This window comes from Triticum urartu, chromosome 2 (genome assembly GCF_003073215.2).
Source record: "Triticum urartu cultivar G1812 chromosome 2, Tu2.1, whole genome shotgun sequence".
Lineage (NCBI taxonomy): Eukaryota > Viridiplantae > Streptophyta > Magnoliopsida > Poales > Poaceae > Triticum > Triticum urartu.
Window position 1 is genome coordinate 741,545,517 of NC_053023.1, and position 72,089 is coordinate 741,617,605.

The following is a 72,089-nucleotide window of genomic DNA, read 5'->3' on the forward strand; positions in this document are numbered from 1 at the left end:
AGTTTTAGAAAAATTATAAACTTTCTGTTAGTGCCATTAGTTTTCAAATTTGAATAGTTAAAATTTGAATTCTTTGAAAATTGTTTGAATCACAAGTTTGTGATTAACTTACTAGAAAAATGAGAATAGATGCGCTTATAGAGAAAATTCAACCTAAATTCCTAGTAAATTTCTATGAATTTCAGAGAAATTCACTATGAATTTAGGTTAAACTTTTCTCTATTAGGGCATCTATTTTCACTTTGAGAGGAGCTCAACAAGGCAGAGAGGGAAGGGCTTATAAACCGGTGTGAGCCCCCTTCGGTTGGCGAGGTGGGACTAAACTCTGCCCGCAACGAGGATCAACCCTTTAGTCCCGGTTTGTGGCACAAACCGGGACTAATTGTCATGGGCCAGGGGCGAGGAGCAAAATTATAAACTTTCTGTTAGTGCCATTAGTTTTAGAAAGTTGAAAGTTGAAAGTTGGCATGGGCCAGGGACTAATGGTCATGGTATTACAAGGGTCGAACCATAAGACATGAAAGCATTTCAAATGAACTCTGAAAAAGTTGAAAGTTGGCATGGTATCATAATTTCACCCACATAGCATGTGCATGTACAAAACGGACAATGGTAGCATGTTCGTGTGTTACAAAGTTGGCATGGTATCATCATAATAGTTGGGGGAGAAATTCTTCACTTTTTCTTCGCTTGTGTCATTTGCTTATTGCGCCGTAACCATGGATAATCTTCATTGTTTATCAGGATGCTTGGGTCAACCTTGACATTGAAGGGAGGAATTTCATGAAACTTTTCATAATCTTCAGACATGTCTGTCTTGCCGTCCACTCACAGGATGTCCCTTTTTCCTGAAAGAACTATGTGGGGCTTTGGCTCATCGTATGATGTATTCGCTTCCTTATCTTTTCTTTTTCTCGGTTTGGTAGACATGTCCTTCACATAGATAACATGTGCCACATCATTGGTTAGGACGAACGGTTTGTCAGTATACCCAAGATTTTTCAGATCCACTATTGTCATTCCGTACTGTGGGTCTACCTGTACCCCGCCGCCTGACAGATTGACCCATTTGCACTTAAACAAAGGGACCTTAAAATCAGGTCCGTAGTCAAGTTCCCATATGTCCACTATGTAACCATAATATGTGTCCTTTTCTCTCTCGGTTGCTGCATCAAAGCGGACACCGCTGTTTTGGTTGGTGGTCTTTTGATCTTGGGCGATCATGTAAAATGTATTCCCATTTATCTCGTATCCTTTGTAAGTCAATACAGTCAAAGATGGTCCCCTGGACAACAAGTACAACTCATCACAAACAGTGTTGTCACCTCTGAGACGTGTTTCCAACCAACTGCTGAAAGTCCTGATGTGTTCACATGTAATCCAGTCGTCGCACTGCTCCGGGTGTTTGGAGCGCAGACTGTTCTTGTGTTCATCGACATACGGGGTCACCAAGGTAGAGTTCTGTAGAACTGTGTAGTGTGCTTGAGACCAAGAATATATGTCCCTGCATATTATTGAGTCTCTTCCAAGAGTGCCTTTTCCAGTCAGTCTCCCCTCATACCGCGATTTAGGGAGACCTATCTTTTTAAGGCCAGGAATGAAGTCAACACAAAACCCGATAACATCCTCTGTTTGATGGCCCATGGAGATGCTTCCTTCTGGCCTAGCGCGGTTACGGACATATTTCTTTAGGACTCCCATGAACCTCTCAAAGGGGAACATATTGTGTAGAAATACGGGCCCCAGGATGACAATCTCGTTGACTAGATGAACTAGGACGTGCGTCATGATATTGAAGAAGGATGGTGGGAACACCAGCTCGAAACTGACAAGACATTGCGCCACATCACTCCTTAGCCTTGGTACGATTTCTGGATCGATCACCTTCTGAGAGATTGCATTGAGGAATGCACATAGCTTCACAATGGCTAATCGGACATTTTCCGGTAGAAGCCCCCTCAATGCAACCGGAAGCAGTTGCGTCATAATCACGTGGCAGTCATGAGACTTTAGGTTCTGAGACTTTTTCTCTGGCATATTTATTATTTCCTTTATATTTGACGAGAAGCCAGTCGTGACCTTCATACTGAGCAGGCATTCAAAGAAGATTTCTTTCTCTTCTTTCGTAAGAGCGTAGCTGGCAGGACCTTTATACTGCTTCGGAGGCATGCCGTCTTTTTCGTGCAAATGTTGCAGGTCCTCCCATGCCTCAGGTGTATCTTTTGTCTTCCCATACACGCCCAAGAAGCCTAGCAGGTTCACGCAAAGGTTCTTCATCACGTGCATCACGTCGATTGAAGAGCGGACCTCTAGGTCTTTCCAGTAGGGTAGGTCCTAAAATATAGATTTCTTCTTCCACATGGGTGCGTGTCCCTCAGCGTCATTCGGAACAGCTAGTCCACCGGGACCCTTTCCAAAGATTACGTAGTGTAAATCATTGACCATAGCAAGTACGTGATCACCGGTACGCATGGCGGGCTTCTTCCGGTGATCTGCCTCACCTTTGAAATGCTTGCCTTTCTTTCGACATTGATGGTTGGTCGGAAGAAATCGATGATGGCCCAGGTACACATTCTTCCTATATTTGTCCAGGTATATACTTTTAGTGTCATCTAAACAGTGCGTGCATGCGTGGTATCCTTTGTTTGTCTGTCCTGAAAGGTTACTGAGAGTGGGCCAATCATTAATGGTCACGAACAGCAACGCCTTAAGGTTAAATTCCTCCCGTCTGTGCTCATCCCACATACGTACACCGTTTCCATTCCACAGCTGTAAAAGTTCTTCAACTAATGACCTTAGGTACACATCAATTTCGTCGCCGGGTTGCTTAGGGCCTTGGATGAGAACTGGCATCATAATGAACTTCCGCTTCATGCACATCCAAGGAGGAAGGTTATACATACATAGAGTCACGGGCCAGGTGCTGTGATTGCTGCTCTGCTCCCCGAAAGGATTAATGCCATCCGCGCTTAAAGCAAACCATACATTCCTTGGGTCCTTTGCAAACTCATCCCAGTACTTTCTCTCGATTTTTCTCCACTGCGACCCGTCAGCGGGTGCTCTTAACTTCCCATATTTCTTTCGGTTCTCACTGTGCCATCGCATCAACTTGGCATGCTCTTTGTTTCTGAACAGACGTTTCAACCGTGGTATTATAGGAGCATACCATATCACCTTCGCAGGAACCCTCTTCCTGGGGGGCTCGCCGTCAACATCACCAGGGTCATCTCATCTGATCTTATACCGCAATGCACCGCATACCGGGCATGCGTTCAGATCCTTGTATGCACTGCGGTAGAGGATGCAGTCATTAGGGCATGCATGTATCTTCTCCACCTCCAATCCTAGAGGGCATACGACCTTCTTTGTTGCGTATGTACTGTCGGGCAATTCGTTATCCTTTGGAAGCTTCTTCTTTAATATTTTCAGTAGCTTCTCAAATCCTTTGTCAGCCACAGCATTCTTTGCCTTCCACTGCAGCAATTCTAGTACGGTACCGAGCTTTGTGTTGCCATCTTCGCAATTGGGGTATAACCCTTTTTTGTGATCCTCTAACATGCGATCGAACTTCAGCTTCTCCTTTTGACTTTCGCATTGCGTCCTTGCATCGACAATGACCCGGCGGAGATCATCATCATCGGGCACATCGTCTGGTTCCTCTTGATCTTCAGCAGCTTCACCCGTTGCAGCATCATTGGGCACATCGTCTGGTTCCTCTTGATCTTCACCAGCTCCCCCATTGCAGCATCACCGTATTCAGGGGGCACATAGTTGTCATCGTACTCTTCTTCTTCGCCGTCTTCCATCATAACCCCTATTTCTCCGTGCCTCGTCCAAACATTATAGTGTGGCATGAAACCCTTGTAAAGCAGGTGGGAGTGAAGGATTTTCCGGTTAGAGTAATACCTCGTATTCCCACATTCAGTGCATGGACAACGCATAAAACCATTCTGCTTGTTTGCTTCAGCCGCATCGAGAAACTCATGCACGCCCTTAATGTACTCGCAGGTGTGTCTGTCACCGTACATCCATTGCCGGTTCATCTGCGTGCATTATATATACTTAAGTGTCCAAATTAATAGAAGTTCATCATCACATTAAAACCAAAGTGCATACATAGTTCTCATCTAACAACATATAGCTCTCCAGAGCATCTAATTAATTAAACCATACATTGAAACTATGTAGAACATTTTAGTGCGAAAACAAATGCGATCATAATTGCAACCAAGGTAACAATTGATCCAACGGCATAATGATACCAAGCCTCGGTATGAATGGCATATTTTCTAATCTTTCTAATCTTCAAGCGCATTGCATCCATCTTGATCTTGTGATCATCGACGACATCCGCAACATGCAACTCCAATATCATCTTCTCCTCCTCAATTTTTTTTATTTTTTCCTTCAACAAATTGTTTTCTTCTTCAACTAAATTTAACCTCTCGATAATAGGATCGGTTGGCATTTCTGAATCACATACATCCTACATAAATAAAATCTATGTCACGTTGGTCGGCATAATTTTCATAAACAATAAATGAACCAATAGTTATAAAGATAATATATATACCACATCCGAATCATAGACAGGACGAGGGCCGACGGGGGCGGATACCGAAACCATCGCACTATATAAGATGCAATAATAAAAGTAAGAAAATAATACAAGTATCTATGTAAACATACAAGTAAGAATATTTTTCCTTTTCAGAAAGAAGATAAGAACAAGAGGCTCACCACGGTGGTGCCGGCGATGAGCTCGGCGCGGGTGATCGACGGCGGTGAAGACGGGGACGGGGCGTGACGGACCGCTAAACCTAGACAAATATTATGGAAAATGGAGCTTGGAGGTCGAGCTTGGAGAGGAGAAAGCTTAAGTAATGTGGCTCGGGCATTCCATCGAACACCTTGTGTGCATAGGAGGTGAGCTAGAGCACCACCAAGCCCTCTCCCCCTTGGCCAGAGAAAAACAGAGCACTGGGGTGCTCTGCTCGCGAGCGAGGGGTATATATAGGCACCTCATTGGTCCCGGTTGGTGACATGAGCCGGGACTAAAGGGGAGCCTTTGGTCCCGGTTCAAGCCACCAACCGGGACCAATGGTGGTGGGCCAGGAGCGAGGCCCATTGGTCCCGGTTCATCCCACCAACCGGGACCAAAAGGTCCAGATGAACCGGGACCAATGGCCCACGTGGCCCGGCTGCCCCCCCGGGCTCACGAACCGGGACCAATGCCCATATTGGTCCCGGTTCTGGACTGAACCGGGACTAATGGGCTGACCCGGCCTGGACCAATGCCCTGTTTTCTACTAGTGACTAGAAGATCTAGTGCTAAAGAATTTTTTGCCATACCATTCACACTTCATTTGCTTTATGGTAGCAATGCACAAAAGGGACTTTTGCAAAGTTCATAACAAAGTGCTTAATCTTCATGATGGTCGCCACATCCAGGCCAACATCTGCATCATGTCGTTGCACAAAATCCATGGCAAAGGTAGGTGCCCCTCCACAACGGATGCAAAATAGATGTTTGTTTGGAGTTAGCTATTTTCTTTTATTTGAAAACCCCATCATATATTAATTAACTTAAAACATTCATGCAATCACTCATTACGAAATTTGCCACGCAGTGTGTAACAGTATAAAAAAGTATACCATCAGACCTATTATCAAAACTGAACGTTGCAATCTCGTGAGCCACCATATTAGCCCTCCTGCTAATCTTGAAGATCTTTATACCCGCCAACAGCTTAGAGGCATTCAACGCCTCCTCCTTTAGGTCCATCAGAGTTGACCTGTCAACACCCTCTCTTTCAAACACAGAAGCCACAAAAGAACAACCAGTTTCCAAAATGATGGGCTTGTCAAGAGTGATACCAATATACAGACCGGAGTTAGCTTTTTTTCATCAAAGCTGCTCCAAAAAGCTTAAACAAACGGAGCCTAACACACCTGGTGGACAATCACAGTCAAGCCATGTTATGTGGACTTTATTAATTCAAAGTCGGATGATGCTTGCATCTACGTTCTAAAAGAAAATCACACTCCGGTCATTGGGAAATTTTTTCATAAGGCCAAAATCTATGATGTTATGTGGGCTTTATTAATTTGAAGACATACACTCATATGGCCACTATGGCAACCGCCATCCGAACACAATTGCTTTTTCCTGATGGATGTGGAGAAATGTTCCAACAACCACCAAGAAGATGTGGCATGTTTGAGGGAATACGGGGAAAAACAGAAAGCACATGGTACCAATCCCCAAATGTATCTAATAGCAATGCTCCAACCAAAAAGATGGTCAAGAGACTCATTATGTATACAAAGTAGGCACTTTTTCTCCCCCACACATCCCCTTTGAAGGAGCACATCTCAGGTCAAAATATTCCCAATGAGTGCTAGCTAGCAGAAGGTTTTAATAAAGGGTAAATTGAGCTTCCATAGGTGCCTTTTTGGAGACACGGGATGTACACCACACAATTGCAAGTAAAATATTTCACAGAAAAAAGTCCTTTTCCTCCGTGGAATCCACACACACACCACCAATTCTAGGAAAAACAACAAGAATATGATTCTCAAGGAGGAGCAAATTATTCAACCTTCGATATATAGCTAGCACACTAGTGATCGACATGGCTCGATCGGATGGTCACGCGCGCCAGCATAGATTGTTCCTTCCTTCCTGTTCAAAAAAAGTGTTTCGCCGCTTTATCTATTTTAGTATCCAGGTTCCCCTCCTCCACCTCCACCACTGCAACCACGACGCGTTTCTTTCTCCTCCGGCCTTCGACTGTCGCCGGCGCCGGCAGATTCGGGCTGCAGACCGACTGACTCCTCGTGGGTGAGCGGCCACGCCCACTCTGGATCGACTAACCGATTCAGAGCGTTGTTTGCTTATGAATCGACTGACTCATCCACAGCGTTGTTTGCTTGTGAATCGACCCAGGAATTAGGAGGTCCAAGATCGCGGGTGAATCCGGAGTGATCGATGAACAGGACGCCGGCTATGCGGATCCAGCGCCGTGGGATGTTCTAGTGGCGCCACCGATCGATTGCAATCCGGAGGAGATGGATAGGGTGACCAATTTCTTCGGGGCGCGGCGGGACACGACGACGACAACGACGACGACGAGCCTCTCTGAGTCCTGCGGCAACCTATACAAGTTCCTTTTGCCCAGGTTCTGGCGTCCTGTGAGTCAACCGGATGATTGTGATGGTGCCTTCACTAACGCAACCTCAGAGCGACGTCTTCATGATCCTGAGAGGGCACTGGTCGTGATGTATGGCGATCGACATCTATACTACCTAATGCTGTTCCATTTTCGATTTCGGATGATGGTCCTTCTCCCCCCGCCAACACAGCCTCGACGCCGATCGATGGTGGTGCAGCACCGGCAGCAGCACTAGCACGCTCTCCGGATCCTCTTGCTCCCAGTACCCTGGAGACCATACAGGGACCTCCACGCCACCTGGATGGTGATACATATTCGATTTCGGATGATGGTTCTTCTCCCTCCGCAAACACAACCTCGACGCCGATCGATGGTGGTGCAGCACCGGCCCCAACACGAGCACGCTCTCCGGATCCTCATGCTCCCAGTACCCTGGAGACCATGCTACAGGATGAGAGCTCAAGGCCGCACCACATACCGCTGCAAGAGTTAAAGGAGATCACGGATAACTTCTCCATCGAGCGGGAACTTGGCCAAGGTGGTTTCAGCGTCGTATATAAGGTAAATCATTTAAGATTATCTGACTGTACTTCTCTTGTCTCAAACCCATCTTTGTCTGTCTATCTGTAACTACACTCGATCCGAAAACTTGAACAGGGAATGCTGTGGAATGGGGAAACTATCGCCGTGAAGAGGATCGCATCGTCACTAATTCCAGGCCTGCAGAAGCAGTTCGAGCGTGAGGTGTACCATCTTATGGTGCTGAAGCACCCAAATATAGTGCGGTGCGTAGGCTACTGCTACGAAACACATAATGCATGTTTGGAGTACAACGGGAAATATGTTTTCGCAGAGACAGCAGAGAGGTTACTTTGCTTGGAGTATATGCCCAAGGGAAGTCTCAACAAGTATCTGTCAGGTTGGTTCCAGATTTCATTTTCATTTTAGATTCTAGTTTCCCCAATTTTCTAGAAACCTTAACTGTTAAAAAACTGTATTTTATACACATACTATCATATAGAGAAAAAGAATCATAGATTTTGTCTGTCTTAGAATGATCCTCTTATGTCTGCAAATGCAGATGAATCTTCTGGACTTGATTGGAGCACACGCTACAATATAATCGAGGGAGTTTGCTATGGCTTATGTCATCTTCACGAGCAAATGGATTTGCCTATTCTTCACCTTGATCTAAAACCTTCCAACATATTGCTCGATGATGGTATGCTCCCAAAAATTTCAGACTTTGGTCTGTCAAGGCTACTTGATCAAAAAAGAACTATCTGCACTTCATCTCGCGACGGAACATTGTAAGTTAATTCCACTTTTAATACCATACATTCTAGTATGCATAAGAACTATCTGTTTTCAGTATGGTCACTTCCAACACTTCGAAATTGTATTCATGCTATGATTCAGTGGTTACATGGCGCCAGAATTTTTGAATGGAGGTACAATTACACCAAAATCAGATATATTCAGTTTGGGTGTAATAATCTTGGAGGTAGTAACTGGACACAGGGACTACCCGGACGTTACTAGAACTACTTCAGATGAATTTATCGAGCTTGTAAGGAAATTCTTTCTCAAGTTTCCAAATGGACCTCTTTGCATTTTACCAAGAGGCCTCCGGTAGTGAAGGTTATCAGTATGCTTCAAGGATTGGAAAGTATTGACTATAGCATTTTGGAATGAAGCGACGTCAAGTATGATCAGTTGCTAGCGCTTTTATTCTCTTGTTAGCATTGTACTCCAGCATCTTTCTGGGTATCTAGTACGTATCTGACAACCTTGCATTGATATGTGCCACAGTGAGCCGCTGCATCGACACTTGTAAGAGTGGGTGGACCGATGCTGTTGATGACCTGACGCTGATTTGCAGCACGGTGAGCCGGTGCGTCAACTCCTAGCCATCCACAGATCATGGCTGGGGGCATTGGAGACCGGCATCGACCTGTCTGCGGCTGGCAGCCTCAAGGAGCCTTCCCCGGCCCTGTCGTTTTAGCACACGCTACTCGCCTTCCTCAATGCATGTGAACAGGAGTGTCGACTAGCTCAACTTTCTGCTGCATGCTAGTGTTGGTCCGGATGTGTTTCCATTTCCTAGATGGTCTGAACAATTGCCAAGAAGGAAGCTACTTGCAGCAGTCCAACATGATCTGGCATACAGTTTTTCCATTATAAGGAGGCTTAGATGGAGTAAGCAAGGAGCGAAATAGACGGAAACTTTTCCAAAGTAGACAGATAATCAGAGATTGCATGGTCGCAAGACAATTTCATCACAAATCATATAGAGATACGATTCTCAGCACCCGGGTGCCCCTACACCCTCTACGAACAATAAATTCAAAACAAATTCAAAGAAAATCACAGCTGACAAGAACACTCAAACACACAAGTTTTCGTGATACTTGGTCTGAAACTAGCATGGCTCGAGAGAAAAGCTGATAAGCGCAACAAGAGATGATGACATCCAACTTGTAATAACACAAAAATTGTCTGGATTAGGTATTAAAAAGCATCTTGCAACATTAGAGACTTGTTTAGACTAAGATGTTTTTGCCAACATATAGACACTGCCGACAACATTGATGTAGTGCGACAAACTCAGTGACAACTGACAACTGCAGCAGCCCTTCTTCACCTGCGGAAAACAAATGCGCTAATCTGTTACTAACATGATACAAATATAGATAAAACCTAATAGTAGCACCTAGTGGTATGTAACAGTGTATGAACAAGACATGTTTATAAACTCATGATCAGCCGAGCAACATAAAGAGCTACATAACACCCCCTAAAAAAGAGCTATATCATATTACTGGCTATATCTCCTCGGAAAGTCAGAATAACAATGACAATCAGCCTTTTCACACAAATTGTTCGTTGGTGGACTAGCATGATGGGACAGCTGTTTGCAATAACAAGATGGGCTACTAAAACAAAGGAAAATCCGGGCACAACATTTGGATCATTTGCATTCCATTTATGATCCGAAAGAGGGTTCATTTTTTTACTTAGCATTACCACCATTTTTAATTGTTTGTCTGTGTTATTATTAGCATTGTACGAATCCTATAGACGAATGGATGGTAGTTTGAGGGTGCATGTTACCCATCACTGGCTGCCATTTATTTTCCAAAGAGAAGAAAACATATCCAGAAGATTTTCTTACCCGTCGAACTATTTCAGCACATTAGCATATCAAATCAGACCGCCATCCTATACATTATGCAAAATTTCAGCTCCATCACATGCACCATCAATGGATGTGCCTAAAAGCATAAGACAGACATTTAATAAAACTCCAAGAAAATGACAAATGGATGTGCGAAGGCAACAGTGAGTTTGTTACAAAGATGAATTGACAAATATAAGTAAAACATAGCACTACTGTATTCATGAAACAGATAAAACCACATATGTTGCTTTTTGCAAGAAATATATTCTTTATAACAGTATATATAGCTAGCTCATACCTAAGAATTTAGCATGTAAGAAAGAAAGATATGGCATATAATTTATCTCATGTACATCAATCCCTCCTCAACTAGTGAAAAACAAAACATGCTAAAACTCATAAACACTAGAAACAAATGTGATCTTAGGTATTCATATTAAATAAATGGAGCCTGATTAGAGAAAACAAATGCAAAAAAAGGTGTATTACTGTCTTACGTATGTGCTAGTAACATGTTGAATGAGTTAACAATCTGACATTTGACTTCAGAATATTACTCTTCTAATATTTGTTTTTTTACCTCCCATGGATGAAGACAACTACATTGAATGATAACACAAAGGGATGTAAGCTTGTGTATCTAGCCAACGAATAGTGAAGAGTGAAGACGACTATATTCAATGATAACATATACTAAACAATACGGCTATAAGTTCGTCTATCTAGCAAAGGACAATTGTAACCAAGTTTAAGTTGTTAGTGCACACTTAAGAATCGCAACGAAGGTATTCGATCAACCATGTACATAACACAAGAATATTATTAGGTTACTCTTACAATATGAGGATTAAGAATGAAGAATCACCTGGTAGATAGAAACTCTTTAAAGAATGATAGTAACTATACCTACAGTCTTGACAAAGTTTCATAGACTGCATTGAATTTAGTTGAACCATATAGATAATGTCGTCTACAGATAAAAGTATTCCATCAGTATCCTCAATGCATCCCACTATATGTCCCTCATATGCCCTCTTTCCTTCAATCTGAGGAGGGAGCCCAAGAATGTTATGCATATCCATGATCTTCAACATCTCCCATGTGGCAACACCATGGCAATTGACATTCATCTGCCACATTTGCAAGCGAGGATAAGACAATATGGCCATGCCAACAACACCATCCTCGGCCTCGATGATCCAATGGCTGCCATGGCGGAAAACATTTGTAACGGGAGGCCCATTGATCACAGTTAGGCTATGCTCATCCAAATCATACTCAAGTATGTGATCGCTTATATAATTCTCTAACCAGTAAAGTGCATTACCAACAAGCGACCCAAAAACACGAAAACCCTCGTGATCGCATGAAACGATTATTGAGATGTTATTGCTCCATTTAGCAGTCTCGGAGGAGTAAACACATGCCATTATGCGATAAGGCTCTACGTGTTCGGAGATCAACACCACCTTGAAGGGGTTCGAGTGACATCTTCCGTGCACGTGGTTACGGTCGCTGGCAGTGCAGAGCACAGCGGCGTTGACGCAGTAATTTCTGTTTTTGATGTCTGGCGGAAAGGGAAGGTGGCGAGCAGCTCTGGTGATGAGGTTTGTCACTATAACCTCATCCCCCAGCTGGTCCGTGTGAAGGAGGCGACCGTGGCGGCAATCGAGCAACTCATGGGTTCGGACGTTGCCGAGGTGAGTAGCGATACGGTCGGGACGGTCCAGGGCGGGTGTGAACTCGATAGAATCGGAGATGATCGTGAAGAAACCGAGAAGGGGGCGGCTTCCTGTGGTGTGCACAGAACCAGCGGTGGAACTTGGGGTCCGTGGCGGCGCATCGCCACTGCTTGCAGACGGCGGAGGCCCGGAAGAGCGAGGAGGGCTCCTGAGGCAGACGGAGGAGGATCTCTCTCAGGAGATCGTCGTCTTCAAGCGGCGTGGCCCGGAAGCTGCCGCGACGAGAGAGGACCGCTCCGGATCTCTCCTCACTCGCCTGGACATGGGGACGGAGGCGCGCGCTGCAGCTGCGGGCCATTCCGGCGACACCCTTCATCGCCGCTGCCGCCGGCAAGACCTAGCTTGCGGTGACACGGGAGGCAATAGCGAGAAGGAGCAGCGGCCTGGGTTTTGTTCGCTCCCATTGTTGTTGGGCCCTGACTGACAAAGTACTCCCTCCGTTCCTAAATATTTGTCTTTTTAGACATTTCAAATGACTACTATATACGGATGTATGTAGACATATTTTAGAGTGTAGATTCACTCATTTTGCTCCGTATGTAGTCACTTGTTGAAATGCCTAGAAAGACAAGTATTTAGGAACGGAGGGAGTAGTACGTATTGGCTATTGGGCCGCCGTTCACTCGTTTTGCTCGGGTCGACTGCTGCTGCATCCGCGCATACGATTGGGTTTCACCAGTTTCGTTAGAGCTACTTTTTCCCCTCCTGTTAGGGTTTTTGGTCCTCTCGTCGCCGGCGGCGACTAGAGAAACATCCATCCTGGTTTTTCTCCAGCTACCTTCGGGATCTCTTCTCTGGCAGAACGAAGGGCGGCGGGGTGCTGCTACCCGGTCTTGACAGCCGTGAAGGATCTAGGGCTTTGGCAGATTGGTTTTCTCCCTGTCTAGGGCAGGGGCCGTTTTCGTCCTGTTCATAGCCATGGCGAATAGCAGTAACTAGAGAATGCCCCGCGCGTTGCTGCGGGAATCTCTGGCTATATATTTCAGTGATTTGATTGCATGATGCTTCCATCATTGAATTAATAATATATGAACTAAAGCTAAAAATAAATATTATATATTTTATTTGATTATTGTGTAGTTAAAAAATATTTGAATATAAGTGGCATAACGTAATGGAAGTTTTTTCATGCATGTTGAGTGGACTTTGTATGAGGTGACATGTGTGGTGTGGTGAAAGGTGTGCATGAGCTCAACTAATAATGGAAAACTGAGAACTGAGCGTGGCAAGGCGCGGGAGTTCGCAGCCAGCCCACCAGTGTTCAAGTCTCGGCTTGAACATTTGGTGCTCACATATTTTTCTTCTATAAAAAAATGCCAACAGGCTAGTCTAGCCCGGGTTGGTCTTGTTTTATTAATAAGGCATTTCACAACCTTTAGGAAGTAAATAAATTAAATAATTATCTAATCTACTACCTCCGTTTCAGTTTACAAGTCTTGCACGTATACATAGGTTGCCAATTTTATTACCCTAATATAACCTATATAACACAAAAATTATACCTTTTAAAAGTAGAAACTCCGAAGTTTATGTTGGTATATTTTTTGTAATATATGACTTGTGTTAGGTTGGTCAAATTGACGACTAGGGGTACACGCACGCCCTGTAAACAGAGAGAGAGAGGTAGTACTACATATGTCTAGTGACAAAATAAAACATGTTGGTATGGTTTGCGTGGGCTGAAAAAAATGTTAGTGTATGGTGAAGTGGTATGCTTGCATGTTGAGAGAATTAGTGATAATGGAATAAGGTTGGCATGGGCTGAAAAATATTATTAGTGGATGCTGATGTGGCACACTTGGTGAGGTGGATGACTTGCATGTCCAGAGAATTAGAAGTAGTGGGGATCAACTATTTAGGTATTATAGATACCTCTGCATCAGGCAAGGGGAAAGAAAAGATTGAGAATATGATGAAGGAGTTGGCTCTAGAAGAGGGCGATCTGGATGATGTGATCTTTGATGAAGAAGACGAGCCTGCGGAGGAGGACCTCCATTGGATGATCCTGGCCCGCGTTCATATGGACAAAGATTTCAATAACTATTGGTTCTTCCGCACCATGCGTGCAGCGTGGGATTTAGCCAGAGAGGTTAAAATTAAAACCCTGGAGGATAACTTGTTCATCATGAAGTTTGATTGCCTTGGCGACTGGGAGACAGTGACGCAGGGCGGTCCGTGGCACTACAGGGGTAACCCCGTGATCATAGCTCCGTATGATGGATTCACCAAACCATCGACTGTTGAGCTGTTCATGTTTGATGTTTGGGCTCGGATCATTGATCTCCCACCAGCTTATCATGGCAAGGTCAAAGCCTTGGCCTCAAAGCTCGGAGAATTTGTTCATTCAGAACCCCCTTCATTAGATTTTGGGGGGAATTTCTTCAGGGTCAGAGTTAAGCTTGATGTTCGTAACCCTCTGAAGAAGGCAACCTCCATCATTCGTGCAGGGGAATGCGAGATCTTTGCTGTAAGGTATGAAAGGCTCCCGGATTGGTGTCAAGTATGTGGCATGATGGGTCATCAGCTCAAGGAACACGACAACGGATTCCACCCTCCATCGGCCCTAGTTTACAGGAACATGTGTGCACCGGAGATGACCAGCTGGGCGACCAAGAGGCGAAACAACTGGAAGCAACAGCCAAAGAGTTCAGCGACAACAACATCAGGGGGCGATCTTGCTACAGAGGATGATAAGCAGGAGGAGATAGAAGCTGATATGGAAGACACGGATGCAAACCGCAAGCGCTCATCTGATGAGGTTTTGGGACATTCCAACTCAAAAGCAGTACCGGGTCTTGAGTTGGCCCTGGTTGAAAAGAACAAAGGTGGAGCGGTGGTGGTGCCACTCAGCCCTCCACAACCAAAACAGGACCCGAAGAGGTCCAAGCTGACGCAGGGTGACTGAGGAGAATGTCAGTGCTGGAGGGAAGAAGGCCCATGCTGGCCTGAAGATTAATGATGCAAGATCGGCGGCCTCCTCGGTGGAGGACCATCGGGCACAATGAATCTCCTATGTTGGAACTGTCGTGGGATTGGCAACACCCCGATAGTTCAAGAGCTGCGGGAACTCACAATAAAGTATGCCCCTAGAGTACGTTGCATTGTCGAAACTCAGATTAGTGGAGTTAGGGCAGAAAGTCTAGCAAGTACGATAGGATATGATAATTCTTTTGCTGTTGATTCCTCCAGTATGAGTGGAGGTTTGGCCATCTTTTGGAACAATGAAATAAAGATTGAGATTTTTGGTTACTCGCGTTACCATATTGATGTAAAAGTGAGTGATCTTGGGGGTGATGCATGGAGATTATCTTGCTTCTATGGAGAGGCCTAGACTCACTTGCGCTAGCTATCACACATGGGACACAATGAAGAATTTATCAACTCTCCGTAACATTCCATGGGTCTGTATTGGAGACTTCAATGAAGTTTTGAGGCATGATGAACACGATGGAATTGGTACTAGGAGCCAACCACAAATACAAGGGTTCAGAGATGCAGTTGACATTTGTGGGCTTGTAGACCTTGGGTACAAGGGAACAAGATGGACGTACGAGAAAAAAGTTACTGGTGGAACATATACTTGAGTACGTTTGGACAGGCTCTTGGCTTGGTAGGATGGTGTGAACCGTGAACAATTCCCCGATGCAGTGGTCCAACACCTCACGGTAGCCACATCATACCATACCCCACTACTGCTGCAGCTATCAGGTGTACCAAGTAGGAGGGGGGAGAAATTTTTTCGTTAAGAGGTAATGTGGGACATACATGTAGAATTAAAACCTACTGTCCGATCTTCCTGGGAGCTGAATGGCCCGAGTCTGACGGCAAGTGGGGTTCGTGCGAAGCTTGCAGCTCTTGCAAATAATTTGGGTGATTGGTCGAAGGCAACGTTTGGCAGTGTTCGGGGTGAAATCAAGAGCTTAAAGAAGGAATTGGAGAGGTTGCGCAGTGGCGTCCAGCGAACAGCCCCTTCTAGTGCAGAAATAAAAATCAATGGTCGTCTGATTGAGTTATACATGCGCGAGGAGATAATGTGGCGCCAACGTTCTCGATTGCAATGGTTATCAGAAGGTGACCAGAACACGCATTTCTTCCATCTTCGAGCATCCATGAGAAGGAGGAAAAATCTAATCAAGGAATTACAGTGGGCAGATGGCCAACTTACGGACGATGAATGATGGGTGCTGGGGTTACAAGAGGTGCTCCAACATGTACCGACCAAGGTCGCGCCAGAGATGAATGATGTTTTAATGGCTCCCTATGATGACAAGGAGGTGAAAAAGGCACTTCTTCAGATGTTTCACACTAAGGCACCAGTCCCCGATGGTTTCCCCACACACTTTTTTCAGCGGCACTGGGATATATGTGGAGAGGCAGTGACTAAGGCGGTGTTGAGCATTGTCCGTGGCGAGGAGAGCCCGGAATGCTTGAATGACACAATGTTGGTTTTAATCCCTAAGGTATCAAACCCTACACTTTTGACACTGTTTAGACCTATTAGCCTCTGTAATGTCTTTTATAAGATTGCCTCAAAGGTGCTAGCTAATCGTCTCAAAGTGATTCTTCCTGACATCATATCAGAAGAACAGTCAGCCTTTGTCCCAGCCAGGCTTATCACAGATAACATAATATCTGCATATGAGTGTCTTCATTTTATCAAAAGAAATAGATCAAAGAATAATAGCTATTGTGCACTCAAGTTGGACATGATGGAGGCATACGACAGAGTTGAATGGGGCTATCTTAAGGCAATCATGGAGAAGCTGGGTTTTGCTGCACCATTGGTTAATGTTATTATGAATATGGTGAGCTCAGTTTCGTTCTCAGTTATGTTCAACGGTGTTAAATCGGAGGAGTTCAGACTCACACGAGCTATTTGACAGGGAGATCCAATCTCTCCATATCTCTTCTTGTTGGCAGCAGAGGGCCTTTCGTGCCTTTTAAAATCTCAAAACCAGTCATCCTAGCTCAGCGGCATCAAGGTGGCCCCATCGGCTCCATCGGTGAACCACCTTTTATTCGCGGATGATGGCCTGCTGTTTTTCAGGGCGAGTATAAATGGAGCAGAAGCGGTATCAAACCTACTGGATACATATTGCATGGCTTCGGGCCAAAGAGTTAACAGAGAGACGTCATCTATCTTTTTCAGCAAGGGAACACCGGAGATAGTACGTAATGCTGTCAAGGGTTTCTTGCATGTTCCTGATGAGTCCTTGAGTGACAGGTATTTGGGGATGCCGACGGATGTGGGGCACTCAAAGAAGGGTACTTTCAAATATTTGAGTGACCGTGTGTAGGACAAAGTTCAAGGTTTGATGAGCAAATGTTTATCATCAGGAGGCAAAGAGGTGCTTATTAAATCCGTCGCCCAGGCGATCCCGGTTTTCTCGATGTCTTGTTTCAAATTGCCGAGAGGTTTGTGTGATCATATCAAGTCCATCATTCGCAAATTCTGGTGGGGATGCAAGCAAGGACAGCGGAAATCAGCTTGGGTCTCATGGGATATTATGACTAGGCCAAAACAATTGGGTGGGCTTGGTTTCAGGGATCTCGAATTGTTCAATTTGGCACTGCTGGCGAGGCAAGCTTGGCGTATTCTGCAAGAACCAGCTACTTTGAGTGCTCAAATCCTTAAAGCTTCGTATTTTCCGGACAAATCAATTCTGGAGGCGGAATTGGGATCTCGGCCCTCTCAAATTTGGCGTGCAATCATTGAAGGCCGGGATGTGCTCAAACAGAGGCTTATCCAGCGAATTGGAAATGGCAGAACCACAGACATTTGGAACGATAATTGGATACCGAAGGAAACTATCCCGAGGCCGATAACTTCATTGGTTGCGGCTCCTCCTAGGAGGGTCTCGGAGCTACTACAGCCTGCGGCTGCAGCCTGGAATGTGGGTCTCGTCCGTTTAGTGTTTCTTCCTTTCGACGCTGATGCAATTCTTAAGATACCAGTGTGCACAAGAAATTTTTGGACGATTTTTGGGCTTGGTACCCGGATAGCAAAGGAAGATTTTCTGTTAGCTCTGCGTACAATTTTTTGGTTAAAACAAAACTGGAAAAGAGAAGAGTGGCTTGAGGGCAGAAGCGGATCATCTAGCAATGACAGGGAAGGAAAATCATGTTGAATAAACCCCAAGTTTGAAGGTTTAGGCTAGTGTCCATTTACTTTCTTCAGTTTCGACAGTTTAGTCAGTTTCGTCAGGTAGGTTCAGGCAGCGAGATTAGCTCGTTTCTGTTAGCGTTTTGATCGAGTCCTGCGCCCCCTCCTGATCGCTCGTGGGATGGCACGAGCACCACGATCGGTGGTGGCGCAATGCAAGGGGCCACGACCCCGTTTTCCTTGTTAGTTCAGAAATAAAAGGAGGAGACGAAGACCAGAAAAGTTGCAAGTTTTACGCAGCAACAAACCTCCCTGTTCTTCCTATTCTCGTTGTTCTTCAGAGAAAGAGAGAGAGATCGAGGTGAGGTGAGGGAGATAGGCTAGAATTTGCCAACAATTGGTATCAGAGCCGGTTCCTGATCGAGGGGAATGGCGGGCCCTGACGACTCCAGCGGCAGCAAGTCGCCGGCCACTCCGCGGGCAAAGGTCTCCGATGGCAACGAGCTTGCTGTGGCCGAGAGACCCACGGCGCGGATGGCGCGCGACATCGGCGGTGCGGCATGGCCGCAGCTGACCCGATCCAACTACACCGACTGGGCCGTCCTGATGCAGGTCATGATGGAGGGTCGGTACCTCTGGGACGCCGTCCAGATAGGCACCGCCGAGCGCAGCGAGGATCGTTTGGCGCTCGAGGCGATCCTTCGCGGCATGCCGCCTGAGATGGGGCCCACGCTCGCCGCCAAGGCGACGGCGAAGGAGGCGTGGGACTCTCTGAAAACGATGCGGCTCGGTGTGGCACGGGTGCGGGAGGCCAAACTCGCGACCCTGGCCAAGCAGTACGGCGACATCAAGTTCGCCGACGGCGAATCGGTGGACGAGTTCGCCATGCGCCTCACGACGATGGCGGCACAAATGGCGCAACTAGGTGAGACAATTCCTGAGAAAAGAATTGTTCGTAAATTCCTGTCGGTAGTGCCCAAGCAGTTGTCGCAGATCGCTCTGTCGATCGAGACTCTGGTGGATCTCGACACACTCTCCGTCGAGGAACTCACCGGAAGGCTCAAGGCGGCGGAGGAGCGTCACGAGCTGCAGCAGGCCATAGATGGGATGGGGCGGCTTCTCATGACAGAGGAGCAGTGGAACGCCCGCCTCAAGACCGGCGATCAGAATGCCGGCGGCTCTGGGTCCGGCTCATCGCAGGGCCGACACCAGAGAGGTCGTGGCCGCGGTCGCGGCGGCAGCGGCGGACGCGGCCGGGGCGCCAGTTCTGGCAAGGGCAATGCTGGCAACGACGACGATCGCGACCGGTGCCACTACTGCAACATCCCGGGACACTGGAAGCGCGACTGTCGCAAGAAGAAGTGCGATGAGGACGCCAAGGCTCTCCTCGCGCAAGGGAATGGCGGTGACGACGCCGACCCGACACACCTCCTCATGGCGCAGGTGTGCGAGCTGTCCGTGGACGTCGGCGACAACGGCGATCGTGTCGAGCTGCATGAAGAGCGCGTCGAAGCTCACCTCGGCCTAGCCACGGACGAGCACACCGGCGTGTGGTTCCTGGACACGGGCGCCAGCAATCACATGTCCGGCGAGGAGGGCTCCTTCAGCGAGCTGGACCGCCGCGTTTCCGGCACGGTCAAGTTTGGCGATGGATCAGTTGTCAACATCAAGGGGCGCGGGAGCGTGCTCTTCACCGACCACTCCGGCGAGCACCGCGTGCTGAGAGGGGTGTACTACATCCCGCGTCTCCGGAGCAGCATCATTAGTGTGGGGCAGCTGGATCAGGTCGGGTGCAGATCGGAGATCGAGCATGGCGTCTTCACCTTCTCCGACCCGCAGCGGCGCATCATCGCAAGGGTACGGCGGGCAGGCAATCGCTTGTACCCATACACGCTCCAGCTCGCGCGCCCTGTCTGTCTGGCTGCATGATGCGCCACAGACGAGGCGTGGAAGTGGCTTGCCAGGTTCGGGCACCTCAACTTCCAGGCTCTTCGCAAGCTAGCTCAGCAAGGGCTGGTCCGAGGCATGCCCGCCATCGACCACGTCGACCAGGTGTGCGACGGGTGCCTCGCCGGCAAGCAGAGTCGAAACTCTTTTCCCGCGGAGGCAAACTTCAGAGCTCAGGACACTCTGGAGCTGGTCCATGGCGATTTGTGCGGACCAATCACGCCCGCAACCGTTGGAGGGCGCCGCTACTTCCTCCTCCTCGTCGACGACATGTCCAGGTACATGTGGGTAACTGTGCTCAGGTCCAAGGACGAGGCGGCCGGCGCGATCGTGCGCTTTCATGCGCGGGTGGAGACGGAGACAGGGCGCAAGCTGCGTGCCCTGCGGACGGACCGCGGCGGCGAGTTCACGTCCGTCGACTTCACCGACTACTGCACGGAGTGCGGCGTACAGCGGCAGCTCACAGCGCCGTACTCGCCGCAGCAGAACGGCGTTGTGGAGCGGCGCAACCAAACCGTGGTGGCCATGGCTAGGAGCATGATGAAGGCCACGGCCATGCCCGGAGAATTCTGGGGGGAGGCCGTCACCACCGCTGTGTTCGTTCTGAACAGATCGCCGACGCGCTCAGTGGTCGGCATGACGCCGTATGAGGCGTGGCACGGCGAGCGTCCAGCAGTGCACTTCCTCCGCACGTTCGGCTGTGTGGTGCACGTGAAGACGGTGAAGCCGCACTAGAGCAAGCTCGACGATCGGTCCACACCGATGGTGTTCGTCGGGTACGAGGAAGGAGGCAAAGCTTATCGAGCGTACAACCCATCATCCAAGCGTGTCCATGTCACCAGGGATGCTGTCTTCGATGAGGCCGCTCGTTGGAACTGGGCGGACACCGCCCATGGAGCTCAGACGGAGCAGAGTGAGTTTTTCACCATTCAGTACCCTGTCTACAAGGTGCAGATTACTCACAACGGCGGCGAGGAGAGACCGGAGCCGCAAACGCCGTCGACGCCGCAGGCCCCAACTGACATTGATGCCCAGTCAGCAGCCGGGTCCGGCCACGGCGGCGCGCACGCCCTCGACGGCCGACAGCAGTCAGGCGGCCTCCTCTGCAGAGAGCACTCCTTCAGCGATCACCACTCCAGTGGGCGTGGAGTTTGTCTCTCCGCCCTCAGGGACCCCTGTGCTCGATGCGCACGACCTCGCCCGCGCTACACACCGCTTCCGCCGCGTCGCCGATCTCTTCGACGAGCCTGGAAGCCCAGAGCAGCACTCTGAGAAGCTGCTGATCGCCTCTGCTGAAGAACCGAACACCTTCAGAGAAGCGGAGCGGGATCCTAGCTAGCGGCGGGCGATGCTTGAGGAGATGGGGTCCATCGAGGAGAACGGAACGTGGGAGCTGGCGGAACTTCCCGCCGGCCACCACGCCATCGGCGTCAAATGGGTTTTTTGCGTGAAGAGGGACGCCGTCGGGAACATCGTCAGGCACAAGGCCCGGCTCGTCGCGAAAGGTTTCACACAGCGGCAGGGGATCGACTTCGACGAGGTCTTCGCTCCAGTGGCTCGACTGGAGTCAGTGCGCATTCTGCTCGCACTCGCCGCGCACGAGGGGTGGGCGATCCATCACATGGACGTAAAGTCGGCGTTCCTCAACGGCAACCTGGCGGAAGAGGTGTACGTCCAGCAGACGCCGGGGTTCGTCGCCGCTGGCCAGGAGCACAAGGTGCTTCGACTGCGGAAGGCGCTGTACGGCCTGCATCAGGCCCCGAGAGCTTGGAACGCCAAGCTCGACGCGACTCTTGTCGCCATGGGCTTCCGCCGCTGCAACTCCGAGCACGCCGTCTACGCACGTGGGTCAGGCCACGAGCTCCTTCTTCTGGGGGTGTACGTGGACGACCTGGTGATCGCTGGAGCAGACACGCGGGAGATCGACAACTTCAAGACGGAGATGAAGGGCACGTTCAAGATGAGTGATCTCGGGCTGCTCTCCTACTACCTTGGCATCGAGGTGCGGCAGGAAGCTGGCGGGGTGATCATCGCTCAGAGCGCGTACGCCGACAAGATCGTGGAGAGGGCTGGACTGACGGGCTGCAACCCAAGTCCAACTCCCATGGAAGCGCGCCTGAAGTTGAGCAAGGGCAGCACGGCGGCTCCGACCGACGCAACAGATACAGGAGCTTGGTGGGGACGCTGCGCTACCTCACGCACACAAGGCCGGACATCACCTATGCTGTCGGGTATGTGAGCAGATTCATGGAGGCACCCACTGTCGAACACCTGACGGCGGTGAAGCACATCATCAGATATGTCGCGGGAACATGCAGCCTAGGCTGCCACTTCCCTCGGCGAGGAGCTGGAGGAGCCAGTCTCTTCGGTTACAACGACAGCGACATGGCCGGTGACATCGACGACCGCAAGAGGACGACCGGGGCACTGTTCTTCATTGGAGAAAGCCCCGTCATATGGTTGTCGCAGAAGCAGAAAGTGGTGGCCCTTTCATCTTGCGAGGCGGAGTTCATAGCGGCCACCACTGCCGCTTGTTAGGGGGTGTGGGCGGCCAGGTTACTTGCGGAGATCACCGGCGACAAGCTGCAGGTACCCACACTCCTGGTGGACAACAAGTCCGCCATTGCACTCTGCAAAAACCCCGTCCTTCACGACAGGAGCAAGCACATCGACTTGCGTTACCACTTCATCAGAGAGTGCGTGGAGGAAGAGAAAATGGAGGTTGATTACATCAGAACTGAAGAACAGCTGGCTGACATTCTGACGAAGCCTTTGGGACGGATCAGATTCATTCAGCTGCGGGAAAAGATTGGGATGAAGAAAATAATGTAGGCAGACTAGGGTTTAGGGGGTGATTGTTGAATAAACCCCAAGTCTGAAGGTTTAGGCTAGTGTCGATTTACTTTCTTCAGTTTCGACAGTTTAGTCAGTTTCGTCAGGTAGGTTCAGGCAGCGAGATTAGCTCGTTTCTGTTAGCGTTTTGATCGAGTCCTGCGCCCCCTCCTGATCGCTCGTGGGATGGCACGAGCACCACGATCGGTGGTGGCGCAATGCAAGGAGCCACGACCCCGTTTTCCTTGTTAGTTCAGAAATAAAAGGAGGAGAAGAAGACCAGAAAAGCTGCAAGTTTTACGCAGCAACAAACCTCCCTGTTCTTCCTGTTCTCGTTGTTCTTCAGAGAAAGAGAGAGAGATCGAGGCGAGGTGAGGGAGATAGGCTAGAATTTGCCAACAAATCATGGACCCGGCTCTGGAAACTATCTATTCTATCCAAGGTGAGGGTTTTCATATGGAGATTGGCTCGTCATTCTTTGCCGATGATTGATGTGCTGCAGAAGCGAAATATGGCGACTCAGAATACTTGTCCTCTCTGCGGAGGGGGAGATTCATGGCGACACGCCCTGCTATCTTGCACAATGTCTAGATGCATTGGGCTCTCTCAGAGGAAACACTAGTGGCAAACATGACAGCAAATGAGGAACCAAGTGCAAAAAACTGGATTTTTGACCTGTATGATACACTCGATCATGCTAGCTTCACAAGGATGGTGGTCACTTTATGGTCAGTCTGGTACATACGCCGTAAAGCAATTTATGAGTCGATATTCCAAAGTCCACATTATACCATCTCCTTTGTGAATAATAATATTGGTGAACTTGATCAGCTAGCAAATTTGGCACTCCGGCCGGTCGCGCCAAGGGCAACACCGACGGAAGCCCGGCGGTGGCTACCCCCGGAAGCTCATCAGGTTAAGGTGAATGTCGATGGAGCAGTGGCAAGACACAGATGTGGTGGGGCTGTTGCGGCAATCTGCCGAGATGCAAAGGGTCTATACTTGGGATCCTCGGCGGTAGTTTATCATGGGATAATTGACCCAGTGATTTTGGAAACATATGCTTGCAGAGAAGCTCTATTTCTTGCAGATGATCTTGTGATTCAGAAGTTTGTTGTGGCCTCGGACTGTCTGCGGTCGTGAAGGACATCTCTAGTGGGGCAGGTGGCCCTCATGGAGCTATAGTACATGAAATCATGCAGCGTAGTACTAGTTTTACTAATTGTACTTTTATTCACGAGCATAGGAACTTTAATTTCGAGGCTCATAATCTCCCCAAGTTTGCTTGTAATTTAGGTGTAGCTAGACATGTTTGGTTGGGCATCCCCCATGACCCTAACCGTGTACCTATGAACATCTTGTTGAATCAATAAAGTGGCGAGAATTCTCAAAAAAAAAAAACAGTTTCTTTAGAAACCCCTCAAAAACAAAAATCAGTTTCATCAGAATGGAGATAAGTTGCATATTACAAGTTTCAGTTTCGTCAACACATGAATGAATACTCGTATAGAAGTAGGTCGATGAAAGAAAACATCGGATGCTCTTAGACAGATGTTAATTCCAGTTAAGTTGGAATGGACAACTTGCGAAGTCAATGCTAATTGTGGTCCGATAATTGTCTGATATACAGGGAAGTGAGGCGCGAGCAGGTGTTAGCCCGGTCGCTTCGTTCACCGACCGATTTGCCGAGACATTTTTTTAAAAAGATCTAGCAAATTACATCCAGATATCCGGCGGCACAAGTGGCGATGTCGACGGCGGCGTGGAGGTCGGTTTGGCAGCGGCCGGCGTCTCTTTCAGACCTAGGGCGCGTTCCTAAGATTTCTGGCGCCTGCTCCTCCCGACCTCCGTCAGCGCAGCCGACGTCTCCAACCGTTTCGTCATCTCGAGAACTCCGTGAGAGTCGGCAGGATGTTGGCAGAAGCAGGCAGCATGGAAACGTCGGTGCGAGCCAGCCAGATCCTTCTTTTCCGGCCGGTTGGGTCGTCAGGCGCGCCAGTTATGCAGTACAGCCAACCAGCAGCAGGCCACGAAGCAGCACCTGTACCTGGTACTTGATGACCAAACATGAGCTATTCAGCATCCATAAACTGGGCATAGACAACGACCAACTGGAAGCTGCACAGGATCCATGGCCTTATCCGCAGCGCTTCTCCGAGCCACCCGTCCTCCGCATAGGGCCTCCAACAATCGGAAATGGCGCGCAGTTTGCCGCCCTCGGCACCCACATCATCGGCACATGTCCCTCCATAAACGAGCCAATGAGCTTGTGTGGCACCCTCACCTTTGACACCAAGACCGCCAAGTTAAGTGCGTCGAGGATTGTGCCGAGAGGCGTGGCTAACTGATACTCCCTCCGTCCGGTGAAGAGTGTACATCTAGGTTTAAAATTTGTCCACAAAAGAGTGTACGTACTTCTATCTTCCTAATGCACTTTAAAGTAAGAAAAAATACTTCTCTCTCATCACACGGTAATCAAGACCAATAACAATCTACACATGGTCTTCTTAATTTCTATATGCACCTAGCTCATTGAAGGGTGGATAATTAAAGAGGAGAGAGATAGTGGCTTGCATCTTTCCAATGCATCTTTTACTTAAGTTCATAATTTGTCCTAAAAATTTTAGATGTACACTCTTCACGAGACGGAGGGAGTATGACACAGCCATAGCCGTCGGGAATAGACTCTATGTGTTTGAATCAGTCATGAACAAGAATGTATTCCTCCATGGAGCCTTACACTGCCTCGTTGCAAATCCAAATGACGACGACGATGACCGGACTTGGTTACCCTTGTCCAGTTCTTCGAACTTCTCCTGGATTTGGCCCGACCAGGCCTGGGCCCGACAACCCTCCCGAGGTTCCGTTTGATCCTTCTTGCACCGTTGCACATGCGGTGCACCCGTGGGCGGGCACCATGTTGGTGTCTACTTCTAGGCATGCGGGTTCCGGTACATTTTCCTATGATAGTGGCCAGTGGGAGCGCCTTGGTGATTGGTTGCTTCCATTCAAAGGGCATGCTCACTACGATCATGACCTGGCCGCATGGGTCGGGTTCCACCGCCAATCTTCTGGCATAGGTGATCGTAATGATGGATACCTTTGTGCCTGGCGCGTCGACATGTCTAGCTCGGAGCCCCCCAAGTGGGAAATAGCCAAGGAGAAGCTTTTTCTCGAGCACCCTCACTGGATACATGTGGATGCGAAGCTCGTTTACACGGGTGAGCGCAGCAAGTACAGCCTCGTGGAGCGCCTCCTACGTGACGGAACGGACGAGCTGATGCATGTGCTCTGCCTGACCACTTTCATCGTCACGTATGGCGAGGAAGGGGAGCTCAGGACCATGACTGACAAACCTCCTCGCTACTACAAGGCCCCCAGCTATCGTACTCATTTTGATATGCAAGCCTTATAGATGTAGTGCATGCTCAAGCTCTTCCTCGATCATCTACACAGCTTACTTTTCATGTTTTCTGCTATTTACATTTGTTTGGGTGTTGTAGACTCTTAGTAATAATAATAATAATAATAATAATAATAATAATAATAATAATAATAGCTATGGGAAATATGATTTTTAGTAGACGGTGGAAAGGTTGCTCCTTTTGGAGTATATATGCCGGAAAGAAACCTTGATAAGTATCTATTAGGTTGTTTCTCAGTTTCATCCTCGTTTGATATCATAGTTTGTTAAGTCACCATGTGGCAGAACTGCGTTAAATGTCACATCTGAAATTGTCTCGTTTATTTCTCTTTATATATTTTGAATTTCGATCTGAATTTTCAGGGGATGTCGACACATGTGTTGTGAACATCCATGGTTTTTTTTAACAATTTTTTGACTTATTTAAACTTAAATTTTGCAAGTTGATAGCATGGTAGCATGTAAGGACTAGTGTCACCTTATACTTTCCCTTGCCATGCGCGTGCAGCGAGCGAGTGATCACACGAGACGTGCGTGCAGTGCGGTGCGGAGGGACGGCCAACTCTCCGTTGTGGCGTTTCGCCGGATTAATTCTTCCTTTTGTTTGCGACCTACTTTTTGTTTTCAGCGGAACTCCAACGCTAATTCTCCGTTGTCGCGTGTAGCGGTGTTCCCTTCTGCTTTAATTCTTCTGCCAGTTAGAAAGAGAGTTCCTGTGTAAATCGACCGCAAACTCCAAAGATAGTGAAGTTGATGGTTGCGTTTGCTACCGATGTGAGTGGAGAATCCAGTCAAATGTGCATACTAATGCGTGGATGACAAGACACCGTGTACTGGCCGGAGCACCGCGCTTTCCGCTGCATACTAATACCCTGTGCTGCTTCCTTCTTTTCTTGTTCCTCTTTCTTCCTCTCTGCTGTCACACGAGGGTGTCGATCGGACCCTCTCCGCCACTGCCACCGAGCACTGATAGTCTTCTCCGGCTTCAATCGACCCGCCCTATCGTACTAGGACTTTGGATTCATCATCTCATAGGTACCAAACCTGTTGCTGGCTCCGTTATAATTTGTTCCCACTGGTCTAATCCAAGGTCTGTTGCCCCATGTATCCAGTTTGGTGCTGATTTGTTTGCTGCCTGCATGCCTAGCAGGGCTCTTGTTATCTGTGTTGGTAAATTGCTCGGTCTGCAGTAGAGGCAATGGGGACATGTAAGTTGATCATAACGGTCGAACTTGCTCGTGGCCTGATTCCCAGGGATGGTCATGATTCTCCCAGCGCCTACGTCGAGCTTTGCTTTGATGGCCAACGGATCCGCACAACTATCAAGGAGGAAGATCGGAACCCAGCATGGAATGAGAGCTTCTGGTTCGACATGTCGCCAGATCCATCTAATATTCATGACCTCGTTCTTCAAGCTAGTGTGTATAACACCAACGAACCAATCCAAGGTCGCGGAAATTATTTTCTTGGCATGGTCACACGAAATGTGGCCTCATTCCACCGCTTCTATGAACCCACACATAGACGACAAGCAGCCCTTTATCCACTGGAAAGGCGGCGTGGGATGCCCATGGTTGGTGTGAGAGGGGAATTGCTTCTGAACGGATATATCCTTGATGAGAGCCCCATCAGAGCTCCCATCCCGTCTTCAGCACCAGTGAGCTTATGTGTGGAGGTCATAAATGCTACTAACCTCAAGCCAGTGGACTACCCGGTCGTTGTTACTAAAACATCTTCAAATGACTTTATCGACCTTGTAAGACTTTTTATTCACATTTCAAAAGGCATGTCTTTGTTTCATAGTTATGATGTTGTGTTTTACCCTTTGCGCAAGAACATTCTAGATGGTTGTTCTGATTCTGCAGACTCTTAGAACATGGAGAAATGCGTTACAGAGATCACTGGGGTATGGATCCCTAGAAACATACTACGAACAAATAAAGAGATGCATCCAAATAGGTCCAATGTGCGTGAACCCTAACCTCTCCAAGAGGCTTCCGATAATGAAGGTTATCCGTATGCTCCAAGGATCGGAAAGTATCAGCTGTGACAGTAGCAATGAGACAACAACATAGTTGCAGGATAGGTATGACTTACTATTATATTTCTTTGTAAGGTCTTTTGTGAATAATTAATAAAGTGGCTTCATGCATCGCCCAGATGCAGAGGCCGGGGGTCTACCTCCTTTTCTAAAGAAAAGGTATGACTAACTTAATTGTAATGCACATTATCACAACCCTTGAGAAGTACAAGACCTAACTATACCTTAAACATTTGTATCTCGTAGCTGAGAACCCTTTGCATTTATATGCAGTGTGGCGAGCCGCTGGATAACCCTTGTAAGAGACCATGCATGGGCAGGCATTATCTCGATCGGCTTCTACACGAATATTCTCGATTGTGTAGTATGATGAATCGTTTGCATTGGATGGTGTATCTACTGTTGAACTTAAATATAATTTTGGACAATTCCTGTATTGCACTTCCTGTCCAAACTTGTATAATTGTTGGATGGCTGGAATGTGTGTTACATGATCGTGTTTGTACATTATCTCAAGGCTGGAATTCTGAGGTGCTCATGGGGTTAATTACTTAGCCTCATTTTCTTAAGTCAGCCTCCTTATTACTATTAAAGTGTTGTATTAGCTTCAAATTAATAGATTACACTATATACAAAATTTGTTTTGTATTTTACAAACTTGTTTATATTTGCTTTATCCATTATTTGGTAACCAATACTAAGCGCTCTTTATGTGTTCCTGCAAATTATGTACTACATATTGTTAGACAGAGCTTGCTCCTGCAAATTCCTACAAAGTTTTTTTCCTTCTATTTTTTGCATGCCATCTCTAATGGTCGTTGTGTTAATCTACCGTGACAGTATTGATTAATTCCCCAGCCTTCCAATCAAACAAGGGAATTTAAGTCCTACACACCTCCTAATTCCCATTCCCTAATACAAATTGCCCCCAAACAAACACGCATGGGTTAGGACTCTAATGACCAAACATAATTTGCTTCATCAGTTGTTTCTGGGTTCCATTATTTTTTCCTTGATATTTTGGGGTCTCCTCTAATCCACTCCACTCCATCAAGTTTGATTAGTGGAGATCTGTTAGTAATAAGGAATATTTGCTAGAGTCTCAACTTCTTCCATTGCTCATCATCATACTACAAATGTTATTAACTTATTGCTTTTTGCATTATACATCCCGAAGTAGCTGCAAGCATGTTTTTCATTTAGCACTCTTTCTTGCAGAGACAACGCATAAAAACAGGTGTGGCACGGATGATTTGACACACCCCTTCGGTAAATCCCTCCTTTTGGCAGGCCTTGGCACATGGATCATGCTTGCATTCGGGAGGCTTAACAGTATAGGTCCTGCTGAACCGACTGCATGTGTCAGCTTCAGAGCCTACAAAACAACGAACACAAAGTGGTGTGAGAAAAAGAAAAAATGAAGGCTATGGTGTTCTATAGAGAAATAAGACAAAGAGATGAGGCAAGCAGTACGAATTTCACATATGAGTAGCTACATCATGCATTGAGGAAGTGACTATCTTTGTGGATGAAATTACCATACAACGCTTACCAGGAAGCAAGAGCGGCATGAGCAGTAGCAAGCATAGTAGGCTTGGCACCTTGAGGCCCCTCATCTCTTTAGTCATAACTAGTATCGATGCCAAGTAAGCGGGTCTAGAATAGATGTGCATCCAACTAGGCTGCATGATCTTTTGTAGGCACTGCTGATGTGACCTAAAGAAAAATAAATGACAAAGATATGTTTGCATGATCCCATCTTGAAGATATGCATGATGCAATAATGCTGACAATCTATCTCATGGATGCGACTCTATCTACATGATGCAATTCTTTGCTCACGTTTTTTTATACATTGAAATTTGTGATAAAAGAAGATATGAACAACTTCATTTATGAAAGATAATAATGCAGACAATTAGTTTATGCCAGTTAAAGCTTCTTCATCACATGTTCGTATGGATTTCCTAAGATGCATGATTTTTTTCGACCGTCCATTTGGCTTTTATTCATTGCACAAGGGGAACTATGTATAGTTCCTACTTCCTCCGCCCAGGTTTATTAGGTCCTCTCATATTTTGAGTTAAACTTTGACCATCCATATATAATTAATAAATGAGGTATATGTTACAAAAAGTATACCGTTTGATTTGTATTCAAAAGAGGTTTCACATTGTATAATTTTTCTGACATAGTTCATGTTTAATTAACTCAGTAATTCAATTTATGGTCATAGTCCGGCCCAAAATAGGAGTCGGCCTAATAAATCCGGAAGGAGGAAGTATGCAGCAATTCCTACTAACATCAGTCATGACAGTCCTTGCTACTTATTGTAGCTGCGGCTTTGATTTGCATGCAATATCAACCAAATACATGTTCCCTAATATTCATGACCTCTAATTGGCTACATACACAACCACTCCAAGTTAATTCAATTTTAGCCTTCGGGCCAGCTTGACAAATGGAGTCGATCATGTTACTCTCTTCTACGTGCATCTTACATATCGTTATTGCTTATGGTCATTTATATCAATTTGATTGGATATTTTCTAGCAGTACACATGAAATTAATTTGCCCACAAAATTGCCAGTATAGACGCCTAGGAGCCTCTACGATGCTATGGCTGCCCCGCGAAATCATCTACAAATCTCTCTAAAAGGCTCCAACATGAGCAAAAACCTCTAGAAATCATCTCTCCCGGCTGAAAAATTGCCGCTATTGTCGTGATTGCCTGCTATGGCATCGCTATAGCTGCTGAGAAGGCCGGCATGAACTCGTTTCTCCCACGATTTAATCTTTGGTAATACACTGAGAGATTGTATGGTGGGGCGCTTACTAGGAACTGATTCAACTATTGGGAAATACATCGAGAATTTCTTCCATGCTGTGATGTAATCCAACTAGTGGAGAATGTTAGTTAATGGGCATGGATGTGTGATCACCCTAGAAAAACAATTGTACATGCTCAGTTGTGTACGGGCGGAATTTGAAAAGGATTATGTACTTCTCGGAGTATCTACTATCACTCCTCAAATACCACTTAGATGAACTGACCATACTCATATACCATTTTAATATATTTCATCAATAATTACTGGACAAACTCTCTTTGACATCATATATTCCCCAAGAAAATCCCTTCAAAACACTATTCCAACAAATTCAAGCACTCACAGACGTTAAAACCCACCGTCGACGAGTTTAGCGTCAACCTAAACTACTACAAAAAAAACACACATTACTCGCGCACAGACCTAAACTCCGTATGCACCTCTCCGTTGCCAATGTTCGGGAAACAACAACAAAAGCAGTCTAAGTGACGCCGACCCGAGGAACCATGAGGGGCAACTGTGTTGAAAGGAGGTCAAAAACGAAATGCAATCCGTCGCCAAAAAAAATCTAGTTGAACGTGTTTTCTTTCTTCCACGGGAAGAAAGAGGACCGCTTCGCTAGGGTTTCTCGTGCCTCCCGACGGTGCCGCCACTGGTCTACGACGTCTTTTGTGGTCTTAGGGCCATGGAGGCGTGCTAGATCCTGACCCTTACCGGTGGGAGGGCTCCGTTTTTCATTCTCTTTTGAGCTTGTTAGGGTTTGTGTCCTACTTAGATAGGCGAATCGGCGGCGACTCTCTGCAGATGGAATAAGGTTCTCCCTGTCTTGTCCTCGTCTCGGTGATGTTTGTAGCATCGTCGAAGGGCATGTGGAGGTTTGCCTCCGGCAGATCTAACAGGATTCGATCGGTGTTTGTCTTCGGTGGATCCATGTGGATCTTGTGTTCGTGTGTCTACAGGTTGGATCTTTATGATCTACGCTTCTCTTTATCGACAGTGGATGATGTTCTTGTGCGCTGGTCCTATGAGGCCTTAGCACGACGATTTTTCGATTGTCTACTACAGCAAAGTTTGCCCGGCTGGGATGAGGGAGGGGCGAAGCCGTAGGCACGCCTTCGGCTCGCTCTAGTGCTAGTAGTCGTCGCTAGGTGGTCTACGAATCTAGATTTATTTTTTTACTTCTAGTGTTTTTTGTTCTACCTTGACAATTGAGTTGTTGTTTTTCTAGTCCCTCCGTCTCATAAAGTAAGACGTATTTTTAACTATAGTGCAATGTCAAAAAACGTCTTACATTACGGGACGGAGGGAGTACTTCAGTTTTTAGTCAGTTTTCACACAAAAACGGCTGTTATTTTTTAGGAGCTAGATTTTTTCAAAATCTATTAATAATTAGAATTTTTATTCTACACAAAAATTCTACATGTATTTTATATTAAAAAGTTCATCATATATAAACAAAATTTTCAGTATGTATTAAAAATGCTCATCGTAAGATTTAAAAATTCATTGTATACTAAAAAAATGTTCAATGTATACAAAATAATGTTTATAATATATTATAAAAAAATATTCAGTGTGTATTTAAGAAAGGGCCATTGTATACTAAAAAAGTTTGAACAGTTTGTAATCCTTGGTCGAAGATTCTATCATCACGCTCGTCCTCGACGATCATGTTGTGCATGATCACACAAGCAGTCATCACCTCCCAAAGCTTCCCTTCATCCCATGATAGTGCAGGGTTTCGAATGATACCCCATCGGAATTGAAGCACATCAAAAACACGTTTCACATTCTTTCTAGCACTCTCTTGCATTTAAGCAAATCTCTTTCTCTTCTCACCTTGGCGGTTCGAGATTGTCTTCACAAAAGTTGACCACTAAGGATATATACCATCAGCTACATAGTATCCCTTGCTGTACTGATGGCGGTTGATCTCAAAGTTGATAGGTGGGGAGTGGCCTTCTGCAAGCCTTGCGAAGACTGGAGAACGCTGCAGCACGTTGATATCATTGTGAGAACCTACCATGCTGAAGAAAGAATGTCATATCCAAAGATCCTGCGAAGCCACCGCTTCTAATATAACAGTGCACGCTTTGACATGCCCCTTGTATTGGCCCTGCCAAGCAATTGACAGTTTTTCCACTCCCAGTGCATATACAATCTATGCTGCCAAGCATGCCTGGAAAGCCTCTAACTGTGCTGGTCGCCAACAATCTCTCTGTATCAGCGGCAGTTGGCTGCCTCAAGTACTCAAGGCCAAACACTGCCACAACGGCCTTGCAGAACTTGTACAGTGACATCAGACATGTGGTCTCACTCATACGCACATACTCATCCACCAGAACGCCTGGAATTCCATATGCAAGCATGCGGATGGCCGCGGTGCATTTCTGATAAGAGGAGAATCCAAGCTTGCCAAGGGCATCCGTCTTGCACTCGAAGTATGGGTCATGAGCAACCACTCCCTCTCGGATACGATTGAACAGATGCCTTGCCATATGAAAACGGCAACGGAATTTATCCGGCTTGAAGAGCGGGGTGTTCGCAAAGTAATCGGTATAGAGCAGGGCGTGGCCTCTCTCCCTGTTGCGGTTCAGGTTGGGAGCACGGCCAGGGAGTGACCCCCTATACCAAGAAAGCTGTCGTTCAATGTGGTCATGAACGACCAGTGCAGCCACCACAAGATCTTCATCATCCGACGACGAACCGTCCGATGAATAAATGAAGTGGTGGAAGAAAAAATCATCTCCATTGTCCATACCTTTATGGGCAAAGTGTCAAACACCTTGCGATCGTGGTGGCAAAGAGGCCGCGATGATCACCTCGATGGAGCAGGGGTGGTTGGCGGCCAGCTACTGGCCGCTCTGGAGCACTCGTCGGAAGCTACCGTGGTCGCCGTGGTACGTCGCCGACGGTCGTATCCCCTCTGCCACCGGCTACGACGGCGGCGGCCAAATCTCCTACAATCGACGGCCAAAACTACGGCGAAAGCGCGGGCGTGGTGGTGGCCATGTCGAGATGTGGTTTGGTATGGACGGCCGGGGATGCGTAGTGAGGAGGCGGCGCCGGCGGCAAGGTGGGGCGGAGAGAGAGGGTGGAGGCGTTGGAAGCGAAGGGACTCCTAGTGTCCCTGACAGGCGGGCCACGGGGGACAAGGGCGTGCGTCGAGCCCGTCCGCGTGATGTCCGTTTCACCCCAAACTCGGTACAAGTTTGGACCGGAGATGGGTCAAAAACGGACGAAATCCGGACATTTGTTCATTTAGGGTCATGCGTTGGACCGCGTTATTCGTCCGTTCTGCCTCAAACGGACGCACCCGGATAAGATGGGGTCGCGTGGTGGAGTTGGCCTGATGGCTCCGCGTATACAGCAGCCGACACGTAGTTCTGTGAGTTGGAGTGCGACGAGTACGCAATGCAAGTATGCAACGCTGCTTTTAGTCCGAGACGTTCTACCTTTGGACTGTGTAACGTTCAGTATGATGATGGTACTGAACCTTGGCTTGCTCTGCCTTTTGACTCTGCTGGGACTGCTCTGCTCCTGTGGCGAATGTGAAGCGTGTTATTGATTTGAACGCACGGTGATTGCAGTTGCACGTGACATCACCCAGAGTGCGTGCTCAAAGAATCATCCTTCTTCATCAGCCGTGGATACGCATCCAACCAGTAGCGCTCTTCAGTTTACAGTTTGACGAATATCTCTTTTGCGGGTGAAAAACGTGCGCGGCAGAATAGACACCGTATATGAAATTGCATAATTAAAAAGAAATCGCGGGAGAAATTGTAACCATAGTAGTTCATCATATACTACATGATTAAACACAGTTCATCACAAATACATGGTCTACATACTACATTTACTACTAGTACTAGAGGGGGGTGGGGAATCTCATGGCGGCGAGCTCGCGGCAGAGGACGACGTGGTGGAGGAGCTCAATCCTCCTCGTCGGAGCTGCCGAGGTCAATGAACTTTTGCCTCTGCTCCTCGCGGATGAGCCGCCACTCGTCGTCCTTCTCCTTTGTGGCAAGGTTCCCCGCGACCGCCTGCTGGATCATGAGGGCTTCAAGCTCTTCGTCGTGGCGCCGGCACTCCGCCTCCTCGCGCAAGCTTCGTTCGGCAATGGCGGCCGCGACCGCGTTGACATCGGTGACGAAGTCTTCGGGCCCGACGACGCCTCAGCGCTCGATCTCCTCGGGCTCCTGCTTGACGGTGACGAGGTCACGCTCCTCCGACCACTCCTTCACGAGGAGAAGCGCCACGCCGGAAGAGGAAGAGCTCGCCGCGGGGGTGAGCCACGCGGCAGACCTCGACCCCGCGGCGGAGGAGCCCGCGACAGAGGAGGGCGTACGCCCGTGCTGAAGATCGTACACCTCCATCTCGCGAGGGAGGAGCCTCGACGGTGGCGAGAGGCCCCTGTTCGCCGCGCGCTTCCTGACACCGTCCGAGCGGACACGCCGCTCGCGCTCGCAGTCGCCGCGACCGCCGGAGCTTTGGCCGGAGCTCCACATGGCGTTTGGAGGCGGAGGAGGGCTTGCTGGCGGCGAGAAATGCGAGGGGGCAGTGGGGAATCGCAGTGGAACGCGGCGGCGGAGGGATAGGGTTTTGACCCGTATCCCCCCGCAAACTCATAGATATACCGCTTTCTGGGGGGCAGTTTGTAGGCTGCGGTAAAAAAAAATTTAGGCCGGGCGAGTATACGGGTTCTGTTCTAGCCAGAAAATTGGACCGAGTCTGTATATTCGCCGGACTTATGCGGGTTTGCAAGATATATGGGGTTTGCTAGAGATGCTCTGACCGAGTTTCTGCTTAGAGTATTTAGAGCACTACTATGAAACACGAAATGAGCGTTTCGAGTACCAAGGGAAACATGTTTTTGCAGAGAACCACCGGAAAGGTTACTTTGCTTGGAGTATCAAGGGATGGAACATTGTAAGTTAATGCCATTTTTAGTACCATACATTCTAGTAGCCATAAGAACTATGTGTTTTTAGTACAGTCACTTCCAACACTTCGAAATTGTATTCATGCTATGATTCAGTGGTTACATGGCGCCATATTTTTTGAATGGAGGTACAATTACACCAAAATCAGATATATTCAGTTTGGGTGTAATAATCTTGGAGGCAGTAACAGGACACAGGGACTACCCGGACGTTACTAGAACTCCTTCAGATGAATTTATCGAGCTTGTAAGGAAATTCTTTCTCAAGTTTCCAAATGGACCTCTTTGCATTTTACCTTTTGCACTCTAACCTTTTAGATGTTTGTTCTAATTCTGCAGACTATTAGAAAATGGAGAAATGTGTTACAGAGAACGCCGGGGTACTGGTCACTAAGAATAGATTGCCAACAAATAAAGAGATGCCTCCAGGTAGGCCTAATCTGTGTGAATCCTGAACGCACCAAGAGGCCTCCGGTAGTGAAGGTTATCCGTATGCTTCGAGGATTGGAAAGTATTGACTATAGCATTTTGGAATGAAGCGACGTAAACAACGGTCGAGGTGCTTTCATTCTCTTGCTAGCATTGTACTTCAACATCTTTCTGGGTATCTACTATCTGAGGACCTTACATTCACAGGTGCCACAATGAGCCACTGCACCGACACTTGTAAGAGTGAGTGGACCGATGCTGATGATGACCTGGCGCTGATCTGCAGTATGGTGAGCCGGTGCGTCAACCCCTAGCCATCCAAGATGCCGATCATGGCTGGGGGTATTGTAGACCAGCATCGACCTGTCTGCGGCTGGCATCCTTAAGGAACCTTCCCCGGCCCTATCGTCTTAGCTCACGCTACTCGCCTTCCTCGTCATTCCCAGCAACAGATTTCCACCACCGCTAATACCGAACTCTTATACGTCATTTGCATGCTGAAGCGCGCGACGCTTAACAGTAGCCGATTTGAGGACTGGTCTGTAAATTCAATGTGGTATATTTAATCACAGTGTGCGATGAGATGCGATGCTGCTCCTGGTCTGATATGATGATACCGACTCAACCTCTGCTCTGTGTTTTCATAGTGCCAGGCTGCTCTGCTTGTGTGGTGAATGTGATGGCCGTTGGCACAGATAGTGTATTTGCACATCATCCAAAATGCTCTCTGTTTTCCCGTTTTCTGAACCGTGGACAACCAAGCAAGCAGTACACTGGCTCCACTGAACTATTTTGCAGGCTATCTAAGTATGCATCCCAGAACAGCAGCAGTAGGAGATTGGGATAGTCGACACCTCGTAACTATCTCCAGTCCCGCTGTAAATTTAAACTCCACTAATATTGATAGATACTGACCACGGTCATCGGTAGTGGGCAAGCAGAGGCCAAGGTTTAGCTCGCCGTCATGCGTAGCATTACTGAAAAGGGTTTTCCCCCGCTTTGTATACAAAGCAACCAATCGAACTATACAGGAATAGGTGCTGGGGCAGAAGCAGCACAGTCACGCCCAAAAGAAACGACAGAGAAAAAGCAAAAGAAACAAATGCCGACAACAGCGGATCAACAAAAACGAAGAAGTCTTGCGATCGCTGCGCCCACCGGGATCTTCCACTAGGCTCCAAGACTCCGAAGCGCCGGCACCTATCAACACCTCCTAGAAGGGTCGCGACGATGACACCGCTGCTGCCAAGGGTTTCCCCCGATACACGACGAGGCGAGAGGACGGGTAGCCCCCGACGCCCTCCCGGAAGGTCAGGTGGCACCCACAGGCGCCCCTGCGCCGGTGTCGGCCACGCCGACAGGGGTTTCCCCTGATCCCAACCCGCATCTCGGGCGCTCCGGATCCAGCCACCAAACCAGCCACCACCCTGCGCCAATGCGGTCATGAGGCCCCCACGCCGTCTCACCACGGCACCACGAAGTGAGGACAGCGCGGCGAAGGATCAGAGCCGGGGCTAGGGCATCAACACCGTCGGCGACGGTAGCTGTCCGGACGCAATAGCAGGAGCACACCAGGTCCGTGGGCCTACAGGCCCGGCTGAGCCCTAGTGGGCCCGTAAAGCTCCCGCCTTCGCGCTGCTGCTGGCACGCCATCGGCGCCGACGCCCCATATCCGAGCTGCTCCTCCTTCTCACCGCGCCGCAGACAACGAAGCCACGCTGGAGGGCCAGCCCGCTAGGACCCAGATGGGGCCCGCCAGGCCCAGATCTGGGCCGGGGGCGCGACGTCGGCCACCCAACACCACAACGCCGCCCCGCCGCCAAGGAGCAGCGCCGCCATCACGTCCGTCGCCGGCCACCCCGCCGGGTCACCGGACCGCCGCCAAGCCGAGCGACACCGCCGCCGCCCCCTGCCCTGGGCCAGGAGGACGCACGCGCGGGGAGAGGAGATCATGCCGCCGTCGGCACCCCCCGGGACGGAGCCGGGGGCGCCCGCCGGCGACGACAGGGGAGAGGAAGAGGGGACGGAGCCGAGAGCAGGAGCGTGGGGGCCGCCCCGGCCGCCTTCCGAGGAGGCGACGCGAGGGCGGAAGGAGGGGCGGGGAAGGAAGGGCGGATCCGGGCCGCACGCCAGTGAGGGCAGCCGGAGACGGGCAGGGGAAGGTGGCGGCGGCGAGGGTTTCGGGGGCGGGAGCGGGTCCTCTCCTCCTCACGCGTAGCTTTGACTGACTGATCTACAGTACAACTGAGTGGTGGTGATCGCCACATGCCCACGCCTGAGTGGTGGAGATGGATATCGTCGAATTTCTCCTGGTGGCAAAGGTTTCTCACTGTCCATCCATGCATGTGAACCGGAGTGTCGAGTGTCGACTAGCTCAACTTTCTGCTGCATGCTAGTGTTGGTCCGAATGTGTTTCCATTTCCTAGATGGTCTGAACAATTGCCAAGAAGGAAGCTACTTGCAGCAGTCCAACATGATCTAGCATATAGTTTCTCCATTATAAGGAGGCTTAGATGGAGTAAGCAAGGAGCGAAACAGATGGAAACTTTTCCAAACTAGACAGATAATCAGAGATTGCATCATCGCAAGACAATTTCATCAGAAATCATGTACAGTATATACGGCACACATTTGTGCATCATTGTTCCAAGCATGCTGGATTGAAGTTGACATTACAGTGTTGCGTGGTATTCATCTAACTAGAATCGTATGTTTCACCTATCAACATGAAAGCATGAAAGCACATGATACAAGGCAGTAGCAAGCTTAATCTCAGGGTAAGAAATCAAGGCCGGTTCTTGTTGTCTCGGCGTATAAAACGTGTTGGAATGGCATGGAAGTCCTGCAGAGAATAGTTACAGCAAATTCCTGCTGCTTATTTCCTTCGATTTCTAGTCCCATATCTTCAACACCAAATAAATTCGCAAAAAAAGACACCAAATAGCTGAGTCAATGATGATAGGATCATATGAACCATTACAAAATAAGTATTGGACAAGCAGCAGCAAAGCAAAACTCAACTCTCAAGACAAGTAGACACGCTTTTCAAACCACAGCTGACAAGCACACTCAAACACACATGTTTTCGTCATACTTGGTCTGAAATTATCATGGCTCAAGAGAAAATCTGACAAGTGCAAGAAGACATTATGAAATCCGACTTGTAATAACACAAAAATTGTCTGGATTAGGTATTCAAAAGCATCTTTCAACATTAGAGACTTGTTTAGACTAAGGTACGGAAGATGTTTTTGCCAACATATAAACACTGCCGATAACATTGATGCAACAACAGCGATGTACGTAGTGCGACAAACTCAGTGACAACTAACAACTACAGCAGCCCTACTTCACCTGCGGAAAACAAATGTGCTAATCTGTTACTAACATGATACAAATATAGATAAAACCTAATATTAGCACCTAGGGTATGTAACAGTGTATGAATAAGCCATGTGTACAAATTCATGATCAGCCGAGCAACATAAAGAAGAGTTACACACTACCCACTAAAAAAGAAGAGCTATATCATATTACTGGCTATATCTCCTCGGAAAGTTGGAATACTAATTACAACACTTTAGCCTTTTCACACGAATTGTTCGATGATGGACTAGCATGATGGGACTGATGTTTGTATGGGCTACTAAAACAAAGGAAAATCTGAGCACAATATTTGGATCATCTGTATTCTATTTATGATCCAAAAGAGGATTCATTTTTTTACTTAGCATTACCACCATTTTTAATTGTTTGTCTGTGTTATTAACTTATTATTAGCATTGTGTGAATCCTATAGCCGAATGGATGGTAGTTTGAGGGTGCATGCTATCCACCGCTGGCTGCCATTTATTTTACAAAGAGAAAATCTAAGAGTTCAAATCTCGCAAACTATATCCAGAAGATTTTCTTACCCGTCAAACCATTTCAGCACATTAGCATATCAAATCAGACCACCATCCTATGTATTGTGCAAAATTTCAGTTCCATCACATTCACATGCACCATCAATGGGTGTGCCTAAAAGCATAAGGCAGACATTTAATAAAGCTCCAAGAAAACGACAAATGGATATGAGAAGGCAACAATGAGTTTGCTACAAAGATGAATTGACAAATATATGAAAAACATATCACTATCGTATTCATGGAACAGATAAAAACCACATATGCTGCCTTTTGCCAGAAATATATTCTTTAAACATTATATATATAGCTACCTCATAACTAAGAATTTAGCATGTAAGAAAGTAAGACATGTCATATAATTTATCTCATGTACACCCATCCCTCCTCAAGTAGTGAAAAACAAAACATGTTAAAACTCGTAACCTCTACCAACAAATGTGATCTTAGGTATTCAAATTAAATAAATGGAGCCTGATTAGAGACAACAAATGCAAAAAAAAGGTGTATTACTGTCTTAGGGATGTGCCAGTCACTTGCATGATAGTCTTGAATTAGTGACAACGAAAACCATTATGTCAGAAGGTACAATTTCAGCTAAAGTTTTCTTGTGGACTTAAGAGTAAAAAAGTAAGATTAGAATTATTGGCTAGAAAAATATAGCTAGCTGAGGTTCCAAACATGTTGAATGAGTTAACAATCCGACATTTGATTTCAATATATTACTCTTCTAATATTTGTTTTTTTACCTCCCATGAATGAAGACAACTACATTGAATGGTAACACAAAGGGATGTAAGCTTGTCTATCTAGCAAACGAATAGTGAAGAGTGAATACAACTATATTCAATGATAACATATACTAAACAATAGGGCTATAAGTTCATCTGTCTAGCAAAAGACAATTGTAACCAAGTTTAAGTTGTTAGTGACACTTAAGAATCGCAACGAAGGTATTCGATCAACCATGTACATAACACAAGAATATTAGGTTACTCCTACAATATGAGGATTAAGAATGAAGAATCACCTGGTAGATAGAAACTCTTGAAAGAATAATAGTAACTGTACCTACAGTCTTGACAAACTTTCATAGACTGCATTGATTTAAGTTGTACCATATAGACAATGTCGTCCACAGATAAAAGTATTCCATCAGTATCCTCAATGCATCCAGCTATATGTCCCACATATGCCCTCTTTCTTTCAATCTGAGGAGGGAGCCCAAGAATGTTATGCATGTCCATGATCTTCCACATCACCCATGTGGCAACACCATCGCAATTGACATGCATCTGCCACATTTGGAAGCGAGGGTGTGACAATATGGCCATGCTAACAACGCCATCCTCAGCCTGGATGATCCAGTGGCTGCCATTGCGGAAATCATTTGTAACGGGAGGCCCATTGATCACAGTTAGGCTCTGCTCATCCAGATCATACTCAAGTATGCTATCGCTTGGAGAATTCAGCGACCAGTAAAGTGCATTACCAACAAGCGACCCAAAGACACGGAAACGCTCAAGCTCGCATGGAATGGTTGTTGAGATGCTATCGCTCCACTTGCCAGTCTGGGAGGAGTAAACACATGCCATGACTCGATAAGCCTCTACGTGTTCGGAGATCAACACCACCTTGAAGGGGTTCCAGTGACAGCTTCCATGCACGTGGTTACGGTCACTGGCACCGCAGAGCACAACCCCGTTGATGCAATTTCTGTCTTTGAAGTCTGGCGGAAAGGGCAGGCGGCAAGTAACTCCGGTGATGGGGTCGGACACTAGGACCTCATCCCCCAGCTGGTCCGTGTGAAGGAGGCGACCGTGGCGGCAATCCAGCAACTCGTGGGTACGAACGTTGCCGAGGTGAGTAGCGATGCGGTCGGGACGATCCAGGGCGGGTGTAAACTCGATAGAACAGATGTTGATTGTGAAGAAACCGAGTAGGGGCGGCTTCCGGCGGTGCAACTTGGGGTCCGTGGCGGCGCATCGCCACTGCTTGCAGACGGCGGAGGCCCGGAAGAGCGAGGAGGGCTCCGGAGGCAGACGGAGGAGGATCTCCCTCAGGAGATCGTCGTCTTCAAGCGGCGTGGCCCGGAAGCTGCCGCGACGACGGCGGACCGCTCCGGCTCCCTCCTCACTCGCGTGGACATGGGGACGGAGGCGCGCGCTGCAGCTGCGGGCCACTCTGGCGCCCAACTCACTCGCGTGGGCTTGTTGACGGAGGCGCATGCTTCGGCGGCGGCAGGCCGTTCCGACGGCATCCTTCATCGCCGCCGCCGCCAAGACCTAGCTAGCGGTGACATGGGATGACGGGAGGTGGAGCGAGGGGCTGGGTTTTGTTTGCTCGCAGTGTTGTTGGGCCCTGACTGACAAAGTGGTATTGGGCCCCGTTCGCTCGTTCTGTCAGTTCGACTGCTGCTGCATCCGCGCGCACGATTTGGGTTTCAGTTTTGTCAGACTGGAATTGCATATATATTACAAGTTTCAGTTTCGGTTTCGTCAACACAAGAATGAAATACTCGTATAGAAGTAGGTCGATGAAAGAAAACATCAGATGCTCTTAGACCAGATAGATGTTAATTCCAGTGGAGTTGGAATGGACAACTTTTGAAGTCAATGCTAATTGTGGAGAATATCCAGTCATATGTGCATACTAATACGTGGATGACAAGACACCGTGTACTGGCTAGAGCACCGCGCTTCCCGCTGCATACTAATTAATACGTGGACGACAGTGCCCCCGTCTACCGAGCACTGATAGTCTTCTCCGGCCTCAGTCGACCCGCCCTATCGTACTAGGACTTTGGATTCATCATCTCATAGGTACCAAACCTGTTGCTGGCTCCGTTATAATTTGTTCCCACCGGTCTAATCCAAGTTCTGTTGTAGTAATATTTCCTTCTCTACACCCCATGTATCCAGTTTGGTGCTGATTTGTTTGCTGCTTGCATAATTGTGTTTCATGCCTAGCAGGGCTCTTGTTATCTGTGTTGGTAAATTGCTCGGTCTGCAGTAGAGGCAATGGGGACATGTAAGTTGATCATAACTGTCGAACTTGCTCGTGGCCTGATTCCCAGGGATGGGCATGGTTCTCCCAGCGCCTACGTCGAGCTTTCCTTTGACGGCCAACGGATCCGCACAACTATCAAGGAGGAAGATCGGAACCCGGCATGGAATGAGAGCTTCTGGTTCGACGTGTCGCTAGACCCATCTAATATTCATGACCTTGTTCTTGAAGCTAGTGTGTATAACACCAACGAACCAATCCATGGTCGCGGAAAGTATTTTCTTGGCATGGTCACACCAAATGTGGCCTCATTCCACCGTTTCTATGAACCCACACACAGACGACAAGCAGCCCTTTATCCACTAGAAAGGTGGCGTGGGATGCCCATGGTTGGTGTGAGAGGGGAATTGCTTCTAAACGGATACATCCTTGATGAGAGCCCCAGCAGAGCTCCCATCCCGTCTTCAGCACCAATGGGCTTATGTGTGGAGGTCATAAATGCTACTAACCTCAAGCCAGTGGACGACCCGGCCGTTGTTACTAAAACATCTTCAAAAGACTTTGTCGACCTTGTAAGACTTTTTACTCACATTTTCAAAGGCATGTCTTTGTTTCATAGACATGATGTTGTGTTTTACCCTTTGCGCACTAACATTCTAGATGGTTGTTCTGGTTCTGCAGACTCTTAGAACATGGAGAAATGCGTTACAGAGATCATTGGGGTATGGATCCCTAGAAACATACTACGAACAAATAAAAAGATGTAACCAAATAGGTCCAATGTGCGTGAACCCTAACCTCTCCAAGAGGCTTCCAATAATGAAGGTTATCTGTATGCTCCAAGGATTGGAAAGTATCAGTTGTGACAGTAGCAATGAGAAAATAACATAGTTGCAAGATAGGTATGACTTATTCTTGTATTTTTTGTAAGGTCTTTTGTGAATAATTAATAAAGTGGCTGCATGCATCGCCCAGATGCAGAGGACGGGGGTCTACCTCCTTTTCTAAAAAAAAAGGTATGACTAACTTAATTGTAATGCACATTATCACAACCCTTCAGAATTACAAGACCTAACTATACCTTGAACATTTGTATCTAGTAGCTGAGAACCCTTTGCATTTATACGCAGTGTGACGAGCCACTGGATGACCTTGTAAGAGACCATGCATGGGAAGGCATTATCTCGATCGGCTTCTTCACGAAAATTCTCGATTGTGTAGCGTGATGAATCGTTTGCATTGGATGGTGTATCTATTGTTGAACTTAAATATAACTTAGGACAATTCCTGTATTGCACTGCCTGTCCAAATTTGTATAATTGTTGGATGGCTGGAACGTGTGTTACATGATTGTGTTTGTACATTATTTCAAGGCTGGAATTCTTAGGTGCTCATGGGGTTAATTACTTAGCCCTCATTTTCTTAAGTCAGCCTCCTTATTACTGTTAAAGTGTTGTATTAGCTTCAAATTAATAGATTACACAATATGCAAAATTTATTTTGTATTTTACCAACTTGTTTATGTTCGCTTTATCCATTATTTGGTAACCAATACTAAACGCTCTTTATGTGTTCCTACAAATTATGTACTACATAATGTTAGACAGAGCTTGCTCCTGCAAATTCCTACAAAGTTTTTTTCCTTTTGTTTTTTACATGCCATCTCTAATGGTCGTTGTGTTAATCTACCGTGACACTATTGATTAATTTCCCAGCCCTCCAATCAAACAAGGGAATTTAAGTCCTACACACCCCCCAATTCCGATTCCCTAATACAAATTGCCCTGAAACAAACACGCATGAGTTAGGACTCTAATGACCAAACATAATTTGCTTCATCAGTTGTTTCTGGGTTCCATTATTTTTTCCCTTGATATTTTGGGGTCCCCTCTAATCCACTCCACTCCATCAAGTTTGATTAGTGGAGATCTGTTAGTAATAAGGAATATTTGCTATAGTCTCAACTTCTTCCATTGCTCATCATCATACTACAAATGTTATTAACTTATTGCTTTTTGCATCATACATCCTGAAGTAGCTGCAAGCATGTTTTTCATTTAGCACTCTTTCTTGCAGAGACAAAGCATAAAAACAGGTGTGGCACGGATGATTTCACAGACCCCTTCGGTAAATCTCTCCTTTTGGCAGGCCTTGGCACATGGATCATGCTTGCATTCGGGAGGCTTAACAATATAGGTCCTGCTGAACCGACTGCATGTGTCGGCTTCAGAGCCTACAAAACAACAAACACAAAGTAGTGTGAGAAAAAGAAAAAATGAAGGCTATGGTGTTCTATAGAGAAATAAGACAAAAAGATGAGACAAGGAGTACGAATTTCACATATGACTAGCTACATCATGCATTGAGGAAGTGACTATCTTTGTGGATGAAATTTCCATACAACGCTTACCAGGAAGCAAGAGCGGCATGAGCAGTAGCAAGCTGTAACACCCCGGATGTGATTTACCTAATATGTAATCCAACTCTTGCCGTTTCCGGCGTTAAGTTATTTTATTTTCTCGGGTTCAGGTTTTTGTCTCCGTGTATTGTTGTCGTTGTCATGCATCTCATATCATGTCAGCATGTGCATTGCATTAGCATACCTGTTCGTCTCATGCATCTGAGCATTTTTTCCGTTGTTCGTTTTGCATTCCGGCGCTCCTATCTCCTCCGGTGGTCATTTCTACCTTTCTTTCGTGTGTGGGGGTTAAACATTTCCGGATTGGACTGGAACTTGCCAAGCGGCCTTGGTTTACTACCGGTAGACTGCCTGTCAAGGTTCGTACCATTTGGACTTCGTTTGATACTACAACGGTTAACCGAGGGACCGAGAAGGCCTCGTGTGTGTTGCAGCCCAACACCCCTCCAATTTGGCCCAAAACCCTCTCCATCATCTACAGCGTTCGTTCACGATCGCGTGGCCAAAACCGCACCACATTTGGACTCTCCTAGCTCCCTCTACCTATATAAACACCTCCCCCTCTGAAATTCGCGGTGCAAACCCTACCCTAACTCTCCCCGCCGTCGCCGGACATTTTCTTCCACCGCGCCGGACGTGTCCGCCCCCTCTTCGCGGCCACGTGTCGCCTCCCCATTCGCTGAGATGCCGCGCCCACATCCCCGTGCCGCCACCCGTGCTCCGGCCCGCCGGGCCCAGGCGGGGCCCTCCCGGCCCGGGTCGCCGCCGCCCCGTGCCGCCTGAGATCCCGCGCGGCTGCCTCGCCTTCCTCCGCCGTCCGAGCTCGTCGCCGGCCGCCGCGCCTCCTCGCCACCACCGCCCGACGTCGCCGGCCGCCGCTGCCACCATCGCCAAGCGTCGCCGCCAGGGAGCCCGAGCGCGCCGTCCCGGTCTCCTCCGCGCCACCTTGCCGGAGATCTCGCCGGATCCGACGTCCCCGACAGCTCCGGCCACCGCGCGTCTTCTCCGGCGAGAGGATCCGGCCGCCTCGGTTCGCGTGCCTGCCAGATCGGGATCTAGCTACAGGAACCCTAGGGGTTGACCTTTTTCCCCTCTCTAGTTAATTTTTTATGCATTCTTTGTCGCATCGTAACTTTGCATCCGCAAATCCGTTTTGCGCATGTAGCATATCGAAATGTTCGTCTCAGAGAGCACATCATTTCATCTCATTGCATCATTTTCATTTGAGATCATCTTGATCCCTGAAATGCTGTTGGAAGAGTGCTATTTGAGTTAATTGCCAGATCTGCTGCACCAAATAGCTATTTGTCATTTTTGCCATGTTTATTGTGTGCATGATATGCCCCTAATCTCTACATGAGTTTTGTTATATGCTTTGCCATCTTTACAGAGGTGCTATCCATGTATTTTTGTGATGTGTGCGGTGACTAGCACAAGCTTGCAAAGTGGTGCATTCGTTAATACTGATTTCAGGGATAGCAATTCCACCAAGTCCTTGGTCTGTTTTTATCAATATGCCATATGTTCATGTCATTTCCTAGTGATCTGTGCCTCTTTTGAGGATGATAAGTAAGGATGATTTGTTAATCTTGTAGTGCTATATCCATCCATGTCTTTGTTTGCAATTATGGAGCACCCTAGCTTGAGTCAATCGAGCTCTACTTTTGCTATTTTGTGAATCTGGGCAGATTGTCTACTTGATAGCGATTTTGCCGAGGATGTTGTTGTTGATCCGTGCATGCTATGTTGTTGTTCTTGACATGTCTAGCTTGTATAATGTGTATTCTTGAAGGTGCATGCTTAGATTGTCATGACGTGCTCTGTAGTGAGTGCATCGAGCTCGTAAACATGCCTACTCGTTAACAGATTTGCATGCTCCAGTTTTTCACTAAGTCTGTGATCTGATTATGTTTTTGCCATGTTCGCATGCTTGCAATTGTATTTGATCCCTTTTGGCTCAAGGTCACTAAGGGACTTTTGTTAAGCTCTTTGAGTAGCTCCATGCCATGCTTTACTTTGCCATGTTAAGTTCCTGTAGCATGTAGTTTTCATGCTCCAAAATGTGCTACCTGATCTGATATTCCAGACTAGTGTTAATTTCACAAAGTCTGAAACCTGTTTACCAATTGCACTTTTGCCATGCTTGTTTGAACCTGTTAATGGATGAATTGGCCGTAGCTTAGTGTTCATCTTTTGTTAAGCATTATGATTGCACCCTTGCCATGTATTTTTTTGCCATGTTTGAGTGTTGTAGCATGATTATCTGGATGCATTTAGATGGCTACTTGCTGTTTATCGTAGACCGGTGCCATATTTGTTTTGCTTGCCATTTCCAAACCGTGTCTCCGATTCCGGTGTTCTTTATATCGTTAATCACCTCACCTTTCCAGTGGCACAATTGGATTTCTAAGTTGAGGCTAGGTTCAATTATTACTTGTCAAATCTTGCATATGCATCCCATATCGCATCCCGCATAGCATACCATGTTTGCATCATGTTGTTTGAGCTTTGCACGTGGTTGATTGCGTTCCTTTTGCTTGTTTGTCTTGTTTGGGTAGAGCCGGGAGACCAGTTCGCTAACGAGGAACCCGTTGAGTTTGCCTTCGAGGATCCAGTCAACTCTAACAACTTTGCAGGCAAGATGATCATACCCTCGAAATCACTTCTATCTTTGCTTTGCTAGATGCTTGCTCTTTTGCTATGCCTATGCTACGATGCCTACCACTTGCCTATCATGCCTCCCAAATTTCCATGTCAAACCTCTAACCCACCATGTCCTAGCAAACCGTTGATTGGCTATGTTACCGCTTTGCTCAACCCCTCTTATAGCGTTGCTAGTTGCAGGTGAAGATTGGAGATCGTTCCTTGTTGGATCATTATTTACTTGTTGGGATATCACTATATTATCTTATTATCTTAATGCATCTATATACTTGGTAAAGGGTGGAAGGCTCGGCCTTTTGCCTAGTGTTTTGTTCCACTCTTACCGCCCTAGTTTCCGTCATATCGGTGTTATGTTCCTAGATTTTGCGTTCCTTACGCGGTTGGGTAATAATGGGAACCCCTTGACAATTCGCCTTGAATAAAACTCCTCCAGCGATGCCCAACCTTGGTGTTACCTTTTGCCACCTAGCCTCTTTTTCCCTTGGGTTTCCGGAGCCCGAGGGTCATCTTTATTTAAACCCCCCTAGGCTAGTGCTCCTCTGAGTGTTGGTCCGACCGAGCAGACTGCGGGGCCACCTCGGGGCAACTTGAGGTTTGGTTTTACTCGTAGGATGTCTCATCTGACTATGCCCTGAGAACGAGATATGTGCAGCTCCTATCGGGATTTGTCGGCACATTCGGGTGGTGTTGCTGGGTTTGTTTTAACTTGTCGAAGTGTCTTGTAGAACCGGGATACCGAGTCTGATCGGAATGTCTTGGGAGAAGGTATATCCTTCATTGACCATGAGAGCTTGTCATAGGCTAAGTTGGGACTCCCCTGCAAGGATTTGAACTTTCGAAAGCTGTGCCCGCGGTTATGGGCAGATGGTGTCGTGGGAACTATTCCGACAATAATAAGGTATAGGGTAACGGAGCATGATCTATCGAGATGCATATGGGTGACACGGTGGTTTTATCGAGTTCGTGCCTCTCATGATGGAGATAACAGCCCTACGTCTCATGCTCCGGAGAGGCTTTGTTTTATCTTAGTATGTATCCAGAGATTACAATGAGAGGAGAATGGATCCCCGTAGTCCTGAGACTAATGGTGAAAAGAGAGAGAGAGAGATGGAAGAAAGAGCGTCCCCTAGTCTAGTGGTGGGGGGTGGCTTATATAGAGTGCGCCACCCCCTCACCCCTTATGTTACACGGTGGAGCATTAATGCCATAATGCCTGCCCACTACAAAACCATCATGCTTACGATTGGTCTTTGCATATCCGAGTGAGTTACGCGGTCGAGTGGAATGAGCTCGTCGAGTGAAGTGCCGTGCTCCGAGTGGTTATCACCGTCCGAGTGACTTTCAAGTTGCGGTACATCTGGACGGTGATCTGGCCCAGGGGTCCAGTACAAAGTATACGGTGTCCATGGGTAGGGCCTTTAGGTCAGGCCTGTTACCCTACCCCCAATACATGTCCTCGTCATTAGCCCCCGAATCCGTCGAGGTTGAGCGGGTCGAGTCGAGGTGAATTCCCAGATGAGTCGAGTGCTGCGGAGGCACTTACGAACTCCCTCTGATCACCTGGCGATCTTATCTCCGCATGTTGCCTTGACAGATTCCAGACTGTATGGTGTCCGAGTGAAATGAGCTCAAACGGGTCCGCGGAGGAGCGTTAAACTCACCTTATAGCAATTTTTTTGGAGTGATTTGGAGCTGGTCCTGCATTGAGTAACTGATTACTCGGAATTTCTTCACACCTGGAACGTGTCTTTTTTTGTTGTTTGGCCGTCACTCAGACCGGGCAGACCGTTCCGAGTGGATACCATTCCAGTGGGGGCACGCTGAGTGCACCCACTGGGTGTAGTCCCAGAGGCTGCTGTCGACTGCGGGCAGTCGGCAGGAGTCTTAGAGCCTGTCTTTTTTGTTGTTGTTTGGCCATCACTCGGACCGGGCGGACCGTTCTGAGTGGATACCAACAGTCGGAGGGAGTCTTAGAGCCTGTCTTTTTTGTTGTTGTTCATCACTCGGACTGGTCAGGCCGTACCGAGTGGAGATTACTCCAGTGGGGGCACGCTGAGTGCACCCACTGGGTGTAGTCCCCGAGACCGCCGTCGACTGCGGGCAGTCGGCGGGGGTCTGAGAGAACTAAAACTCTTCTTAGATGGTACTGATCGAACTTGTTCTTCTCTGACTCGGAGGTCGAGTAATTCTGGAGCTGGTTTTGCATCGAGCAAAATGTTTCTTTCCGAGTTCTCTTCCAGTGGGGGCACGATGAGTGCACCCGCTGGGTGTAGTCCCCAAGCCTCTGTCGGACTAGATGAGTCGGGTGGAGGGTTTAAGTCTCCTGGTAAACCTTCACGCAGTCGACACGGTAAATATCTTTTAGTCTGAAATCGAGTCAATCAGATGCATCTTCAGGTGCTTGACATGGTAAATAAGCTCAGCCTGGAGCTGAGTCATTCGGAATGATCTTCGTGCACTCGGCACGGTAAATAAATTCAGCCTGGAACTCGATCAAGCAGGTGAATCTTCGTGCTCTCGGCACGGTGAATGAATTCGGCTTTGAAACTGCCGACTGTAGAAAAAGGCCGGACACTCCAGGGAGTAATCGTTCCAGTAGTACTTCTTATATTGACCGTTAGATTTTGCGTGAAAGGAGTATTTGTCCGAGTGGACGTGCTTCCCAACTGATCGGGGTATGTTGACTACAAGGAAAAACTTGGTGGCACTCGTATGTCTCCGGGAGGAGATAGACTAGTGGTCTGACATGGACGTGCCATGAAACCCGAGTGGCGAGGCTAGTGTGTGGGCTGACTCTCCGGAGAGATGCCACTCATTATCCCGGGGGAACACCAACACATGCCATCTCTGAGTCCAAGTTTGTGAAACTGACGCCTTGGAGCCTAGGATAAGGGCCAAGTGTATCCGTAGAGGAGCGTCGTTTTCGCCCTTTTGCAGTCCTGAAGATGACTTCAAGAAATGATTTGGGCGATCGTCCGAGTGGACAGTACTACCCTTATAGATTTTCGGCAGACCGAGCATGTATGGTCAAAAGAAATATTCCTGATGTGATCAATAGGTTGACCAAATGGGCGTAACCCATGAGGGCGACATGGCCCAGGGCTGTGCGAAGCCCCCGAGTGATGTTCGAAAAAGGTAAGATTGCTACAGAGTGTGATATGAGGTTTGAACATATGAGTAACTTAGTCGTTCCTGTGCTGGGGGTGTAGAGGTAAAGACATGTCCAAATGATGGAGACGCGCGAGGTGTCCGATGGGCGATGATGTGTACAACCGAGTGACGACGCGTGGGGCGGTCAAGTGGTGAAGACGTGCACAACCGAGTGGCGACGCGTGGAGCGGCCGATTCATGATGTGCGAGGTAGTCGAATGATGAAGACGTGCACAACTGAGTGGCAGCACGCGGGGCGGCCGAGTGGTGAAGACGTGCACAACCAAGGCACGGCGGCCGAGTGGTTATGAGGTGACCAACCGAGTGGCGACGCGCGGGGCGGTCGAGTGGTTATGAGGTGACCAACCGAGTGGCGACGCGCGGGGCGGCCGAGTGGTGATGAGGTGACCAACCGAGTGGCGACGCGTGGGGCGGCCGAGCGGTGATGAGGTGACCAACCGATGGCGACGCGCGGGGCGGCCGAGTGGTGATGAGGTGACCAACCGAGTGGCGACGCGCGGGGCGGTCGAGTGAAGATGTGTGAGGTGGCCGAGTGAAGGACTACGTGTCTAGCCAAGTTGTGACGCACGGGGCGGCCATGTGGTGAAGGCATGCACAACCGAGAGGCGACGCGCGGAGCGGCCAAGTGGTGAAGACGTGCACAACCAAGTGGCGACGCGCGGGGCGGTCGAGTGAGGATGTGCGAGGTGGCCGAGTGAAGGACTACGTGTCTAGCCAAGTTGTGACGTGCGGGGCGGCCGTGTGGTGAAGGCATGCACAACCGAGAGGCGATGCGCGGAGCGGCCAAGTGGTGAAGACGTGCACAACCAAGTGGCGACGCGCGGGGCGGTCGAGTGAGGATGTGCGAGGTGGCCGAGTGAAGGACTATGTGTCCAGCCAAGTTGTGACGCGCGGGGCGGCCATGTGGTGAAGGCATGCACAACCGAGAGGCGACACGCGGAGCGGCCAAGTGGCTGAAATGGTCTTCGAAGGAATTAGCCAGATGCTTTCGAAGCTGATGTAGTGACGAGGTCGGTGTAGTGTGGCTGCGGCGCAACAAGACTGGCGCGACAACTGAGTCTGAGTAGGAACGAAGATGGCATGCAGAGTGTCTGGGTGATTATGTAATTTGTCAAAGCGACGGATCGAATGTACTTGTTGAAGTGAAGGGTCTGACTGGTGATGAAGTACTCGACCACTTAGGAGAGTATCATTCCGAATGAGCTGCAGCTCCCGAGTGCGGCGTAGCCCCCGAGCGTACTATAGGCTTCGACAACGGACGTGCCGGAATACGAGAAATATAGTTTTGAATGGATAATTTGTAATTAATCGAGTCCGACTCGGGTAAAGATGAGGAGAAGCTTCCGAGTGATGCTCGAAAGAGGCAAACTCGCAAGGAGTGAAGGGTGCAGTTTAATTATAAAAGGACTTATCAGTCTCATGCCTGACAAGGTCTATGTCATTGATATGATGAAGATGATTCCTCTGAGGGGTTGGCTGAATGTGTTTGAAGTCAACAAAGCGACAAGGTTGGTGTTGTGGTGCGCTAGGACCGGCACGGTGACCGAGTCCGAGTAGCGATGAAGTTGGCGCATAGGGCCGTCGAGTGATCGCGTAACTTGTGTAAAAAATGGTACAAGCCAACGAAATAATTTCTCAAGGAAATTTGATGTGTGCTGAAATGATTTATGTAAATAACACCCATAGACACCCACTCGGAGTGCAAGGGGCTTGCTGGTTCAAAACCAACAAGATTCTAAAAGACTGAAGGATCTAGTCGAACTTGACGAAGTGAAGGATCCAACTGGACATGTTGGAGTGCTGGCTCAAATAAAATGGAAGTGTAGTCTTCCGACTGAGTTGCAGCCCCCGAGGACTGATGCAAACTCGAAATGAAGAACACATAGTGTTCGTGAATGACGTATGCATTAAAAATGGAAGTTGGACTCAGGAGTGAGTACTAAGCAAGTATGTGAAAAATAAGAAACCGAGCGTAGGGGTATACTCGGTGGCGTGGCCTCCGAGTGAACATGATTTGTGAATTACGGGATACTCAGGCACGGGGAAATAACAGAATGTAGTGCTAGAATGACTTAGCTGTCTGAAAGCGCGCGGGTGGCCGAGTGGTGATGAGGCGACCAACCGAGTGGCGATGCGCGGGGCGGCCGAGTGATGACGAGGCGATGGTGACAGTCGACCTTCGTCTCGGTGTCTTTGCGGATAGGGATGGTGCGCACATTATACTTGTGATGCAGCTCCTTGAATTAGAGGTTTGCTCTTGTCTCAGTCGGATTTTGGCTACTTAGGCGAGTCCTTGGACTGCAGCTAAGCCTTCGAGTGGGAGGCTTGCTCTCCACTCGGTAGGATTTCAAACACTTAGGCGAGTACTGGACTGCAGCTAAGCCCCCGAGTGGGAGGTTTTCTCTCCACTCGGTAGGATTTTTTTCAAACTTAGTCGAGTTCTGGACTGCAGCTAAGCCCCCGAGTGGGAGGTTTGCTCTCCACTCGGTAGGATTTTTTTCAAAATTAGACGAGTACTGGACTGCAGCTAAGCCCGCGAGTGGGAGGTTTGCTCTCCACTCGGTAGGATTTTTTCAAACTTAGGCAGGTACTGAACTGCTGCTAAGCCCCCGAGTGGGAGGTTTGCTCTCCACTCGGTAGGATTTCTTGAACTTAGGCAAAACAGATTCGCAGCTTAGTCACCCACTGTTATGAGGTGACCAACCGAGAGGCGACGCACGGAGCGGCCGAGTGGTTATGAGGTGACCAACCGAGAGGCGACGCACGGAGCGGCCGAGTGTTATGAGGTGACCAACCGAGAGGCGACGCACGGAGCGGCCGAGTGGTTATGAGGTGACCAACCGAGAGGCAACGCACGGAGCGGCCGAGTGGTTATGAGGTGACCAACCGAGAGGCGACGCACGGAGCGGCCGAGTGGTTATGAGGTGACCAACCGAGAGGCGACGCACGGAGCGACCGAGTGGTTATGAGGTGACCAACCGAGAGGCGACGCATGGAGCGGCTGAACGGGCAAGCCGATGAAGATGTGCCCAACTGAACGGCGACGCACGGGACGGCCGAGCGGGCAAGTTGATGAAGTCGTGCCCAACCGCTTGGCGGTGCGCTGGGTGACCGAGTCGAGCATGTTATCGAAGATGTACCCAACTGCTTGACGGTGCGCCATGCGGCCGAGTGGACAAGTTGATGAAGACATGTCCACCAGGGCGGAGTGACGATGCGCGGGAAGTCCGAGTGATGTAGACTCGTCCCGCGGAGTGGCGATGCGCGGGACGTCCGATCGATGAAGACGCGTGTTGCGGAGTGATGATGCGCGCGGGGGCGTCCGTGTGATGTCGACGCGTCCCATGGAGTGATGACGCGTGAGTCCTCCGAGTGAAGTAGAGCCGTCCCGCGGAGTGGTGATGCACGGGACATCCGATCGATGAAGACACATCCATCGGAGCGGCGGCGCACGGCCGTCCGAGTGTTGTAGACGGATGCAGTGGTCATGGTTGTTGCTGTGGAGGATCTGTCGAGGGCCGTGGCCTCAGGCGTCACCGGTCCGTTACGGTGACTGGATATCAGCCGGCAGAGTAAAAGGGCTCACTCGGCCGAGTGGACCCCGCGACCTCACGGCCGAGTGAGCCCTGTTCGAGCGGACGTCTCATCCGAGTGCTCCCGCCTGTCCGAGTGAACCGCAGCCGTCGTTGCGAAGGTGTGATACAGATGACGCAGCGATGCGATACCTTGCTGAAGCTGGGCGGCGGACCAGAGGTCAACTTGGTGCAGCGCTCGGTCAGTAATGGAGGAATAAATCCCTGTTAATTAGGCGTAATTGCTTGGCTAGCCAACGCATGGAAGGAGTAGCCCACGTCCAGACCATGAATGCAGAATCATGTATGCAGAATCGGCATGTAAGAGGCATTAATTAGCGCTAATTAAGCAAAAGAGGTAAATACACCAGAGGTCTTAAAACTTGCACGCGGCGGTCACTTTGGTGCACAAAGTTGCAAAATACGTGTTTGTGGTCACTAAACTTGCGAGACTGTTCAAATACAGTCATTCTCTCTGTACGCGAGCGTATCGGTCGATGCCAGCAAGGCATGGGCCCGCTGTCAATGACACATGGACGCATTTTTGCACAAAACCCCTTCTTCTTCTTCTTCTATGCAAAATAAAAAATCAACAATCGATGGGACGAAAAGTTTAACTGCCAGATCTCGAACCCCGACCTAATGCTAGTACAATACAGGTCACACAAACTGCGCCACACATCTGTAGACAGCTATTAAGAGTAACTAAGATTAATGTACAAAAACGAAAGCGCTCATGAAACAGAAATGGGCTGTGGTCCGGCGACCCATTTTGCACTTGTTTATTTTTCAGAAATTTGTAGATAGTATGCAAATTATAATGCCATTAATAATATAATTTCAAATAATTTTCATGTATTATTCTAAAATAATACTTATGAATTATAAAAATGTTTGCATAATAATAACACAAATAGTTTTTAAATATTCATAATAACAAAATGTGCATTTTCTTAGAAATATTCATTATTAAAAAACAATCTGTATCATTACACCTATTCGTTTTATTTGAGAAATTCGTGGATCAGAAAAAATTGTTCATGTATTATTTTCAAATAATATTGTTTGTGCAATTCAAAATATGTACATGCGTTAAAAAAACTACATGGCATTTATAAAAATGTTTAAACACTGTGAAAAATATTCATGTAAATTAAGAAATGTACATTGCATTTAAAAAATGTTGACACATTTAAAAAAAATTGTGAGTTTTACACAATGTACAATTATGCTCGCATGGTTCAAAAAGCTGTTTGCGTAGTTTTTCTATTGCATGAACATATTTTGAATTACAAGAACATATTTTACAATGTTTAAACATTTTTTAAAATGGCACATACTTACGGAGAACAAGAGTGATAAAAACATATACATTGTCTATCTCTAAATTACATCACATGTCGCAGTTGCTTGGTGGTTGGCTTATGCGCGAGTGAATCTCCATGTCACAGGTTCGAACCCACCAGTTGCACTTTGCATTCTTATTATTAGAAGACATAAATTTCTTCATTATCACTTTTTGGGTCCACCCGGATAGGATATACAGTATAATATAGTAGTGCAAAGTAAACACATGATACTGTTGGCGTGGTGGTTGTTCAATCGTGCCACTTAGCAGTACGTCCAAGTATGGAACCCCGCCGCCCCACTATTTTTCTTATTTTAGGGGTTCCTATGTAAATAAAAAAAGAACTGCGGGCTTTTCTACAAATCTATCATACAAGAGCAATTACGGTGGCTGACAGCGGGCCCGTGCCATGCTGGCGTCGACGGATACGCATGCGTACGGTGAGAGTGACTGTATTTGAACGGACTCGCAAGTTTAGTGACCACAAACACGTATTTTACAACTTTGTGCACCAAAGTGACCGCCGCACGCAAGTTCTAAGACCTCTGGTGTATTTACCTCTAAGCAAAACTTAAAGCCGTTAGTGTATGTAATGGATGTAAATGGAAGTTTCCCTTTCCCACGGCCATTCACTGCATGCAGTTCATTATTGTGCCGTGGGGGTTTGCCGGACTTGATCTCGCAGCCCCGGAAGGCATCGAACTCGCCGGGTACGGGACCGTCGGAGGCTCCGGAGAGCAGCTCGGAGACCGTCGACGTCACGGCCGTCGAGGGCGCGCCTGGTGCAGAGGAGCACGTCGACGAACCCGACGACGCCGGCGGGCACGTTGTACCCGACTATGGCGTTCCGGGCCGGGTTGCGACTGCTGGAGTCGCGCGTGTGTGTGTGGCACTGCCTCCATCGTTGTGTGCACATCGATGGATCTGCGTTTCCATCGCAGGGGCAGCCGCAGTGCAGCTGTCTAGAGGAAAATGACGGCATCGAGGCCGGAGATGACGACGGTCGGACGGCGTCGGTGCCAATGCATGGAAGCGCAACGTCAGCGTCGTAGATGGAGTCAGAGATGGCAATGCGTGGACGGCGTCGCTTCATTGCCTGAAGCAGAACCAATGATCACAACGAAGTGAGGTGTCCCTTTCGCTGCTTCTTCTCCTTATGATTGATCACGCATGGGTGATGTCGGATCCTACAGGAGAAAAAGATCAACCCATTGTTACATATAATTAATTCAAAGAAAGACTAGATTAAATGGATACTTCCCTAATCCTTTGCTTTGTACGAATGGCCCAATGGTCAGAACTCTAGTGGCCAATTGCTCTGGCGATGGTCGTTGATCCGTTGCTGAAGATTGAAGAAAAAACCATTTGCACCATGGCTCGATAGACGCTAGGCCCCAAGGTGGGCGCCAACTGTCGTGGGAACGATTCCGACAATAATAAGGTATAGGGTAACGGAGCATGATCTATCGAGATGCATATGGGTGACATGGTGGTTTTATCGAGTTCGGGCCTCTCGCGATGGAGATAACAGCCCTACGTCTCGTGCTCCGGAGAGGCTTTGTTTTATCTTAGTATGTATCCAGAGATTACAATGAGAGGAGAACGGATCCCCGTAGTCCTGAGACTAATGGTGAAAAGAGAGAGAGATGGAAGAAAGAGCGTCCCCTAGTCTAGTGGTGGGGGTGGCTTATATAGAGTGCGCCACCCCCTCACCCCTTATGTTACACGGTGGAGCATTAATGCCATAATGCCTGCCCACTACAAAACCGTCATGCTGACGATTGGTCTTTGCATATCCGAGTGAGTTACACGGTCGAGTGGAATGAGCTCGTCGAGTGAAGTGCCGTGCTCTGAGTGGTTATCGCCGTCCAGGTGACTTTCAAGTTACGGTACATCTGGACGGCGATCTGGCCCAGGGGTCCAGTACAAAGTATACGGTGTCCATGGGTAGGGCCTTTAGGTCAGGCCTGTTACCCTACCCCCAATACATGTCCTCGTCAGATGAGAATTTGTTAATGTCCGGTTGTAGATAACTTGAACCTTAACTTAATTAAAATGAATCAACCGAGTGTGTTACCGTGATGGTCTCTTCTCGGCGGAGTCCGGGAAGTGAACACGGTGTTGGAGTAATGTCTGCGCAGGTTGTTCTCTAGCTCTTCGTTCGTGCTATGCCTTCTCTTCTCGCTCTCATTTGCGAATAGGTTAGCCACCATATTTGCTAGTCGCTTGCTGCAGCTCCACATATTACCTTGTCTTACCTATAAGCTTAAATAGTCTTGATCGCGAGGGTGCGAGATTGCTGAGTCCCCGTGGCTCACAGATTACTTCCAAACCAGATGCAGGGCCCGATGACTCCGTTCTAGATGATGCGCTTGAGCTCAAGTGGGAGTTCGACGAAGACTCACGCCGTTACTATGTGTCTTTCCCTGATGATTAGTAGTGGTGCCCAGTTGGGGCGATCGAGGCGTGTCGCATGTTGGGTTGATCTTTTATTTTGGTACCGTAGACGGACCATGAGTGATTGGGTGATGTAATGCTATTTATGTACTTTGTTTGATGTGGCGAGTGTAAGCCAACTATGTACCCTTTCCCTTTATTATCTATATTACATGGGATGTTGTGAAGATTACCTTACTTGCGACATTGCTTTCAATGCGGTTATGCCTCCAAGTCGTGCTCTGAAAAAAAAATAGGAGATATAGCCGCATCGAGGGCATTACAAGTTGGTATCAGAGCCTTCCCCGACCTTAGGAGCCCCATTTCTTGATCGAACTAGCAGCCGAGTTGAGTCTAGAAAAATGTTTTGAGTCTTTAGGAATTATATATCGGAGAGTTTAGGAATTCTTTTTACTCCCCAGTCTCCTCATCGCTCTGGTAAGGCTTCCTGACATAGAGTTTTGACTCTTCTCTTGTCAAATTTCACTAAAAAAATTTAAGGATCACGCGGGTATCTTGGAATCTTCCGATGGATTTGTGACGAGAACATTGTTCTTGGTGCCTCCTGTCATTTATGGGTTGTGGCAGTGTCCCGAGGAGTTGAGCTCCGAGGTGTTGTCGTCACAATTTTATCGTTGCAGTTCTGGAATACCTGAGTTTAGTATGCCGACATCGGAAATCTCTTTTATGCAGTTGTTGGTGAGATAACCTCGACGCCACCCAGTACTGGGACGGCAATTCGGGAGTATTGCCATAACTTGTATAACGGATGCTTTTCGAAGGTTGAGGTAGACGATTTCCGAAGTTTTCTCGGTTATGTGTTGAAGGATGGATACAGCTGGATGTAGGATTTGCTAGATTTGGGTGAGATATTATGCTTTCCCTGTATCCCCAACACCTGATGGCATAAGCGGAAAGGTTCGGGAGTTTCATAGGTTGGAATTCTTGTAACTCTAGTTCTTCTTCCACGGATATTTGATTTGAGATTGGGTGATCTTTACCGAGTATTCCTTCTTACTCCGTACCTTGTTGATTTATTCCTCTACTTAAATTCTAAGTGGCTTCTCAATTTATGGATATGTGACCATTTCAATTGGAATGCATTCGTTCACTATGTTCGGATGTGAAGACTATATGTTGCAATTTCTACCCGCTTGATTCAGCTTCATTATTTATCTATCAGTGTGCTAATGGATGTCAACCTCTTCAGGATGGCTCCTCCAACGCGCACGACTCCAAATCCTAATCCGCCACCACCTCCTCCTCCTTCGGAGGCATGGCAAGCTGTGATGGCCGCTACCAATGCAAACATGCAGTTGATCATGCAAATTCTTCAAGACCGCAACCAAGCGAACCAAGGCAACAATCAGAATCGCTTTGCTACACTCAACCAGTTCCTTGCTAACCAGCCAAAGACTTTCAGCAATTGTGTTGAGGCAATTGATGCTGACGATTGGCTCGTGGACTTATGCAAGCATTTCGAGTGCAGTAACGTCAGGCCTGACGACTTTGTCAAGTTCGCTTCCTTCCAACTCAAAGACCAAGCTGCGGAATGGTTTCAGCAGTACAAGGATTCCAGAGGAGGCCGTGAGATTACCTGGGATGAATTCCGTCAAGACTTCAAAGCTTATCATATTCCTCAGAGCGTGGTTGAAAGCAAGCGTGAGGAATTCCGCAACCTGAAGCAAGGCTCTATTCTGTCTATGACTACAACAAGTTGTTTCAGAGGCTTGCCCGCTTTGCTAAGCAGGACGTCCCTGACGAGAAGAGCATGATATACCAGTTCAGGGGTGGTCTCGGAGAAGAAATCCAGCTAGCTCTCGTTCTCTTTGAGCCCAGGAGGTACGATGAGTTCTACAACATGGCATTGAAGCAAGAGGCTGCTCCACTGAGGTGTGATGCTTCCAAGAAGCGAGTCAGAGATGCTACTCCTTCTTCCTCTACTCAAGTGGCCAAGCAGCAGAAGTATTGGCTTCCTCCTCCTCCGTTCCGTCAGCCTTTTTAGCAGAAGAGCAAAGGTGGCAGTGGATCTTCCCACCCACCCAACCCTGGCTTTCAGAACAAGACTTCGTCTCAAGCTCCAAGATCGAGTGCTCCGTATCACCATCCGCTTTCAGAGGTCACGTGCAACAAGTGCCAACAGAAGGGTCACTATGCCAACAAATGCTTCAATCAGAGGCGTCTCCCTCCTCCTCCTCCTATGAGATCGACAAGTACAGCTGTGGTCAAGCATAATCCCAAGCACGCCAAGGTCAACATGGTGAATGCAGCTCAGGCAGAGGACTCGTCAGATGTCATCATGGGTAACCTTCCTGTTAACGATGTTCCTGCAAAAGTACTTTTTGACTCTGGTGCATCGCATTCCTTCATGTCATTCCCATTTGCATCGGAGAACAATTTTGGTACTAAGGCATTACCTAGAGCTATGCAAGTCGTCTCTCCGGCTAAGCGTCTGAGTTCTAGTATGATGGTTCCGGATATTTCTATCATGATGGGTGATTTCAAGTTTCTGGCTTCTCCAATGGTCCTTGGTAACTCGGATATTGATCTTATTCTTGGAATGGACTGGCTTTCTAAGCACAAGGCTCGGCTTGATTGTGCAGCCAGGCAGATTCAATTGACTCATTCGTCTGAGGATGTAATTGTCTTTGCCGCTCGGGATAATACAATCCGTCTGTTTTCTCTCAATGAGAAGGGTAAACTGGATGCCATCTCGCAAATTCCAGTCATTTGCGAATATCAAGACGTCTTTCCAGAAGAGCTTCCAGGAATGCCTCCGCACCGGCCAGTTGAATTCTGTTGGGGAACGTTGCAGAAAACAAAAAAAATTCTACGGTTTCACCAAGATCCATCTAGGAGTTCATCTAGCAACGAGTGATTAGATGCATCTACGTACCTTGTAGATCGCGAGCGGAAGCGTTCAAAGAATGGGGATGATGTAGTCGAACACGACGTGATCCAAATCACCGAAGATCTTAGCACCGAACGGACGATGCCTCCGCGTTCAACACACGTACGGAACAGATGACGTCTCCTCCTTTCTTGATCCAGCAAGGGGGAAGGAGAGGTTGATGAAGATCCAGCAGCACGACGGCGTGGTGGTGGATGCAGGGCGTCACAGTAGCAGGGCTTCGCCGTGTACTATGAGGGAGAGATGTAACAGGGAAGAGGGAAGCACCAAAGGCTGAGGTATGAAGTCCTCCCTCTCCTCAACTATATATAGGAGGGCCAAGGGGGGGTGGTGCGCCAGCCTAGGAGATCCAATCTCCTAGGTGCGGCGGCCAAGGGGAGGTTTCCCTCCCCCCCCAAGGCACCTAGAGGTGCCTTCCACCAATGGGACTCTTCCCTTTTGTGGAAACCTAGGCGCATGGGCTTTTGGGGCTGGTGCCCTTGGCCCATGCAGGCCAAGGCGCACCCCCTAAAGCCCATGTGGCCCCCCGGGACAGGTGGCCCCACCCGGTGGACCCCGGGACCCCTCCGGTGGTCCCGGTACAATACCGATAACCCCGAAACTTGTCCCGATGGCCGAAACAGCACTTCCTATATATAATTCTTTACCTCCGGACCATTCCGGAACTCCTCGTGACGTCCGGGATCTCATCCGGGACTCCGAACAACATTCGGGTTACTGCATATACATATCTTCATAACCCTAGCGTCACCGAACCTTAAGTGTGTAGACCCTACGGGTTCGGGAGACATGCAGACATGACCGGGACGACTCTCCGGTCAATAACCAACAGCGGGATCTGGATACCCATGTTGGCTCCCACATGCTCCACGATGATCTCATCGGATGAACCACGATGTCGAGGATTTAATCAACCCCGTATACAATTCCCTTTGTCAATCGGTATGTTACTTGCCCGAGACTCGATCGTTGGTATCCCAATACCTTGTTCAGTCTCGTTACCGGCAAGTCACTTTACTCGTACCGTAATGCATGATCCCGTGATCAACCACTTGGTCACCTTGAGCTCATAATGATGATGCATTACCGAGTGGGCCCAGTGATACCTCTCCGTTATATGGAGTGACAAATCCCAGTCTCGATCCGTGTCAACCCAACAGACACTTTTGGAGATACCCGTAGTGCACCTTTATAGTCACCCAGTTACGTTGTGACGTTTGATACACCCAAAGCACTCTTACGGTATTCGGGAGTTACACGATCTCATGGTCAAAGGAAAAGATACTTGACATTGGAAAAGCTCTAGCAAACGAACTACACGATCTTGTGCTATGCTTAGGATTAGGTCTTGTCCATCACATCATTCTCCTAATGATGTGATCCCGTTATCAATGACATCCAATGTCCATAGCCAGGAAACCATGACTATCTGTTGATCAACGAGCTAGTCAACTAGAGGCTTACTAGGGACATATTATAGTCTATGTATTCACACGTGTATTACGATTTCTGGATAATACAGTTATAGCATGAATAAAGACAATTATCATGATCAAATAAATATAATAATAATACTTTTATTATTGCCTCTAGGGCATATTTCCAACAAATTCGTCATCGATCTTGAGCCTGGCACGGAACCGGTGTGCAAACGTCCTTACAAGCTCGGACCTGAAGAGTTGAAGGAGCTGAAGAAGCAACTCGATATTCAAGAGCGAATGGGTCTCATCCGACCTAGTTCTTCTCCGTGGGGTTGTGGAGTTCTTTTTGTGAAGAAGAAGGATGGAACGGACCGACTTTGTGTTGACTACCGTCCATTGAACAAGAAGACTATCAAGAACAAGTACCCACTTCCCAACATCAATGAGCTGTTCAAACAACTCAAAGGTGCCCAAGTATTCTCCAAGCTTGATCTCCGTATGGGTTATCACTAGATTCGAATTCGTGAGCAAGATATTCCCAAGACGGCTTTCAGAACAAGCTATGGTTCATATGAATACACTGTCATGTCTTTTGGCCTCACCAATGCTCCTCCGACTTTCTCTCGAATGATGAACTTCATCTTCAACGCCTACACAAATGAATTCGTTTTGGTCTATATCGACAACATTCTGGTCTTTACGAAGAACAAGGAAGATCATGCCAAGCACTTGCGTTTGGTGCTCGATAAGCTCAGGGAACATCAGTTCTACGCCAAGTTCTCAAAGTGCGAGTTTTGGCTCGATGAGGTTCTTTATATTGGGCATATCATCTCTACCAAGGGCATTGTGGTGAATCCTGAGAAGGTGTCCGCAATTGTGAATTGGGAACCGCCTTAGAACGTGAAGCAACTCCGTAGCTTCCTTGGTCTCGCATGCTACTGTCGAAGGTTCGTGGAGAACTTTTCTAAGATTGCGAAGCCTCTTTCTAACCTTCTCCAGAAGCACGTCAAGTACGTTTGGTCTCCGGAATGTGACATCGCTTTCAACACTTTGAAAGAGAAATTGGTCACTGCTCCAGTTCTGACTCCTCCTGATGAATCCAAACCGTTTGAGGTATTCTCCGATGCCTCTCTTCAAGGTCTTGGTGCAGTGTTGATGCAAGAGAAGAAAGTTGTGGCTTATACCTCTCGCCAGTTGAAGCCCAACGATAAGAACTACCCCACTCATGACCTCGAGTTGGTGGCAGTTGTGCATGCTCTTTTGACTTGGAGACATCTCTTATTGGGAAGAAAAGTGGACATCTTCACTGACCACAAGAGTCTCAAGTACATCTTCACTCAGCCTAATCTCAACCTCAGGCAGACTCATTGGGTCGAAATGATTCAAGAGTATAAGCCGAGTATCGAGTATACTCCAGGCAAGGCCAATGTGATTGCTGACGCATTGAGCAGGAAGGCTTACTGCAACAGTCTGATTCTCAAGCCTTATCAACCCGAGCTTTGTGAAGCTTTCCGCAAACTCAATCTGCAAGTTGTTCCTCAAGGTTTCCTCGCCAACCTTCAAGCCTCTCCTACCTTGGAAGACCAGATTCGTGAGGCTCAACTTCTTGATGCTATGGTGAAGAAGGTGAAGATTGGGATTGCCAAGAGTCAACCCAAGTACAAGTGCTACCGCCTTGATGACAAGGATACTCTCTTCTTCGAGGATCGTATTGTTGTGCCCAAAGGTGATCTTCGTAAACTGATCATGAACGAGGCTCACAATTCACTCCTCTCCATCCACCCTGGGAGTACGAAGATGTATCAGGACCTCAAGCAGGCTTATTGGTGGACTCGAATGACGCGCGAGATTGCTCAGTTCGTGAATGAGTGTGATGTCTGCAGAAGAGTGAAGGCAGAACACCAAAGGCCAGTTGGTCTCCTCCAACCTCTTGCCATTCCAGAATGGAAGTTTGACCACATTGAGATGGACTTCGTGACTGGGTTTCCAAAGTCCAAGCGTGGCAATGATGCTATATTCGTTGTCATCGACAAACTCACTAAAGTGGCTCACTTTCTGCCCATCAAAGAGTCTATCACTGCAGCTCAATTGGCGGAGCTCTATACCTCTCGAATTGTCTCTCTGCATGGTATTCCACAGGTGATCTCTTCAGACCGTGGCAGCATCTTTACCTCCAAGTTTTGGGATTCTTTTCAGAAGGCCATGGGCACCAACATCTGCTTCAGCACAGCTTTCCATCCTCAAACCAGCGGTCAATTCGAGCGTGTCAATCAGATTCTTGAAGATATGCTCTGGGCTTGTGTGATCTCTTTCGGCATGAAGTGGGAAGATTGTCTTCCATATGCTGAATTCTCCTACAACAACAGTTTTCAAGCAAGTTCGGGCAAGGCCCCATTCGAAATTCTGTCTGGAAGGAAGTGCTGTACCCCTATCAACTGGTCTGAAACCGGTGAGCGTCAACTTCTTGGAAATGACTTGATCACAGAGGCAGAGGAGATGTGCAAAGTCATTCAAGATAACCTCAAAGCAGCGCAATCGCGCCAGAAGAGCTACTATGATAGTAAGCACCATGATTTGGCTTTCGAGATCAGAGATCATGTTTACCTCCGCGTCTCTCCAATGAAAGGTACTCGTCGCTTCGGTATCAAAGGGAAGCTTGCCCCTAGATACATGGGACCTTTCAAGATCGTCAGCAAGAGAGGCGATCTCGCCTATCAACTCGACCTTCCTTCAAACTTTGCCAATGTGCACGACGTGTTCCATGTCTCTCAGCTCCGCAAGTGCTTCAAGACTCCTGACCGCACCGTCAACTTCGAAGACATTGATCTCCAAGAAGATCTCTCTTATCGTGAGCACCCCGTTGCTATTCTTGAAGAGACTGAACGCAAGACTCGCAATAAGTCAATCAAATTCCTCAAAGTCAAGTGGTCACACCATTCCGACCGTGAAGCCACCTGGGAACGCGAGGATCACCTCCGTTCTGAATACCCGGCATTCTTCCAGTCCTAGATCTCGGGACGAGATCCTTTTGTAGTGGTGGAGTGTTGTAACACCCCGGATGTGATTTACCTAATATGTAGTCCAACTCTTGTCGTTTTCGGCGTTAAGTTATTTTATTTTCTCGGGTTCGGGTTTTTGTCTCCGTGTGTTGTTGTCATTTTCATGCATCTCATATCATGTCAGCATGTGCATTGCATTAGCATACATGTACGTCTCATGCATCCGAGCATTTTTCCCGTTGTCCGTTTTGCATTCCGGCGCTCCTATCTCCTCCGGTGGTCATTTCTACCTTTCTTTCGTGTGTGGGGGTTAAACGTTTCCGGATTGGACCGAGACTTGCCAAGCAGCCTTGGTTTACTACCGGTAGACCACCTGTCAAGGTTCGTACCATTTGGACTTCGTTTGATACTCCAACGGTTAACCGAGAGACCGAGAAGGCCTCGTGTGTGTTGCAGCCCAACACCCCTCCAATTTGGCCCAAAACCCACCAAAACCCTCTCCACCATCTAGAGCGTTCGTTCACGATCGCATGGCCGAAAACCGCACCTCATTTGGACTCTTCTAGGCTCCTAGCTCCCTCTACCTATATAAACACCTCCCCCTCCGAAATTCGCGGTGCAAACCCTACCCTAACTCTCCCCGCCGCCGCCGGACATTTTCTTCCACCACGCTAGACGTGTCCGTCCCCTCTTCACGGCCACGTGTCGCCTCCCCATTCGCTGATACGCCGCGCCCACATCCCCGCGCCGCCACCCGCGCTCCGGCCCGCCGGGCCCAGGCGGGGCCCTCCCGGCCCAGGTCGCCGCCGCCCCGCGCCGCCTGAGATCCCGCGCGGCTGCCTCGCCTTCCTAGCCTTCCTCCGCCGCCCGAGATATGCCGACGGCCAAACCTATGCCTACGGCTGCCGTCGGCCTAGATTGAGATATGCCGACAGCCCAGTCCTGGCCGTCGGCTTACACTGGCCGTCGGGTTACGTGGATCTATGCCGACGGCCACCGTCGGCACAGAACGGCCGTCGACCTAGGCGCAGACATGCCGACACCAGCCGTCGGCATAAATCAGCCGTCGGTATAACTGTGGGCCCGGCGACCCCGCCCGTGGCTAGCGGCTAATGCCGTCAAACCTATGCCGACGGTCGGGACGGGCGGCCGTCGGCATATCTCTGCATGCCACGTCACCGATCCGCGGCGTAGGTATGCTGACGGCAGCCGTCGGCATAGTTGCCACGTCACCGATCCGCCGCACGGCGCCGGCACCAGAACCCTGCCGTATCTATGCCGACGGCTTTGCCGTCGGCATAGATATTTTTTACATACTTTTTTGCATATGTTTTAATGCTTTTTTTACATACATTTTTTTTGCATATGTTTTTATGCTTTTTAAAAATATGTTTTCATGCTTTTTTATGTATTATATGAATATATATGTAGTTTGTAATTTTTTCCATAGATTATGAATATATATATAGTTTGTATTTTTTCGAGCACATTAATAATATGCTGTCATGTTCTTTTGAATATAGGTCCTTAAATTTTATGAAAATCAAAAACAGCTATGCGACATAAGTTGAGTGGCGGTTGCAAACGCCCGGTACCCGTCTCCGGAGTGTGACCCCCTCACGTCCGCGGTGTGCCCCCCTCACGGCCGGCACCGCCGCCAGCATCTGGAGGGCGGAAACAGCCGCATCGGGTCTATACGGAGGGGACGTTGCTCCGAAGTGTTTCTATGGGATGACCTACCACAACCGGGTGGTGTTGTGGCATGTTCGAAGAGGCAGCACGCATCTCCGGGGCGTGGCCCCCTAACGGACGGCGCCGCCGCCGGCACCTGGAGGGGGAAAACGAACGCATCGGGTCTACACAAAGGGGATGTAGCTGTCGGGTTGGCCCCGGATGTTGCTCCCAGGTGTCCCTCTGGGATGACCTGACACAACCGGGTGGATAGGTCCACTGTTTAAAGCCGGTCCGTGGAAAGTTAAAGGGCTAGATCCCGTGGTCAAACGCTACAGGGTTAGGCGGGACGGGGGCCCTGGGGCGTAGCAATGCCACCGGAGCGTCGCACCGGGCCCTCATACATGCGGGGTGGTGTGGTGGCATGTCCGAAGAGGCGGCACGCGTCTCCGGGGCGTGGCCCCCCCTCATGGACGGCGATGACACGGCAGTAGACGTTCTGCGGTAACGATGCGGCGTGAATATTATTAAATACTCGGAGCGCGATAAAATCATGAGTTTTTTTGCACGACGTGGGCACATGTGCTATAGGAACGATGGTATTTTTTCATAATTTTTGGTGATGGAGAAGTATCCGAAAAATTCCCTCTACGCGGATTGCCCTTCGCGCGTCTACGGCTGTGGCCGGCGGCCTCCGGGGCTAGCATGCCGCCAAATCTTGCGTAGGCGGCCTCTCACAATTCTGGAAATGTTGTGGTGGTTGCAAACGCCCGGCACGCGTGTCCGGGGTGTGCCCCCCCTCACGGACGGCGCCGCCGCCGGCACCTGGAGGGGGGAAACAGGCGCGTCGGGTCTACACGGAGGGGATCTTGTTGTGGGTCTGGCCCGGTTTTTGCTCCAAAGTGTTCCTATGGGCTGACCTAACACAACCGGGTGGGGAGGTCCACTGGTCAAAGCCCGTCCGTGCAAACTCAAAGGGCTAGATCCCGTGGTCAAACGCTACAGGGTTAGGCGGGACGGGGGCCCTGGGGGGTAGCAATGCCACCGGAGCGTCGCACCGGGCCCTCATACATGCGGGGTGGTGTGGTGGCATGTCCGAAGAGGCGGCACGCGTCTCCGGGGCATGGCCCCCCCTCACGGACGGCGATGACACGGCAGTAGACGTTCTGCGGTAACGATGCAGCGTGAATATTATTAAATACTCGGAGCGCGATAAAATCATGAGTTTTTTTGCACGACGTGGGCACATGTGCTATAGGAACGATGGTATTTTTTCATAATTTTTGGTGATGGAGAAGTATCCGAAAAATTCCCTCTACGCGGATTGCCCTTCGCGCGTCTACGGCTGTGGCCGGCGGCCTCCGGGGCTAGCATGCCGCGAAATCTTGCGTAGGCGGCCTCTCACAAGTCTAGAAATGTTGTGGCGGTTGCAAACGCCCGACACGCGTGTCCGGGGTGTGCCCCCCCTCACGGATGGCGCCGCCGCCGGCACCTGGAGGGGGGAAACGGCCGCGTCGGGTCTACACGGAGGGGATCTTGCTGTGGGTCTGGCCCGGTTGTTGCTCCAAAGTGTTCCTATGGGCTGACCTAACACAATCGGGTGGGGAGGTCCGCTGGTCAAAGCCCGTCCGTGCAAAGTCAAAGGGCTAGATCCCGTGGTCAAACGCTACAGGGTTAGGCGGGACGGGGGCCCTGGGGGGGGGGGGTAGCAATGCCACCGGAGTGTCGCACCGGGCCCTCATAAATGCGGGGTGGTGTGGTGGCGTGTCCGAAGAGGCGGCACGCGTCTCCGGGGCGTGGCCCCCCTCACGGATGGCGATGACACGGTAGTAGACGGATCAGGCACTCGCATAGTTACCAGATCAGGCACTCGGTAACGGTACCCCTCAGTCAGTTGCTCTCCTATGTATCACCTTTCGCGAGACCATAGAAAATATTTATATCATAAAGAAATGTTGCTGACCATAGAAAAAATTCGGTTCAGAAAAAAATATACGTGATATTTTAGAAAATTGTTGTACAATATAAAAAAAAGATCATGTCATTAAAAATAATGTTTCAAACCATTAAAGAAAATGTATGGTACATTTTAAATAATGTTCATGCATGTAAAAAATATGTATACCATGTATCATTTTTAATATAATTATATACCATGTATCATTCAAAAAAAATTCAAGAACATGTATTTGAAAATATTTAATATGTACGTGTATATAAAAAAGTATTTTATATATATACGAAACTTTTCAATGCGCATGAAAATAATATACACTAAAAATATATTTGAAGACAATTAATAATATATGCCACGTGTGTAATTAACATGTATACGACTAGTTTGTAATTAATATGTATAAAAAAATACACCTATACCTACGGCTTAGCTGTCGGCATATATGCCATGTGGCGTGATTAATATATGCCGACGGCTAAGCCGTTGGCATAGGTCCCCTTATCCACTCGCGCCCACCCTCCTCCACCCGTTCTTTCCCACACCCGCAGCTGCAGCCTCATCCACTCGCACCATCCGCCGACCGCCGACTGCCGCCCGCGCTGCCGCCGCTGCCCGCCGTTGCTCCCCGCCTCCCGCGACGCTCCTGCCCGCCCGCCCGCCGCCGCTCCACCCGCGCCACTCTCCCCTTCCCTCGCCCGTCCCCCCTCCCCGCCGCTCCACCCCCTCCCCTCCCCTTCCCTTCTCGTGCCGCCGCCGCCACGCCAGCTCTCTGCCACCCGCCCGCCCACCGCCGCTCCACCCACGTCGTCGCCATCTCGTCTCCACCCCAGCTCTCTGCCCCGCAACGAACCGGGCCCTGCCCCGCCTCGGCCCCTCCCCGAGCACGCCTGGCCACGGCTCCGGCCAGCCCGCGACCGGGCCCGGCCAGCCCTGGTGCTAGCTCCGGTCGGCGGCCTCCTCTGCTTCTCCGTCCGACCACGACCAGCCCCGTCCCTCCCGTCCCCTCCATCGCCGTGACGCCCCTCTACCCGGCGAGCTATGCTATTTTTTTTCATTTTTCCTACTGTGACATTCATAGTTTCATGTTTATTTGCTGCAAATAACTACTATGTATGGACATGTGTAACTTATCTTCACAAAGACAAGTGATGTAATTGTTAGCATTGTTCTCTTCTAGATTTTATGTCCATAAGCCTAATATTTGTACCAATATGTTATATAATGGATTATGACAATATATGCATGTGAGATTAATGGATGGTGTATTCAGCCCCTAAGTCTATTCACATATGCATGCAAAACAATTTTTTGAGTTGATGTTTGTGTCGTGTTCTTTGAATTGTTGACGTCTAGAGATGGCATGGATAGGAGGTGGAGCTGTGTCTAAATCCTTGCTATGTGACATTTAGTTTATAAAATAGTTGTGTGAGATGTGCTCCAAAATTGGCATATGATGAGTGGTTATTTAATCATGATGATCTTGCTAAAAAAATTGAAGGACAATATTTGACACTTGACGAAATATGATTTTTTTTCATAGTTTAAAGTGTCAATGCTTAACCTATTTTTTTGCACTTGGTCGAATTAACAGGATTTGTGGTGTTCCATCTTCGTGGAGTGACCGTCGACGTTGGAGGTGTTGGTCCACGATCGTCCCTCCTTTTATCGACTACATCCTCTACATCGAAGGGTGAGCAACAATTCCATGACCTCGTCCACTTTTTTTCCACGTCACTAGATTAAATTTTCACATCAAGTCGCGTAACCTAGGTCTCCCATCCGAAAGGGTTGCATCGATAAATATGCATTCAATTGCATATTTATCACCGCAGCTCTTTTGGATTGTCCAGCGCTTTCCACGGATAGCCCGAGGATGTGTAGATTGGGTACGTTGTTCATGCTCTACCCCGTTCCGAGACAGGATTTCGGCGGCGCCTCCCTGTTGTTCTCCGGATGCACAT

The 72,089-nt window shown here is 48.3% G+C and overlaps 1 protein-coding gene, 1 long non-coding RNA gene and 1 pseudogene across 2 annotated transcripts; all 3 read left to right on the top strand.

Moving 5' to 3' along the window:
• The first annotated feature begins 8,792 nt into the window (after positions 1–8,792).
• LOC125534571 lies at positions 8,793–9,319 on the top strand. Its single transcript, XR_007294512.1, has 2 exons — positions 8,793–8,881; positions 8,988–9,319. It is a non-coding gene; the product is annotated as an uncharacterized LOC125534571 (long non-coding RNA).
• An 18,194-nt stretch (positions 9,320–27,513) lies between these two features.
• Positions 27,514–28,605, top strand: LOC125534570 (annotated as a pseudogene).
• A 14,697-nt stretch (positions 28,606–43,302) lies between these two features.
• LOC125534572 (protein QUIRKY-like) lies at positions 43,303–44,593 on the top strand. The gene has a single exon (XM_048697762.1). It carries the CDS (start codon positions 43,574–43,576, stop codon positions 44,246–44,248), a length of 675 nt encoding a protein of 224 aa, XP_048553719.1. The 5' UTR covers positions 43,303–43,573; the 3' UTR covers positions 44,249–44,593.
• The last annotated feature ends 27,496 nt before the right edge of the window (positions 44,594–72,089 follow it).

Bases quoted from the DNA above. Each gene is read 5' to 3' on its own strand.
- LOC125534572 (XM_048697762.1), top strand. From the start codon at position 43,574: ATGGGGACATGTAAGTTGATCATAACTGTCGAACTTGCTCGTGGCCTG.